Below are 72,089 nucleotides of genomic sequence, written 5' to 3'. Positions count from 1 at the left end.
CCAATAATGAGGCAGAATACGAAGCCCTCCTCGTCGACCTGAAAAACGCTCTACGAATAAAGGCATTAGAGCTTATGGTATTCAGCGACTCCAAACTGGTGGTCAATCAGGCCTCAGGGGAATATGAGGTCAATGATGAAAGGATGGCCAAGTATTAAGCGCTGGTACGCGCTTAGGTCAAAAAGTTTGCCTCAATAAGAATGGAACAAATCAATCTCGAAGAAAATAGTCAAGCTGACGAATTGGCCAGCCTGGCGTCTATGTAAACCACCTTTTCCAATCCTTTGATAATAGAATTCTTGCCCGGACTAAGCATCGGGGAACTAGAGGCACCTAAGGTATTCTACGCCGACTTGGGACAATCTTGGATGGATCCAATTATCACCTTCCTAAAGGATCGAGTCCTGCCTATCGAGAAGAAGGAATCTAACAAGATAAAGGCCAAATCTGAGCGGTTTTGGCTCTCTCCATCCAGCTCTTTATACAATAAATCCTTTACTGGACCATATTTAAAATGCGTTCACCCCGGCAAGGTTAACACCTTCCTCTTTGAAATTCATGAAGGCATGTGTGATAGCCACATTAGGGGCAGATTGTTGGCGTACCGAGCAATTTTCCAAGGTTATTGATGGTTGTGCATGCAAGCCGATGCGCAAAAATATGTCCACAGATGCGAGAAGTGTCAAAAATTTGCTCACCAGATCCACCAACCAACCAGAGAGTTGCTCCCCTTAACCAGTCCTTGGCTATTCGCATCATGGGGGCTGGACATTGTGGGACAGCTTCCAACTGCGCCGAGCAATCACAAATTTTTCATTGCAGTCACTGATTACTTTACAAAATGGGTTGAGGCCGAGCCATTGGCCACCATCAAGGAGAAGGATGTAAAGAAGTTCATCCGGCAGAATGTAATTACTTGGTTTGGCGTCCCAAAGGCCCTCATCTCGGATAATGATACGCAGTTTGATGGGAAACTCTTTCACGGATTTTGCGAAGAGTTGAAGTGTAATAACCCCGACCTCCGATTAATGCTAAATCATGATTATTTATGCCTAACAGTAATTTAGAAGGAATCCGGAATTAAATTGCATATGTATTACATTATCTTTGTGTTTTTATCTATTTGTTATAAAATGATCTGTTCATGTTTTATGTTTTAAACTGCAAATTGAAGGCCTTATCGGCGGCCGAATCCGAAACTGATTAGTGTTTTGTGTTAATTAGAATTAATGTGATTTTATGGTAAATTTAGTTGAAATTTGATTTGGTATAATTAAATTGGATTAAATAATACTAAATCACATTAGTTGAGTATTTACATGTTTGCCACTTAGTGGGCCACCTTTACAAACTTGTGTGGGACTTAATTCACACCCTTGAGGCATCATTTCTTCACCCATATCTCAGACCAAATCGTGAGAGTGAGAGAAGAGTAGGAGAAAATTTGATTCAACAAGAATTTTGCTTGATCTTTGGAGATTAGAAGGAAACTTGGAAGATTTGAGCTTTTACACTTAGAATTCAAGACCTAAGGTAGAGATTTCACCTTCTCCATTGTGAATTTAAGATTAATTCTTGCATGGTTCATGGAAGATTAGAGTTTAAAGTCAAGAATTGGTTGAAAATGTTGAATTGAGGCTTAAATCATGCATGCATGTTCATCTCTTAGCATTTTGAAGTGTCTTCATGGAAGTTCTTGCATGCAAGCCCATATTCTAGCCTTAGTCCATGAATTCATTATGATTTTGAGCACAATCTTACATTTGATCATGTTTTAGAGCATTGGATTTAAAATGAACACTTGCATGTTAAGCTCTTGTTTTGTTCTTGAAGTTCTATTTGAAATTGTGTTTAATTGACTCACCTTTGGGCTTTGATTTTACAAATTGATCTTTGAAATATCTTATACTATGAGTTTACAAGTGTTTTCTAGAAAATGGGCCCAAGAGGTCGAGTTTTGAGGTGTTGAATGCTTGGTTTAAGCTTGGGAGACAAATCTGGAAATTCTAGAATTTGGCTTCCTCGCTCGAGCGAAGGATTCCACGCTCGAGCGACCATTGTTTGTTCAGAGCTTCGCTCGAGTGAAGGAATGGTGGCTCAAGCGTAAATTGCAAGCTCTCAGGTTTTTGGTGCACGCAGACGCACGCTCGAGCGACGAGACCTACGCTCGAACGAAGAGCTGTGTCTCACGCTAGAGCGAGCATCGAGCGGGCATCGAGCGTAAAATTTCAACAACCAGTACTTTTGTATTATTACAGACCGCTTGAGTGACCCCTCTGTTTTGACAAGCTCGCTCGAGCGAAGGAAGCCACGCTCGAGCGAGACCCCTGTTTTCAGCAAGTTTTGAAAAATGTTTTCCAAGGCATCTTTGCATCCTCATTCCATCCTAGGCAATCTTAGGCCATGTTTAAGACTCTTTAGTGAGGATTTAACGTTAGAAACACACTAAGAACCAACGACGTAAGTTTTGTGCAATTAGGATGTGTGTTTCAAGTGTGTGTCCGTTATGTGTTATGTAGGTCACGTGCCGCGTATCGTGTGATCAATCTGCTCCGTCTGTCTGTTTCAAGGCCAACTGTGAGTAATAATTTAGTAAAGTTATGTTCAAACTGTATCTACTTTCTATGTGATAAAACAAGATCTGTTTTCCGAAATGATATGTTTTGTACAATGAATGATTGTTCAATTCCTGATATGTATTCGTGACATCCTTAGTATCATGTGATATCTGTTAGCTGTTACCCGATATTGGAGGTTCCTTTATGAAACTTATTTCTGTCTGCACTCTGTTACCCGTACCAGAGGCCCTGTCACGAGGGCTCAGCTTCTGTTATGTTCTGTTGCCCGGATCCGGAGGTTCTTTTATGGAACTGGTTATTCGTAACCTCACGTGTATACGTTCTGTTCTGTTCTGTTAATGCTAATGGATGTATCACGTAAACTTAATCGTGACTTATGATTTCTGTCTGTATACGATCTGGACAAATGATGAATTTGATACAAATCTGAATTATGATTTCTGAATCTGTACGAACTCATTCATTGAAACCCTTTACTCTATTATTATTCACTGGGCTTTCACTCACAGTTTATATTATGTATGTAGGTGAGCCAGCACATGACCAGGGCCAGAGTTGACGGCCTTCTGTTTCGTTTTTGTTAGCTAACTGTTGTGCCTTCTGAGGAGGTTCCGAACGAAGCCTAAAGCCATGACTGTTTTTGTATTCATGCTAGTCTTTGTGTATGCTCTGTAAAGTCAGGTCTTGGGAAGTACATTTTGTAAATACTGTGTATCTGGACTGGCATGTTTATGTATATATATAAATAAGTTTTGAAATATTCTATCCCATGTACGTTATCACAGCTCATTGGACCTTGTCTATTTTGTATTATTGCTTCTGCAGCCCCTTATTATTTGCTAATCTGTTCAGAGGCCTTTGGTAATCCACGGATTACTGGCCGGTTACGGTGCTAAATCTATAGGGGCGGGTTTGGGTCGTGATAGAGTGGTATCAGAGCACATGTTCTACCGCACACACAGGTCCGTATGAGCTTAGGATGTCCTAGTAAGAGTTAGGGGCATTCCATCTACATGTGCGAGTGTGTGGTAATCTAAATGAACATGAAAAATGAATGTAAATTTGAATCAAATGAATTGAAGGAAACGAATAAGATTATGCCTGTGTTTATTATCATTTGATGTTTGTATAGTAAGATGGAGAATGCAAGGGGAAGTGGTGAAAGTGAATCTTCATAGGCTCGCATGGGCCGAATGGAACAGATGTTAGCAGCATTGACTGAAACCTTGACACAACAACAGAGACAACAACCTTTGCCCCCTCCGCCTTCACTGGCACAAGCCGAGGCAGATAATAATGACATCATCAATCTGACATAGAAATTCATAAAAATGAAACCGCCAACGTTCTATGGTGGAATTGAACCTTTGAAAGCCGAGACATGGTTGCTTGAGATGGAAAAATTGTATGAAGTATTTCCTTGTTTTGAAACTTAGAAAGTCCTCCTAGCCACCCACACTCAGAAAGATGAAGCCCGCAGTTGGTGGTTACTGATCCGAAGTGGCAATGGAAATATGACATGGGCACAGTTTAATGCTATCTTCTACGACAAGTATTTTTCCCAATGTTTCAGGGATCGGAAAGTGTCTGAATTTCAGGAACTCAAACAGGAAAGAATGTCTGTGGCAGAATATGAAGCTAAATTCACCGAATTGGCACGGTTTGCTCCACACATGGTGATACCGATTACAAGAAAGCATGAAAGTTTGAAGGTGGATTGGATCTAGACGTGTTTGATCAAGTAGGCATCCTGAAATTGCCTACTTATGTGGAAGTTCTAGACAGAGCCTTAATGGCAGAGGCCATCCTAGCCGCCATGAAACAAAGTAAAGCCCCAGCAACTACAACAACTAAGTGAAGAGGAAAAAGATCCGGGTTTGGTTTTAAAAGAGGCCGGTCCTTTGTCAGTAAGAAGCACAACACAGGGACTTCGAACAGCTCGAGTTAGAGTAGTGGGTCTATTCCGGTCTGTTCTAATTGTGGTAAAAGGCACAGGGGTGTGTGCTACCGAATGTCCGGTGCTTGTTTCCGGTGTGGCCAGCCAGGTCATGTAGTGAAAGATTGCCTGCTCAGGTCTGAGACTACTAGCCGTCCTGCAGCAAGTTCAGCGGGATCCGCTTCTGTGGCCAAAACCAATGCCAAAGCCAATACTGGGAAAGAACCTCTGAGACAAGGCCAAGTGTTTGCCTTAGTGCCCAGTGACGTACCGAACACCTATACTGTGGCGTCAGGTACATTCTCTATATGTTCTCAAAATGCATGTGTACTGATAGATTCTGGTTCTACACATTCCTTTGTATCGCATGCTTTTCTCGAAAAATGACTAGACCATTAGAACTTATGACCTATGACAAACAAGAACTTTCCAAGAAATACAATAAGATCGTGCATCCATGTCTGTTCAAAGTTGGGGACTGGGTCTTGAGGAAAGTGATAGGCAATATCACTGGTCCCTAAAGAGGGCAAATTGTGTGCAAACTAGACAGAGCCATACAAGATAATCGCTCTTGCTGGCAAATAGGGCATATCATCTGGAGGACTTGGACGACAAAGCTATTTCGCGACCATGGAATTCTGCCAATCTCAAGCTGTTTTACTTTTGAAATGTAATCTTTCTTCCTTTGTATTCAAATTTGGCCTTTTGGCATTGTAAGTAATGTTTGCTGTGTAATGGAAAGGACCTTGTGATATGTCTTTGTCATTTTTCCCATGTATTAAAAGTGTTGTATTTAAGCTGCCAGATGTTAGAGGCATTTCATCTTTAGTTTCAATGGCTAGCCATGCTGAATGTTGTCTTACGAAACGCATGAGGTATCTGGCTTAACTCCACTCCAGCCAAGCTGATTTTTGCTTGCTGAGACGAAAATTGGTGACATCCCTAATTTCTCCATGAATTGAACTGCTTTTCCTCATCTTTCCAAGCTGGGATTGCTCACCTTGAAATTAGCCGATTTTTTTGGCTAGCTCATAATTTGAGACTAAGCTGACTTTGTTCAATCCGGGCTGACTTTGCCTGCCGATTAAACAGTTGGTGTTCTCCCCAACAATGACTGTTTGTTCTGAGCTGACTTTGCTCATCCATTCAAATAGTTGATTTTACTCACCTCAATAGAAAGTTGGTGTTATGAACAACTTTTGATTTGAGACCGAGCTGATTGTGCTTGTTGTCACGCTCCAAAATTTGGACAATTAAATATTAAATTAGGACTAAACCCCAATTAATATTCCATCATCTAAATCCTAGGGGTGACACAAAAATCTAAACATTCTCGTTTAAAAAAGGTTTAAGTAAATTTCCATACTTAAAAGATAACAAGGGATTTAAAAAAAAATAATTAACAAATGCCAACCAAACTATTCATCGTAGATTCATAACTATCCAATACCTTCAATATTAAAGTAACAACAACTAGTCAAAATAACTTAAATAATTTAACATTTAAAAACAACCCACAATGCCAAATTATAAAAAATACTGAGGTCATAAAAAAAATAATAAATACATAAACTAATATTAACTCTAAGCTCAAGAAAACCAAAAGAAGTCCAAAAGACATGTCCTACAATCATAGTTTTTTCTTGCCACCACCATAGTCCCAACTAATCTAGTATGAGTACAAGATTTGACACTCACGTGTCCACCAGACACCAACAAAAAGTATGTTGATTATTGTTACGGGACAAGACAAGTAGTTCCACTCGCACCAAGACGAATGAGTAGTTTCCCAAGATACGGTGGCATTTAGTTTCTTATCTGTGCACAACTAAATATAAATTGAGTATAAAATAAATAAAATAAACATAAAAATATGGTAGGTCAGCTCTGTATAAAAAGTTAGTAAGACCCATCATTCTGCAAAAAAAATAAAGTTAATATAATTTAATCATAAGTAACCTGTTGAAGAAGTATAAAAATACACCGTTTCATGCTTAAATAATTCGAATTAACCAAAACTCAAAGAACAAAAGTTGTACATAATCAAACTTCCTAAAAGGCTACGCGAGCGAATTAAGTAGAAACTAAATAGGTTGAGAGAAAAACTTGATAGAAGAACCTAGACGGAATTTCACAGAAAAATCTGAAGTTGAAAACGAAAAGAAACTACCCTAAGATGATTTTTTTCGAAAAAGTTCAAAACACAAAAATTGTGCAGAATTATTTTACTTTAGTTTACATGAAAACCAATAAAAATGAGCTCGTTTCATGGGTTAAAGCTGCCTCTAAAATCTGCATTGCTAAAATGAATAAAAACTACTATAACCAAGATTATCCGATTACAAGTTCTAATCCATCTTTTTAGTACAAAGTTAAAATACAAAAATTATTTAGAATTATGTATACATTCTTCTGCTTAAATTTTATAATTTATTAAGGTCGTTTACTATTTTTCAAGATACACAAATCAATACAATTCGCACTATACCAATAAACTCATATTTAATTATCTATACCTTAACTCTACCACTTCGGCCCTTCACTTCCGGCCTACACATATATCCAATGTGCCTCTTGTATACCTAACAATGCTCTGAAGTCAAACTTGCATGGATATATCGTCCTGAGTTTGACCCACCCTCACCGGATGGTTAGCATATACATACGCGCGTAAATCAAAACACTCATCTACTCCTGAGAACAAGGCAACAATATATATATATACATAATTTTTCATCTAATTATGAGAACAAACATAACAATGCCAAGCCTAAGGCATTCAAATAAAACTCATAATCCCCACTTTTTATTTTTTATTTTTTTATATACTCTTTCTCACCAACACTCAAATAAAACAACAATCCATGGAGTCATGGTGGAGTGTAAGGAATTTATCTATGGGTTCGTAATTTATTTTAATTTCTATACCCATGAGTGTGATTACAACCATAAATAAATACATATAAAAATCCTAAACCTGACATACACAACTAATCAAAATAATTAAAATCAATCTATCATCTTCATGTAAATACAAAATCAAACTAACATCAAATAAATAAAAATAAATAAATGAAAACAAAAAATTAAACATAAATCAAAGGAAGTGGATTTTGTACTCACAATATTTTTTTGAAGATCAAAGAATCACTTGCAAAATTAATAAAGCCACCAAAATAAAACCTTAAACCTTTTTTTTTTTCTCTCCTCTGCCTTACCACTCTCTTTCCAAGCCGTCTCTCTCTTTTCTCTTGGCTTGCACTCTGTCTCTGGTTTTGGGATGAATCTCTTTCTCTCTCTCTCTCTCTCTCGGCAGCTGTGTTCCACTTGGAAAACTTCACACACACTTTATGATTATAACAACCTGGGTTTAATATATGATAATCTATTAACATTATATTATATTTATATTATAAAAATACAACATAAATATAATATATATAAATATAAATATGATATATATTTTATCAATATATAAACATTTTTAAAAAAATATATAAATATATCAATATTCGAATTAACTACCCATAATTAAATAACACATTAAATTAATTAAATACCACATTAAATTCTCATTGATCCACACAATTAATAAAGCCAAACATAAAATAAAGTAATAATAAATAAATAATGACTTACGAAAAATTAGGGTCGCTACACTCGTTATCTCTCGGCTGATTTCGCTCGCACTTTTCGAGCTGGGTTTGCTCACCTGCAAATGAATCTACGCTTTGTCCAATTCATGGATTGATTTTTGCTCGGATGAACGTTATGTTCCCCAAATTTTGAAAGGGACTTGTACATGCACGCACATTCAAAAAGCTGAATCGAGTACTTTTATCTCGGCAACAATGAAAGCTACAGTTACCATCATTAAGCCAAAGCATACAAATTAAAGAAAGCAAAAAGACAAATGCATGTAATGAGCAAAAAGTTAAACTGCTTTCCATTCATGTTGAAATGTGGTTACAAAAGTAGGGTTCGCAGCCCGGTTATATCAAAAACAACAAAAAGGCAGAAAAATACAAATACGCCTAATCTATGTTCACAGTTTCTTCCTGCTCAACCAAGTTTTCCTCGGTCACGTTTGCCACGGTCTCCTCTTCAATGATGGGGATCAGATTAGATCCCAGCTCGGCCTCATTGCCGCTCGGTGAGTCTTCTTCCTCATTGACCGGCTGTCGACTCTCATTGGTCGGTGGGGGGAATGCAGCCTCAGCCGCGCTAGCTGCCTTTGCTGCCTCGATCAATTTCTGCTGTACGGCTGCGACGTAGGTCTACATGTACGGAGGAATGAAGGCAAGTGGAGGATTCTTGAAAATGTTAGAGTCAGGGCTATGGCCAAGCTTCTCTACGGTAGCTTTCTAGTCGCATTGAAAGAAGATATCTTTCGTTCCCTCCACTTGCCGTTCATACACCTTCTCTCTTTCAGCATAGTCACGATCTTCCGTATCGTCGACTTGCTTCTGTAACTCGGCCTTATGTGCAGCGCGGAGCTTGTGCAGTTCGGCAAAATATCTGTCCTTATTGGCCTGCACCACCCTCTGCTTATCCTCTTCGGCTTTCGCAAGTTTTCGGCCATTTGATCCCGCTCGGCTATCAACGCCTCATGCATGGTCTTCAGCTTTTCTAGCTCGGCTATCTTGGCCTTATTATCAGCAATGGCCTTCTGCAGACTTTTTCGCACAGAGACCATGCGCTAGTGGGCCAAATAGTTCTTTTGCACGGCCTGCAACAAAGTAGACGTCAGCACATGGAAACCAAGAAATAAGTTGACAACAGAATGGCTCGTTTACTTACCAGCACAATTGACTTTGCCGTCGAGTGGAGGACTTTCAGATCGGACAATTCCTTGTGTTTCTTCATGTTCGCTAGGTGGAGTAAACCCTTGGTCATGTTAAAGTCGAGTGAATAATCTTTGTTAGCATAGTCCGAGTCAGTTGTGGTCATTGCTCAACCTTTATATTTCAGCTCGGGCGACCAGACTAGGAGGACAGTGGACTTGTTAAATTGCTCGGCCAGGGTTTGTTCAGTCTGTTCCCCTTGGTTGGCTGAATGAAGCTTAGTAGAGTCCTCGTTAGTTAGTCTCTGTTTGATAGAGGTCTTCTTGGCCTTTTTTTCGACTAGACAGTGCCTTGTTTGCTGGCCAAAGCCAGCACCGGGCTAGATTCTTGAATGGCTTGCTGGGCAGACTGCATTGCCACCATCTCCGCCAACTGTGAATCACTCTGCTTGCCTGTGATCATGGACTTGATGGTGTAGATTTTGGCCATCTCTTGTTCGGTCGTCAAAGGAACGAGGTTAATCGGCGAAAGGTTTGGGTCTGCTTTAGGTGAGGGCTCATGCAAAAAGTTTGTAACCCTGCTTTTGTGCGGTGCAGTATGCTGGTAGCTTGGCTCGTATCCAAGTAGCTTATGGAACTTTCGCTCTTCGATCGGATGTCGCAGAGCAACCCTTATAGCCTCTCGATTGGCGTAAAAATAATCATCGTCCAAGAGTTTGTAATCTGTAAAAATAAAGGAAGTGTTACATCGGCAGAGATAGAACATATACAAAATTAAAACCGTGTTGATCTGCTCACTAGTGCTCCCAAAGTTTTTCCATATGTACCAGCCCGATATGGGCTCTTCGGTGTCTTCGTAATGGCCAGACACCTATAGGAAGTCATTATTGTTCAACTTTTTATCTGGATTACCCTCCACAAGCTTTGTGCGGCCCTTTCTAACCTTCAGGTACTATCAAAAGCCCCATTTATTCTTATAAGTGTGTATTGGTGGAATATCTCGGCAAGACCAAGGTTCAGACCGAGTATCCGGTTCAGCGCGGCTACGCCGTTTATTATTTTATATGTGTTGTTGGAGACCTAGGTTAGACACAACCTAGTTTGCCTCAAAAACTCGCAGACTAAGGGTTGGACCAGGAAGCGAAGGCCGCCCTCGACTATAGATACCACGGTGAAGGGGCAAACGTCCAATTTGCCCTAGGGAGTGTCTCTTTTTTTGGCCAACTCTAAGTGGATGTCGTCTGGAATGTTGAATTCCCTACGGAACTTAGTCATGGCTCGCGGCGAGCTGACCATATAACGATACTTGCCCATTTTTCCTAGCTCTATTTCGTTATTCAATCTAAGTTATTGCCCGGCGGATGGCTGCCCGGTCTGCGAGCGTCACCAATTCCCAAGGATAAGGTATGCCTGGTTGGCCCTAGTTCAGTCTGCATAATAGAAATCAATTGCAAGTGTTAGCACTGCATATTCTGCACGACTTCAAGATTAAAGAGGGTTTTAGTCCGGCTATCAAGGTAAAGCTTGATAGCTCAGTTTAAGACCTAGGGGTATTAGGCTAGTTTTGGGCCTTAGTCTGGGGTATTCAGTTCCCTATCTCGGTTTAATGCCCCCACAACTCTTGCGTGGTCACCGCCCCTTGGTATAACCATAAACTAGTTTAGCCCGTCTCAATCATGTTTTTGGATCTAAAAGTGGGATTTTACTCGATTTTATCCAGAATTTATGCTGTTCATCCTAAACGTGAAGTTCATACGTTGAAACTAAGAGGAACAAGGGGCATGATGGCCCCATCTATTTCTTTGATTTCAGTTCTGCCTAATGTCTATAAATAACTTCCAGTTTTATCCCAAAGAAAGGGCACTGGCAGGGTATCTACAGTCCTAGAAAATGAAGAACACGAAGAACAGTGACGTAAAGAGGAAAGGGACCAGGAAAACTCACAAATTCAATAGCCAAATCGAGGTTCAATCAATCTTGTCCTCTGCTGCAACAACCTAGACGATGGAAAATGCTGGGAACGATATTGACAGGAGCAACGACAGCGACGACAGTGATGGCAGAAGCTTAGAGGTTTAGGGTTTTGGGAAAGTAAGAAGATGAACAGTAATGAGGGTTTTTTGTCTTCTGGCGCGTACATATGGGGGGAAAACAAAGGGCGACAACCTATTGAATTTTTGGCATAAGGATGACAACTATGGGGTTGCACGGAGCGAATGGAAGAACGCCACATGACATGGAGGTGACGGATTGTCAGTATGAATAATGGGTGGCCAGTGCGACTGATTGATGGATGACAAGACTACCGGCACAAGTCTCGACAACTGACCAAAACAGATAGCTCGGTTGGAAATGGTAATCCCAATCACGTTCAACTCCGATAGGATTAAGGGGCAATTGAGAGGGAGATTTGTGTCAAACAGTGGGCCGAACTACGCTAGCATGGATTCTGGTGTTGGGCCATGTAAGTTAGCCTGGGCGCGTTGTGGGGCTGAGTTAGGTCCACACTGCCGAGCTATAGATAGTTCAGATTGCAGATGTAGGGATTGAGATGGCCCATGAGATCGCTGTGTGAGGCCAAGATGTCAAACGGTACGCCCTGCATCCAGTCGGTTTTGGTTGACCGGTGTGGTTTTACTCGACAGTAGCTATCCAATGTAATGTTTATGTTTCACCAAGTAATAGCTCAGTTCAATATTCCACATGGACCAATCATGCGAAGAGGGGAATCCGCTCTCGGTATGCGTCAATACCGCTTGGCGGTACGACAAACACTATTTGGAGGTTTTGGTCTCTACACGTGTAAGAAATGTAGAGGGGAGCACAGCTGCCTGTTCAGAGAAGGACAACAGAGGTAGTATGCCCACAATCTCTGAGGTTGTATGGCCAATCTTGAAAAGGAGGAGCATGCAGACGTTGGGGGTAAGCGATCAAAAACTCTCTCTCTCTCTCTACAATGCTCTGCCTTCTCTCTTCTCCCAAAAAGCTAGCTTGACCGTTGGAAGGATTTTTTGACAAATCCATCCGCCGGGTAGCTCATACCCCCGTCGGGTAGGAAACCCACCCGTCGGAGGGGTTTTACAGAACGGGGCGAATATTTCTTTCCCGTACAATAACAATACTCAAATCTTTATTAATCAACAATTTACATATAAGACAAAGACAAAGAAATTAGAGAGAGAGAGAGAGAGCAAAGGTAGTTGAAGGAATGGTGATAACAATGACCATTTCGAGTCAATAGAGCATAGTTGGCGCTAGTGGATGAAGAGATTGATGGCGGTGACAACAATTTTGAGTGAAAAGAGCGTACGCAATGGCAGTACATGTGATTGAATTGGGGTCAGTGGATATGGTAAAGGTAGCGCTGGATAGAGAGAGAGAGATAATGAGAAATCAAAAGTTAGAGAGAGACGTCAGAGGTAGGGAGAGTTATAGAGAATAAACATTGTTTTAGCCTTGGTTTGAGACGTTATTTAGTCTTTTTAGTTTTTTGGCTATTTTAGTTTGGGGTTAAAAAGTCTTATTTGGATGAATTTTTTGACTTTTGTGAGAGAAAAAATGAAATGATTATAGTTTAAATGTGGCATTTTGTCTTATTAGGATAAAAAAACCTATTTTGTCTTTTTGTGATTAAAATAGTCCCAACTCAACCCAACCCAACCCAACCCAAACCTTCATGCCAAACGAACCCTTTGTGTTTTTGGTTCCTAAGGTTATTTTTTACAATTTATATTTTAAAAAAATCTTACTCCTTTAAAATTTGAAATCCTTTTTAAAAAAATCTTACTCCTCTAAAATTTGAAATCTCAAGGATTTCAACTAGCAAACAAACATTAATGTAAACTGAAACTCTAATAAAAACATAAAAGAATGTATTTCTATTTTTCCCTAAACATACCATTATTTTGTGAGATTAAAATTTTGTGATATTAATATTCTAGCCAAACTAACAGAATTGGCCAACCAAATGCCAAACTCACAAATTTGGAAGTGACAAAATCTCACATGGTGAACTGTGATTTTTGGTTCAGTTCTTTCTCCAATTTAGCCAAACAAACATGGGTAAGTGGACAAATATTCACCACTCTCATAAAATATTTCCCTTTAGTAGATATTTTTTACCATAGTACCACATTTGCAAAATTGGGCGGAGAGTATTGTGTGGTTGAGTTTTAAAATATTTTTTTAAATATTTAAAAGAAATTAGAAATTAATTTGGTAAAAGTAAAGATTAAAAAATGTATTTTGAATTTAAAAAAATTATTTTTTTATGAAAGAAAAATCATATGAAAATAATGAATATTTTGTATATTTTATCAAATTAGTTTTTATTTATTTTTTTCTTTCAATAGATATTAAGAAGAGGTTATTGGGTTTATTTAGTGCAGTTTTTAGCAAATTAAAAGTAAAAACAAAAAACAAAACAAAAAACACATCTCCTGGTATTTTTTAATACTTATTATTTTTAGCTTATTTCCCTTATAAGTTGTAAAAAAAAAAAATGCTAAACCCGAAACTGTAACCAATTTTTTTTCCTTATAAAAATTCTAAAGTAATTTTTATTTTTTATTTTTTTTAAAAAAAATTATAAGTAATTTCTAAGCTATAGCAACAATCCTTAAACCTAAACTTTATGTCAATGCTATTCAAGCATTTTTAGTTCAGTTTAAAATCCTCAATAAGAAAATAAGAAATGTTTGAATATTGTGGTCCAAATTATTATTTTTACTCATAAAAAATTAATATTTCTCAAAGAGTGTGAGATTCCCATCTATATTATATATATAACCAAATATAGTTGTTTTGTCAAAAGCCTCCAAATATTTATTCTCAAATTCTCATAATTTTAAAACACTCTCTTTCCTATGTGGCAACCTTCTTTGATTGTCTTTCATGTTTTCTATTTTTCTTCATTTTTTATTTGTTTGATTAATTAATATTAAAATTAATTTCATTACTTATGAATAAAGATTTGAATTTCAAAATTCCTCCATATAGATAAACATATAAAAACTGAAAATTAATTTTATAATCTACAGATAAAGATAAAAAATAAACAATTAATTAAAAAAAATTAATTTCATAACTTATAGATAATTTAAAATTTCTCCCCATAAATAAACAAATAAAAGTTGATAAATAACTTATAAAAATTAATTTCATGGCCTACAAATAAAGATAAAGATTAAATAATTGATTTTTTTTTTTAAAAAAAAACCAAATTACTCTCTTTTTTCCCCCCTCATTTCGTACTTTAATTAATTTCATTATAGATAAACATATAAAATTCATAAATAATTTATGAAAATTTATTTCATGACCTATAGATAAAGATAAAAATTTTAAAAATTATTTAAAAAAAATAATTTCATGACTTATAGATAAATAAACATATAAAAATTGATAAGTAATTTATAAAGATTAATTTCGTGGCCTACAGATAAAGATAAAGATTAAATAATTGATTTTCAAAAAATTAAAATAATAAAATTTAGATAAAGATATGATTTGTTAATCTATATATCTATCAAAAACATATATATCTAAATATTTATTTTGATTTACTCATTTTTTTCTCCTATCACATATTATCTTTTTTTATTTTAAATTTTTTATCTTATGAAATGCTCTTATCTATAACTTCTTATCTCCTATTAAATTCTTAACATTCTCTTGATAATTTTTATTATTCGTTATTATCTACCGCATGATAAAAAAATAAAAAATAAATAAAAATTATCGCCCTGAATGAGAATAGTATTAATAACGAAATAATAAAGGCTACATCGGAGAAGGTAGCACAAAAACCTCACAATTAATTTTCTTCACTTTATTTATAAAAGGTAATAATTTGAGATTGTTTCTATTAGTTATTAAAAATAATTTGCATTAGATCATTGTTATGCTTTTTTTTTTAATTTTTTTGTAAGGCTGTCATTCGTTATAGTATTTCTTCAATCCTATCTCTAAATTCTCTCTTTGAAATTTTTGTTTTTTCAATAATTAAGTTTAGAATCAATTTCTTATCAAATTTGTTTTCTTCATCCTTATTTTATTGAATGATCGAGACGAATAAAACTTTTATATAATATATGAAATAAATGAATATAATACAAAGATGATAGGGAAGTACTACATATTTGTCAATATCTCTATGTTATTATTAGTTGATTTGCTAGATGATACTATCAATTTAGAGCTCATATGATTTAATTCAATATTCATGACTCTATTTGTATTTGACCATTTTTTCGTTGAGTAACCGATATAATTTTTTTTTGGGTATATAATGATTAAATCTATCATTTGTTATATTTTTTCAAGTACAATTCAAATAATTTTTTATCATTTTTTTATAAATAAAATGGATTAAAACTATTCGCTTATATAATTTTTATAATACTATGACATTCTTATCTTGATTAATTTTTTTAAAATGACGTAGGAACTATGCAAGTATTATTCAAACTATGGAGAATGATTTATACTTTGATATGATATGAGTGTGTCATTGATAGAGGAAATCAAAAAATAGAGAGTTGCTAATATAATCAATTAATGATTTGTTTGAGAAGTTCTTTTTATAAGCAAGACAACAAACTTAGATTAAATTTTTTAAAAAACTACTTATAAATTATAATTAAAAATTGATATTTATTCATAATTTGATCGCACAATAATAATATACACCACTGATTTAAAAGTCCAAGTAAATTTATGATAACTTTTTTGAGCTTATAGAATTTTTCTCTTTTAATATTTTGTTTAGTTTGATACAAATTATTTATGTTATTAAGTGATTGTGATACTATTATTCTCAACAATTTTTATAATTAATAATTTCTTATGCATATCAAATTTTGTTGTAAAATTTTGTGGGTTAATTATTCTTGACATCTACCTAGATGGCTTAATATTATGGCTTGTCGCTATTAAGATATAATTTAAGATTAAGATGATTTATTTATCACACAAAATATATATAGTCTATTTTTTCGTGCATCGTACGGGTTACTGCTAGTAAATAAGTAAGAGAATCAAATTTCTACCTAATTTGATTATCTGATTATATTAGAAACAAAATTCTAATTCATTCCTAACGTTAAAATCATAAAAATCTGAAATCATATTACCATTTCTTTTCAAAATTCCCCTCATTCATTAAAGTTATCAACTCTTCATTTTAGGTTAAAAATCTGAAATCATATTAACATTTCTTTTCAAAATTCCTCTCATTCATTAAAGTTATCAACTCTTCATTTTAGGCCAAGTTCTCGTTGGGCAAGTGAGTTGGGTTTAAGTTGGCATTTAAAAAGTATAAAAATATAAAATAAGTTAAATAAATTAATAAGATAAAATGTCATATTCAAATCATAATCATTTTAATTTTTTTTTGTCAAAAAAACAAAAAAGTAAAAAAAAAAATCAAAAAATTATTTCTAAACGGAACTAATTTAGCCATACTAAATTAACTAATGGTTCGTTTGGAAAGTGGGTTGGCTTTTTAACTTTTTGATTTTTTTGACTATTTTAGCCTGGGCTAAAAAGCTTGGTTTGGGAAGGACTTTTTGACTTTTTGACTATTTTGACTTTTTTTTGTGAGAGAAGAGTGTAATGATTATGGGTTGGATGTGATGTTTTATTTGTTATGACTAAAATAATCTATTTTATCTTTTGTGACTATTTTTGTCACAAATCATCTTTCCAAACCTAGCCTAAATAGCCTAACGGTCTGGCTATTTTTTTTTTTTTTCCCAAACGGCCCTATGTTGACTTGTCAATTGAGAAAATTGCAAATCATTGAGATAGTGAAAAAATAATTAAAATACAGATAAAATTTTTTCAACAATGCTAGAGGGCCACAATTTTTGTGGCCACAATGGTTCAAAACTGCCAAAACGACGTCGTTTTGGCATGTTTTGCACCCAAAACGACGTCGTTTTGACAGTTTTGAGCCATTGTGGCCACAAAAATTGTGGCCCTCAAACATTTTCCAAATTTTTTTGGGAGCAATTATGACAAAAGAAAGGACTTACACACAAAAATAAAATAAAATTACACCACTGTAAAATTTAAAATATTTTTTCAGTGTTCCGCAACTTTGTAATTTTTCTTAATCAAACACCCAAAAATAAATAAATAAATTGTAATCAAGAGGTGGAGGTTGGTTCCAGCTGTCACCATTCAATAAGACGTGTCATATATATCACTTGCCAATTCTACTTGGTATGCAGTCCTGATTATCTTTCCTTCTATAAAGGTCTTTTTTTCCAATCACACAATGAACAGGTTTATTAACTGCAGTTGTCACCATTAAAAAAATTCTGGCTGTCAAAGTTAGGTCATACATCACATGAAACCAAAATCCACCCAAAAAAAAAAAAAAAGAAGCAAATTACTTTGGTGGGTTGGAGCATATAAATTGCGTGCTCAAACAAACTTTGTACAGACAAAGAAATGTTTTAGGCATAACCCATCATTAATAAGTCCAAACAACACAATCCAATTCCAAAATCACTCTTTATCTTCTCCCATTTGACAGTGACAGGGTTGTTTGTCAAATAGAAATCCAATTATTAGACTAGTAATTCTCACTATCACTTCTTGTTATTAATACAAAAATAAACAAATAATATACACGGAAATTTTTTTTTATAAAATTTGTTAATGAAACTCATTTTTAAATTTTTTTATAAGTTCACATAAATTGTATGTTATATTTTGTGATTAATTTATGTATTTTTATTTCTTCATCCTATTGTCACTCGCGAACAATTGACGTATTACTCATCTCAAAATAATACGTCACCACTGATAAAAAAAAAAATGCACAATTCAATGCATCTCAGATTTTAATATCGATAATTAATGTTTTGTTTGTTTTGGTGATATTTTTTTAAGTGAAATATTTTCACTGAATTTGCTTATTTTCTTCTTATCATGAAAAACATTTTTCATTATACCATACCACATGGTAGAAAATGTAAAAACATATTTTTCGCCAAAATAAATGGACCTATTTAGAACACCTTATTTGCAGCTTGAGAAGGCCTAATTCAAAAGAGAGAGGGAAAAAAAAAAAAAATCCTCAAATCCAATTAAAAAAAAAACTTCAACTTTTGATCTTTTTTTTTTTATTTAAAAAAACACTTTCTTTGAATTTGGTAGAGGCCTTAAAAATGGTAGTGTTGGGATTTGTAAGTAATGTTGATAGAGAATGGCTTCCCTTAAGTTATTGGATGGTATTACTGTGGAGGTTTATCATGGATCCCGTTTTGATAATTTAAACCGTTCAATATATAAAACTCGTCGAATACTATATGCCTATAAAAAATCACATGGATTAGATATTGATAGCTATGTGATTAAATTAGCTTTGTATGAAAAAAATGGATAGTGAAAAATAAATGACTGACAAAAATCTGATTTGATCACATAGCTATTGATATCCAATCAACGTGATTTTTTACGGGCATATAGTGCTCGACGAGTTCTACACATCAACGGTTCGGATTATCAAAACAGAACCCATGGTGAACCCCCACAGGTCTAATAGTACATTCCAGTCTGGAGGGAAGCCATTCCCAAGTTGATAAACTTTGAATTATCATTTAACAACACCATAAATAAGTTGCCCCAAAATTAACTCATTTTATTTTTTATCATGAAAAACGTTTTTGTATACGAAAGAAAATGTTTCAGTTCGAACAAAATAAGTACCTGTTTGCAAAACTTATAAGCAGCTTAAATCCAACTTAGAAAGAGCGCTTTTTGGACTTAGTTTGAGTTGAAAAAACAAATAAGTTCGTCACTTGAAAAGTTTTATCAAACAAGTACATAACTATTTAAGTATAAGAATTTAAAATTTAAGTTATACTACAAATAAATTTGGCCAAAAGGGGTTTCACTGATTCTCAGGTCAATTTAATAATATCCTATATCAAAGACTCCTGGGTTGCAAAATAATTGGAGTATGTCAAACACTTTAGCCAAATTTGAAGGAATGAACAAAATATTCTGTTGGATTCAATGGAAGAAAGAAGCTAACACAAGAAAAACTTCTGTAACACCAAGAAATTCTCAGAAATGTCTAGGGACACTACTCTACATCTCCAATACAACAACAAAAATTGCATAGCTGCCAAAAGCAAATCAAGCAGAGGACGTCTCAATGGATGAGTCCGCTGCAGCTGCAGCTCTTTTCTTGGCAAAGTACTCTTCAGCACGAGCAAGGTTTTTGGCTACCGATGGCTTTACCCATTTCTTCCGACCAGCCTCGAGCTTCTCCTTTGCTGATGCTGAAAAGGCCCGAGCCTTGAAGTTCAACTTCACACTCAATTCCCCATCACCAAGGATCTGAAACAAAGAGAGATACATATGCACATATCTATATTATCTTTGATTTTAAGATGATTTTAACATTCTGTTTGTTTCGAGGAAAAACATTTTCTATGGAAAATTTTTCTAGAAAATGTTTTCCTATGTTTGGCTACGTCCTTGAAACAAATGTACCAATGCCGTATTAGTGGTGGTGGAGGAGGCGGGGCAGCGGCATTGATGGTGGTGGTGGAGTTGATGGTAGCGATAGTAGTGTAGTGATATTGGTAAGAATTGAGCTCGAAAAATGTTTTCCACATTTTAAAAGTGAAAAACATTTTCTATCCAAATAGGCTTTTGTTGATCATGACAAACATTTTCCGTTATACCACATACCAAAAAATGCAATATATATTTTTTGGATAATTACAAAAAAAAACTCTTAGAGCTTGAGCCTTGTAAAAAAATAAATTTTTAATTTTTAATTTTGTCAATTTAAACCTTAATCTTTTAATTTATTCTCAATCTAAACAATTTGTCTATTTTCGTTAATTAAATTGATGGATATATATAAAATGTCTAAAATATACTTTTTCATTGACTTTTTAATAACTAAAATCCTTCTTTTTTTCTTTTTATTTATTTATTTTTATCAATTTTATTTAACAAAAATAGACAAATGGTTTAGATTGAAAACAAATAAAAAGTTTGGGGTTTAAATTGACAAAATTAAAAACTCTGGGTTTGTTTTATTACAAGGGTCAAACTCTAGAGTTTTTTTTTTTTAATTATTTTAATTTCCCCATTTTTTCTAGAAAATATTTTTCACCAAAACAAACAAAGAGTAAAATAATAACATAAAAAGGTGGAAAAGGAGAAAGAAACAAAAAAAAAAAAATAAAGATGTGTTACATAGGGAAAGGTTAAATGAGTCTCTTCCAATTGTTGCCAAATAATAGGGGTTAATTTCTTAGTTCTCAAATGATGGCCTGATGTACCAAATCAGAAACCTACCAATTACAGGTTTTGACATCAAAGTAACCAAACCATGATCAATTCATACGTTTTACAGAAATACTAACCAGTTACCATTTATTAAATTGAATAAGGAAAACAAGGAGGTGAGGAGGAACATATCCATCCAATGGTTTTGCTCGATACGCTTATAAGTTATTGCAAATAATTGAGTTTCTATGTAAGTGGGAAAATCAACTTAATTGCTAAAAAAAATTTAGTGGGGTTGCACATCACGGGAATGCTATAAGTCCAACTAGAAGTCCCTATAATTCATATGCTGCATCAATGCTTTTCACAAACATTTGTATCAGAGTCCATGTACCATAAGCCTTCACTAAATATAGTTTCCAATCTAAAAAGAAAATAATAATAATAATAATCTGCTATCATTACTGAACTAATCGGATCTTAATAATAGCAGCAATAAGAGAAGGGCTCTCTAACTTAGCTTGTATCTCATCTCCAACATTTCTAGAGAAGCATAAGGTCATGTTTGATTTAAAAGATTAATAGTGAAATATTAATAATCTTATTAAATTAGTGTAGTATTCACTATCCAATTTGATTAATATCTATTGGATTAATAATCTCACCCCTACCCCATTACTAATAATCCTACAAATTTGTTGGATTAATTATCCATTGGATTAATAATCCTAAACCAAAATGTTAAAACAAACATGAGATAATTGGACCACGGATTAATAATTCTAATCTCATACTCTAATCTACCCAATCAAACATGTAAAAGGAGAACCGTCAATGGAGCAACAAAAAAGTAGAGTACAAAATGGATTTTGAAATTTTAAATCATATTGCTGTTTTGATACTTAGTAGAAATAAAAGACTCTAATTCCTAAAGTGTCACTTTCAAGTAGCAAATGTTAAGCATATCTCTACATGTCTGTGATGTGAATATTCACATCATTAATGTGAATATTTATATCGTTAATGTGAACATTCATACTTCAATGTGAATATTCACATTATAAAATACGAATGTTCACATCACTAAATTACTAACTGTTTAAAAAATATTTGTAAGGGTGGATATATCCATAAAATACTTTAAATGTGAGAATTAGGATTTGGTAGATCAAACGTTCAAATAATAGGACTTATTGGAAAACAAGAATATCTTATGGACTAATTGGGATACAAACACTTAAAAAATGATTTTCTAATAGTTCTCACTAAATTAAATGATAAAAAATTAAAAATATTTATAAATTAAATTTTTTTAGTGTTGTTATTACATTTTCCCCTAATCTTTTGAACATTTATAAATTATAAATTATAAATTTAAAATTATATATTAAATAAAAAATATAAATCATAAATTATAAATTAAATTTAATTAAAAATAATAAATTAAAAATTATGGCATTATAAATTAAATTTTTTTAGTGTTGTTAAATTATGAATTATCAAATTCAGATTACAAATTTAAAATTATATATTAAATAAAAAAAATATAAATTATAAATTACATGGATAAAATAATCTTTTGAACATTTATTCTTTTCCACTCCATCCAATCAAACATTGGATTCAATAAAATAGTCCAATTGAGATATCTAATCTCATGACTAAACAAATATATGATACAAATTCAGTCCAACTAAATAGTATGGAGACAATGTATCTCAGGACTAACAGTCCGGTAGATTACAATCCTCCTTATCTAGTCTGTCCAAACAAACACACCCTTAGTACAGTTTCGTTATCGCACCACCTCTGACTACCATTATTACTTTCGGCTGCCGACGATCACTTTTGACCGTTGATGACAACTTTTCAGTAATCACTGTTAGTTGTTAGTGACTATTTTTTGGTGAAGTTTCGTCGAAATGAAATTTTAATATTCTAAATCAGTGAAATTTTATTATTTTCAAAACAAAATTTTCAATTTAAAATAAAAATTACAACATTGAATGTCAGTGAGTAAAACTATAATTCCAAGCTTGGCCAACCAACAAATGTTATAACCAGGGATGTAATCGGTGTACGGTTGGTATTTAGATAAAAAAGTTTACCAAATTGATAATGTCGATTTTATTATTTTGAATACTGATACAGAGCACTTTTCTCATCAAAACCGCACCGATTGAAATGTTTCGGTTCGGTTCGGTTCAGTTCAGTTTAGCCAGTTTAGGACCTTTCAAACTTGATATACTTTTAATATAATCACTAATCTATATAAAAATATTAAATTAGTTATTTGTCCACCATTTCAAATATATCCAATCTATCTATTTAATACATATTTTTCAATTTTTAGATTAACAAAAATAAAAACAAAAAAAAAAGTTAAAAAATACTAAGGTTTCAAGAATAATGAGTTAGAGTTAAGATATATAATAAGAGTTTACAAACTTAGGTTATAGAGATGATAAAATTAATTAATTATGGTTAATAATGTAATATACTTATTAATATCATTATATTATTAGATTATATATATTATAAATACAATATATGTTGAAGCGGTCGGTTTCGATTAGTTTGGTGCGCAAGGTGTTCAAATCAATACCGAACCAAAAATTGAAAAAATCAAATTTAAAAACTATATAGACCGATTCTTGTTAAAAACAGACAAAATATAGTCGGTTTGATTCGATTCAATTGATTTAGTCGATTTTTAAAATTTTTCTTACATCCCTAGTGGTAACTCTTTCTTTCTTATAGACTCTTCCTAAATACTAATTTGTAGAAATATACAGAAGTAAAGGATAGCGAAGAACGAGAAAGGAAGAAATGAAGATGGAAAAATGGAATGAATTCAATAAGGATTTCAGAAAATAGAGAAGGTTATTTATAGCCAAAGAGGTGCCTGTTCGGAGATGCCTTTATGGCTGTTTAGAGTGGCCGGAAAGGTGTGATTTGAAACGCAATGGATCAAAAGGGAGGCAATTGGAAAATTTTAAATTTCAAATTTTGGCATAAACGATTTGAATTTCAAAATTTGTGCAAAACTTCAAATGTTTTTTTAAAAATATATATATATATAATATGGACTTAACCCCACTACAAGAAAAAAAAAGTCAATTTTTAGTCGCTAAATATTGATTTTTTAGTTTTCCTGACTAAAATTTTTAGTCGCCGGTTTGGTCGCCGAAAGACGGTGGGAAAGGTATTGACGACTAAAAAATTTTTATATAATCAATTATATTTTTTAAATTATACATTTACCAACCAATGTTTTAGTAGCCAATACTCAAGGAATTGGCGACTAAACCTTTTAGTCGCCAAAAGCTCATTTGTGAACAACAAAAATTACACTCACTAGCTTCTCATATGCTCTTGTGGAGATTTGAACTATCAACCTCCCCACATCATAAACCCTATACAACACACTCTTTCCACTATACCTTTATAACACCATGTGATTATATATGCAACGTATATTATTTATATAGTACGTAGATCCGTATTAATATAAAAGTATATATATATATATATATATATATATAAAGATATTTATTTTTTATTGAACATAATTTATGTAAAAAAAAGAGACCACTTTTGGCGACTAAACATAATTTTGGTGGCTAATTCTATACTTTTGGCTACTAATTATTTTTTAGTCGTTAAAAAAATTAATTTCCACTCTAAAATTATCACTTTTGGCCACTAAACTTGTTTTTAGTCGCCAAAAAGTTTCACTTTTGGCTACTAAGATTTTTTTAGTTGGTAAAAACCTCACTTTTGGCGACCAAATAGCTTTTTAGTCGCCCAATGCCTCACTTTTGGCTACAAAATTATTTTTAGTCGCCAAAAAGCTTCACTTTTGGCTACTAAAATTTTTTTAGTCGGTAAAAGCCTCACTTTTGGCAACCAAACAACTTTTTAGTCGCTCAATGCCTCACTTTTGGCTACTAAATTTTTTTAAGTCACCAAAAAGCCTTACTTTTGGCTGCTAAAATTTTTTTAGTCGGTAAAAGCCATATATCGGTGACCAAACAGATTTTTAGTCGCCAAAACCTATACTTTTGGCAACTAAATTTTTTTAGTCGCCAAAAATCATTACATTTGGCTACTAATGCTTTTTTAGTCGTCAAAACCTACACTTTCAACGACCAAAGGTGATTTTTTAGTTGCCAATGATGCTTTTTCTTATAGTGCCCATAATCTATACCCGTGCAGTGTCAACCTTAAGACTCATGAACTCATATAAAATCTTTTTGCTTTCTTACGTAGAACAAGCACATTCCATAATGTGTAGAAAACTCACCAAATGTCATTTTTATGAAGTTCATATGCGTGTTGAATTTTCATTGTTATTTATCATGCGACATAGAACACGTTATCATCCAAACTCATTAAAAATAATATGTGGGACCCACTTTTATTTTAGCTTAGCCAAAAAATAATGTTTTATAAAAACCATTTCCAACAAAAACATACAAAATAAAATAACAATGCTCAGATCTTTATTAATCAACAATTTACATATAAGACAAAGAGAAAGGAAATAGGGGAGAGAGAGAGAGAGAGAGCAAAGGTAGTTGAAAGATTGGTGATGACAATGACCATTTCGAGTCAATAGAGCATGGTTGGCGCTGGTGGATGAAGGAGATTGATGGCGGTGACAACAATTTTGAATGGAAAGAGCATATGCAATGGCAATACATGTGATTGAATTGGGGTCAGTGGATATGGTCAAGGTAGCGCAAGAGAGAGTGAGAAATCAAAAGTTACAGAGATGTGAGAGGCAGAGAGAGTTATAGAGAATAAACACTGTTTTAGTCTTTGTTTGGGACGTGAATTTTTTTGACTATTTTAGACTAAGATTAAAATGTCTTGCTTGTGATGATTTTTTTAATTTTTTTGACTTTCGTAAGATAAAAAATGAAATGATTATGATTTAGATATGACATTTTATTTTCGTGTCGCAATGACTTTTTTAGTTGACTTTTTGGCTCTTTTGACTTTTTTAGCCTGACATTTTTTTATTCGTTTGGTATTTTTGATTTGCTTTTTTTGGCTTTTTAGCTTTGAAATGGTGAATTTTTATTTTTTATTTTTTTGTGATTTTTGTCTTTTTATGATTTTTTCACATTTTTTTTTTATCTTTTTATGATTATTTAGCCAAAAATGAAAACCAAACATCACCCTTGTCTTATTAGGCTAAAAAATTTATTTAATATTTTTATGACTAAAATAACCAAAACCCAACCCAAACCTTCATGCTAAATGAACCCTTAGTGTTTTTGGTTCCTAAGGTTATTTTTTACAATTTATATTAAATTTTTTTTTTACTCCTTTCAAAATTTGAAATCTCAAGGATTTCAACTAGCAAACCAACATTAAGTAAACTGAAACTCTAATAAAAACATATAAAAGAATGTATTACTAATCTTCCCTAAACATACCATTATTTTGTAAGATTAAAATTTTGTGATATTAATATTCTAGCCAAACTAACAAAATTGGCCAACCAAATGCCAAACTCACAGATTTGAAAGTGACAAGATCTCACATGGTGGACTGTGATTTTTAGTTCAGCTCTTTCTCCAATTTAGCCAAACAAACATGGGTAAGTGGACAAATATTCACCACTCTCATAAAATATTCCCCTATAATAAATATTTTGTTTTTACCATTGTACCACATTTGCCAAAATTGAGCGGAGAGGATTGTGTGGTTGAGTTTTAAAATATATTTTTTTAATATTTGAAAAAAATTAGAAATTAATTTGGTAAAAGTAAAGATTGAAAAATGTATTTTGAATTTAAAAATTTATTTTTTTTATGAAAGAAAAAATCATATGAAAATAATGAATATTTTGTATATTTTACCAAATTAGTTTTTTAATTTTTTTCTTTCAATAGATACTAAAAAGTGGTTATTGAGTTTCTTTAGTGCAGTTTTTAGCAAATTAAAAGTTAATAATAATAAAAAAGAAAACTAAAAACACATCTCCTGGTATTTTTTAATAATTATTATTTTTAGTTTATTTCCCTTATAAGTTGTAAAAAAAATACTAAACCCGAAACTTTAACCATTTCTTTTTCCTTATAAAAATTCTAAAGCAATTTTCTTTTATAAAAAAAAAAATATAAGTAATTTCTAAGTTGATAATTCTTAAACCCTAAACTTTAACCCAAAGAAAAAAAAAAAAAGATAGAAAAAGGTGGAGGTAAAATAAGGTTATGTTTGAATGATAAGAATCTTAAAGGAGAACTTGAATGTCACTACTAATAATAAAATTTATGTGTCAATGTTATTCAAGCATTTAGTTTAGTATAAAATCTTCAATACAAAAACAAGAAATGTTTGCATATTGTGGTCTAAATTATTATTTTTTACTCATAAATAATTAATATTTCTCAAAGAATGTGAGATTCTCATGGATAAGTGAGAGAATCAAATTTCTACCTAACTTGGTAATATGATTTTTACTAGAAACAAAATTCTAATTCATTCCAAACGTTAAAATCATAAAAATCTGAAATCATATTACCATTTCCTTTCAAAATTCCTCTCATTCATCATGGTTATCAACTCTTCATTTTAGGCCAAGTTTTCGTTGGGCAAGTGAGTTGGGTTTAGGTTAGGATTAAAAAAGTTCAAAATATAAAATAAGTTAAATAAATTAATAAGATAAAATGTCACATTCAAACCATAATCATTTCACTTTTTTTTGTCACAAAAAAAAGAGGTCAAAAAAATCAAAAGATTATTTCTAAACAGAACTAATTTAGCCAGACTAATTAGCTAAAAAGCCTAAAAATCATGCTAAATATTTTGTTTTTTTCCAAATGAACCCTAAGTAAACTTATCAATTGAGAAAATTGTAAATCATTGAGATAGTGAAAAAAAAAAATTAAAATATAGATAAATTTTTTTTGGGAGCAATTATGACAAACGAAAGGACTCACTCATACACAAAAAAAAATAAAAATAAAAATAAAAATTTACATCACTGTAAAATTTAAAATATTTTTTCAGTGTTCCACCACTATGTAATTTTTCTCAATCAAAACCCCCTCCCCCCCCCCCCCCAAAAAAAAAAAAAAAAAATTGTAATCAAGAGGTGGAGGTTGGTTCCAGCTGTCACCATTCAATAAGATGTGTCATATATCACTTGCCAATTCTACTTGGTATTATCTTTACTTTTATAAGGTCTTTTTTCCCAATCACACATTGAACAGGTTTATTAACTGTGCTTGTCACTATTAAAAAAACAACTCTGGTTGTCAAAGTTAGGTCATACATCACATGAAACCAAAAGCAAAACCAAAAAAAAAAAAATGGGAAAAAGAGAAGCAAATTACTTTGGTGAGTTGGAGCATATAATTGTGTGTTCAAACAAACTTTGTACAGACAAAGAAATGTTTTAGGCATAACCCAACCTTAATAAGGCCAAACAACACAATCAAATTCCAAAATCACTCTTTACCTTCTCTCATTTGACAGTGACAGGGTTCTTTGCCAAATGTAAATCCAACCCTCATTTATTAGACTAATAATTCTCACTATCACTTCTTGTTATTAATACAAAAATAAACAAATAATATACACCAAAAAAGATTTTTATAAAATTTGTTAATGAACTCATTTTTAATTAATTTTATTAGTTCACATAAATTATGTGTCATATTATGTGTTTTTGTTTATTCATCCTATTGCGACTTACGAACAATTGACGCATTACTCATCTCAAAATAATACGTCATTGCTGATAAAAAAATGCACAATTCAATACATTTCAAATTTTAATATCAATAATTAATGTTTTGTTTGTTTTGGTGATATTTTTTGAGTGAAAGATTTTCACTGAATCTGCTCATTTTCTTTTCATCATGAAAAACATTTTTCATTGTACCATACCACATGTTAGAAAATGTAAAAACATATTTTTCGCCAAAATAAATGGACCTATTTAGAACACCTTATTTGCAGCTTAAGAAAGGCTAATTCAATCAAATCCAATTACAAAAAAACTTCAACTTTTTGATCTTATTTTGATTTAAAAAAGCACTTTCTTTGAATTTGGTAGAGGCCTTAAAAATGGTAGTGTTGGGATTCGTAAGTAATGTTGATAAACTTTAGATTATCATTTAACAACACCATAAATAAGTTACTTATTGATTTGTTGGCTTATTTAGAGTATATCACTTCTTTACTTTTTTTGCACTGTTTTTATAAGTAAAAAAGACAGCTCAAAAGGTGAACTATTTTTCACCAGAATTAACTCATTTTCTTTTTATCATGAAAAACGTTTTGTATATACCATACGCTAGAAAATGTTTTTTCAGTTGGAGCAAATAATATCTGTTTGCAAAACTTGTAAGCAGCTTAAATCCAACTTAAAAAGAGCGCTTTTTGGACTTTAGTTTGAGTTGAAAAAACAAATAAGTTCGGCACCAGAAAAGTTTTATCAAACAAGTACATAACTATTTAAGTATAAGAATTTAAAATTTAAGTTAAACATACTACAAATAAATTTTGCCAAAAGGGGTTTCACTGATTCTCAGGTCAATTTAATAATATCCTATATCAAAAACTCCTGGGTTGCAAAATAATAGGACTATGCCAAACACTTCAGCCAAATTTGAAGGAATGAACAAAATATTCTGTTGGATTCAATGGAAGTCAAAACACTTGAGCCAAATTTGAAGGAATGAACAAAATATTCTGTTGGATTCAACGGAAGAAAGAAGCTAACACAAGAAAAACTTCTGTAACACCAAGAAATTCTCAGAAATGTCTAGGGTCACTACTTTACATCTCCAACACAACAACAACAAATTGCATAGCTGCCAAAAGCAAATCAAGCAGAGGACGTCTCAATGGATGAGTCCGCTGCAGCTGCAGCTCTTTTCTTGGCAAAGTATTCTTCAGCGCGAGCAAGGTTTTTGGCTACCGATGGCTTTACCCATTTCTTCCGACCAGGGAGTACTGTTAATGAACAGCCAGCAGCCTCGAGCTTCTCCTTTGCTGATGCTGAAAACGCCCGAGCCTTGAAGTTCAACTTCACACTCAATTCCCCATCACCAAGGATCTGAAACAAAGAGAGATATATAAGCACATATCTATATTATCTTTGATTTTTAGATGATTTTAACAGACTGTTTGTTTCGAGGAAAAACATTTTCTGTGGAAAATTTTTCTAGAAAATGTTTTCCTATGTTTGGCTACGTCCTTAAAACAAATGTACCAATGTCGTATTAGTGGTGGTGGAGGAGGCGGGGCAGCGGCATTGATGGTGGTGGTGGAGTTGATGGTGGCGATAGTCATGTGGTGACACTGGTAAGAATTGAGCTCGAAAAATGTTTTCCACATTTTAAAAGTAGAAAACATTTTCTATCAAGATAGGCTTGTATTTTGTTGATCAGGGCAAACATTTTCCGTTGTACCAAATACCAGAAAATGCAATTTATTTTAAATTATTTTTGGGATAATTACAAAAAAAACTCCTAGAGCTTGAGCCTTGTAACAAAATAAACCCTGAGTTTTCAATTTTGTCAATTTAAACCTTAATCTTTTAAGTTATTCTCAATCTAAACAATTTGTTTATTTTCGTTAATAAAATCGACGGAAAAAGAATATTTTAATTTTAAACTCAATATAGATATATATAAAATGTCTAAAATATACTTTTTCATTGACTTTTTAATTACTAAAATATCACCTTCTTCTTCTTCTTCTTTTTTTTTTTTTTTTAATTTTAATTTTTTTATTATTTTTTATAATCAATTTTACTTAACAAAAATAGGCAAATGGTTTAGATTGAAAACAAATAAAAAGTTAGGGGTTTAAATTGACAAAATTAAAAACTCTGGGTTTATTTTATTACAAGGTCAAACTCTAGAGTTTTTTATTTTTAATTTCCCCATTTGTTTTTAAACAAAGACTAAAATAATAACACAAAAAGGTGGAAAAGGAGAAAGAAACGAAAAAGTAAAAAAAGATGTGTTACGTAGGGAAAGGTCACATGAATCTCTTCTAATTGTTGCCAAATAATAGGTGTTAATTTCTTAGTTCTCAAATGATGGCCTGATGTACCAAACCAGAAACCTACCAATTAGAGGTTTTGACATCAAATTAACCAAACTATGATCAGTTCATAAGTTTTAGTTTTCAAAATATTCAAAGAAATACTAGCCAGTTACCATTTATTAAATTGAATAAGGAAAACAAGGAGGTGAGGAGGAACATATCCATCCAATGGTTTTGTTCCATACACTTATATGTTATTGCTAATAATTGAGTTTCTATGTAAGTGAGAAAATCAACTTAATTGCTAAAAAAAATTTAGTGGGGTCTCTATGTAAGTGAGAAAATCAACTTTTGCTAAAAAAATTTAGTGGGGTTGCACATTACGGGAATGCTGTAAGTCCAACTAGAAGTCCCTATAATTCATATGCTGCATGAATGCTATTCACAAACATTTGTATCAGAGTCCATGTACCACAAGGCCTTCACTAAATACAGTTTCCAATCTAAAAAGAAAAAAAAATAAAATAATAATCTGCTATCATTACTGAACTAATCGGATCTTAAGTTGCAAGTATTTGTTCCATAATAGCAACAATAATAGAAGGGCTCTCTTACTTAGCTTGTATCTCATCTCCAACATTTCTGGAGAAGCATAGAAGTAGAACTTTCAATAGAGCAACAAAAACGTAGAGTACAAAATGGATTTTGAAATTTTAAATATCATTGCTGTTTGATACTTAATTTAGTAGAAAGAAAGACTCTGGTCATACTCCAATTCCTAAAGTGTCACTTTCAAGTAGCAAGTGTTAAGCATACCTCTACATGCAAAATATATCTAATGAAAAATATCATTTTGATATGCTTACAGAATGTTTAAACAGAAACAGAAAATATAATGACATGGTTTTTTCCCCTTTAACTGACTCTAGAATATAAACAGAGCATGATTTTAAATATCGGCCGTTATGAATCATATCATTTTCTCAACCTTCAAACAACTTGTCACTAACAATCTTTGACTTCCAATACCATTATTTATTGATATATCAACCAATACTGTCTGATGTATAACCGTGTCCCCAATAACGACACATATTTTTACAACCATGGAGCAGAGTGTAGCAATTTCTCAATTTTCAAGCAATGTCTCACTAACAATCTTTTCTGAGGCTATAAACAAAGTTTTTTTTCAAGATAAATAATGTTTCTGAAAGTCTGTTTGAGGTTGGCAATGATGTGTTCTCGTCACGAAGGGACATCCACACAAAAATGTTACATAGCCATAAACCGTAATATGAACCTGAATGCAAAACGTTGTTTCATGCCCCTAGATGTGTTAAATAAAATGTAAATCCAATCATTCTTTATTACCTTTAAAGGGAGTCTCCTTTCTCTTCCTGATGGGTTTATCAAACCCTTCTTCTTTAATGATGCCAGTGATACCTCTGCACCTTCTTGGAATCCTGAGGCTTCAATGTCTTTTAAGTTTACTGGGACGAACTTTGGTAAACCGGCATGCATACCTTATAACATCAGGAAAAGAAAAGAAATTCATATATTTGTAGAATATGTAACACGGCACATTATATGCACTAGAAGAGCTGATCAGGAAATAACCCAGTTACCAAATTTCTCTGGAAAGTCTATTTGAAAAAAGCCTCTTAAGGATGACCATGTATCGCAAAGATATTGAATTGGAAAGAACTTCATTGGATATATGTTATAATACATTGCAACAACATTGTTACCTAAACATTACACACACAAAAAAAAAAGAGGGTCCAGCTTTACCTCTCTTAGCAGGTGTGGAATGCTTTGGATTCATTCAACTATTAAATATTCACAGCATGCCGTAGTATTAGTGAATTATTCTGATTCATCACATTTCATTCCCAGTTTCCATATTTATTGCAAAAAGTACCAGGGATCCTATGTGTTCCCCCCCTCCCCCCCAGCTCTTAACATGGATCAACATCACAAATCCTAGACCAGCTACGGGCATGTTCTCAGTGTCCCATTTCTTTTACCACTATTCCATTTGGGATGTGACGTAGTTGGTCAGAGGTTAAAATAACAACAATCAATGGTGGACCAGAAAAAACTTACATCAAGACTGAAAGTATGCAAAAGTCAGGTTTTACATTGATTTTTGCAAAATCTAGAAAGTAAGGCTCGAAATCCATGAGCTATTGAGCGTAAAACTCAAGCCTTGAAAAGTGGGGGGAAAAAAAAAGCTACAATAAAATATCAAAATCTGAAATTTCAATTCATCCAAAAAGTGTTTTAAAACAAGGATTGCAACCCTATATACAGATAGCTGAAGGGATTACTTAAAAAACTACAAAATAACAAGATGACAAATGACATACATCCACTCAATAACAAGCTCACTACACATGGCCTGGATGCAACAATTCAATGACAAGCAAGTGACACATAGCTTTACATGCAACAATCTATCGATATGTGTCCTACATGCAACCACTACCATCAAAAAGTCAGTGAAAAAATAACATGAAACCACCTCAATGACAAATGACAAGCTGGTCAAAAGTAGCTCAAATTCACCCACCTCCAATGGAGGTTACCTTACAATTAAGAAACTAACAAAAATATTCAATCATACAACTTAATTCAAGAAAATCCAGCTTATTAAAATCTTTTCTTAAAGCTTGATTGTGTGACTTTTGTTCTCAAGAGGTGGTCATCTTGATTGCATTAGGATATGCAAATACTTGGACTTTTGTGCCTTAAAAACACTATTACAAATTATATAGCTCATTTGACTCCTGTCATTTCCAAACAAAGACCAACAAGGTTCATTTGACTTCATAATTGCCACCACCAGCAATCATCCTGGGTAAGAGTTATATATGAATGTTCTGTTTGTAAAAGCATCTTCCAAAATTGTTACCCCTACATTTGTATATATGAAGGTCACATACTTGTCAGTAAGTCATCAAGAGTATGGTCATAGACTCATAACCAATAAGAAAAAGACTTAGCTGCCTGTAATTCATGAGAAATGTAGAACTTAATAGCCACAAGCAGAACCAAAAAAAAAAAACACTAGTTCAGGTGAAACCTAGAAATCCAAGGCTTCACTATTTTGGCAATCATAGCAAGTGGTGGCAAGGAAATGTTGCACAATGAGCAAAATAAATCAAACACATTGTGTCTCCACAGAATTGGTCACCTTGTTTCTAGATCAATTGCTTCACCAGTAATATTCTCATTTCATACTTGCAACAACGCCCTACTCCTTTAGATGACCACACAAATATCATTTCCTATCATCTTTACAGAATAATATGCATTTCTGTATGGAACTGAACATACCCAATGACACATTTCCCCAAACAATTGGTGTGCGTGATAAACATATTCATTATCCCATATAAGCATTGAAATTAAACACACACAGTTGAATCTATTGAAATTTACATCTATAATCACAACCCAAAATGCCTTTAAATAACAAAAACATGTAAAACACACACATATACAGCATACATAATGCAAAAATATACCCAATGACACGTCTACCCAAACAAGTTATGCGCATGATAAATATATTCTCTATCCCATATAAAAGCAGTGAAATTAAACACACAAAGTCGAATCTATTGAAAATTTTGCATCTACAATCACAACCCCAAATCCCTTTAAACAACAAAAACATGTAAAACACATACACACACATAAGTACAGGCATCCATAATGCGAAGTGAAACATACACAATGACACATTTCCCCAAACAAATGGTGTGCATTGTTAACATATTCACTATCCCATATAAGCAGTGCAATTAAACAGAGTCAAATCTATAGAAATTTTGCAACTACAATCACAACCCAAAATCCCTTTGAACAACAAAAACACACATAAAAATATACATACAAGCATATACAATGGGAAGAGAGAAAGAGACTAAAATTACCTCCAGCAATTCCTCTAAGCTTGGGAATTCGTCGATAAAGAGGCATCTGACCACCTTCAAACCCTCTTCGAACACCGGGGCCAGACCTCGATTTCTGACCCCTCATCCCAAACCCACAGCTGCCGCCTTGGCCGGCCGATATGCCCCTGCCCTTTCGCTTGGCCTTCTTTCTGGAACCCGGTTGCGGACTCAGATTGTCGAGCCGAAACCGAGCATTAGGGCTAGTAGCAGTATCATCAGAAGCAAATTGGGATGGTGAAGCTCTGCCCAGAATCACCACTGCTCTACCACTACCCACTTTGCTCTTGATATGAATTTTCAGACAAGGAAAGGAACATTGGGTTGCCTTTAGATTTCTCACATTACCCTGTTTGATGAACAATAATTCAAAGAAATCAGTAAAAATTGGATTTTTAAAAAAAAATCTATCAATTCATATGTATCAATGCAATAGAGAATTGTGATGAGAGAGAGAGAGAGAGAGAGAGTGTGTACCTTGAATGGAGAATAGGGGTGATGAAGGATGAGAGTGGGTCTGGTTGGAGTAGTTGAGGAGAGGGAGAGAAGAGAAGCCATGGTTATGGTGGTGGTGGGTTGGCTTTGTGTGTGTTTTGTTTACTCAGTCACTGACTGTCCAACCAAACGGATAGGGTGTGGCGATTAGGGGTAAATTACACTTTCCCCCTCCTATGTTTGATATTTTTTTCACTTTAGTCCTTTTCCCCCTCACTTTTGCCTTTCATATTTCAATTTTTTTCCCCTTCAATTTACTGATAATTAATTTCTCTTTAAAATTAGATAAAAATTACTATGTTAGTTGCCGCACCATATAAAAAATATATTATTATATTAAGATTTAGGATTGTGTTAGATGTGTGACTTATATATAGTAACAATTTTTTATGCCAAGTGATTATCAATGTGTTATTTTTTGTCTAATTTTAAATATAAGTTAGTTTTGAAATAAATTGAGAAAATTTATAACGTGAAGGATTAAAGTGAAAAAAAAAAAATGCTTGAAAGACTAAAGTAGAAAAATGACTAAACATAAACAAGACAAATTGTAATTTCCCCATTGTAATTATTATTCCATGGATCCAACTTATTAGTGAGTGAATTTTTCACTTGTTTTGATAATGAGAAAATTTTAAATTTTTTTAAAAAATATGTTTTGTGTTTGTGGAATAAATATTTGCTACGGTTAATGACACGAGAAAAATTATCAAATTGATAATAATTGAGATTTTTGGCATTTGTTTATGAATTTTGGTTGACATTAATTTATTTGTATTAATTTGTAAAAAAATATGATGTGATAAGTTTAAGTATGATATTTTTGTAGTTATAAATTTATTATTGAAAGTTAAAGCAAGACTTATAAATATAGAATTGACCATCCTAGATTATTTAAGTTAAAAAAAAAAATTTATTAACCGGACATTAATAAATACCTAACGATAAGATCAAATTTATTTTAAAAATGGATAATAAATAAGAATTTAAAAAGTAAATCGTCAATTTTTATCGATATCTGAATCTTTTTGGGTGGATGAGATCTCCAGGTCCAAGTCCATGCATATCTAATCGTAGGCCCATTTTATAGTTGGAGTTACTGAGAATCTCCTTTGGGCTTAGGTCGTTAGGCTTCTTGTGCAAGGATGGGCTACTTGAACTTGTAACATCCATGCTTCTTGGTCTGTAAATCAGTAATAGTTATTCTATTTAGACAGAAATCAATCATAATGAGACACAATCCTTTCATATGAATTATGGTGGATCAAAATTGAAAATAAAATACAAATTAGTCATATCCAGACCAAACGGTTTGATCTGGTTTAATTTTCTCAATGCACGATTCGGTCATAATTCTTAAAACAAGCAAATTATATTTTATGATTCGGTCTGTGATTTTATAATTATGATTCCGGTTTGAAACCAAACTAAATCGTTTAGATATACACATGTATATAATTTGTTATTTATCTTAGATATTCAAGTACCTTACTAATTTCTAACATATATATTCATAAGTTTTTTCTTTTTGAGCAACAAACAAAATAAAATTTTATTAAAGTAAAGAAGGATTACAACATGGCTTAGGGAAAAGTTCCATCATTGTCAAAACTAAGTGATTGGTCATGTTTCAATCAAAAATAAAGAACTAAACAAAATACTAATTCAATAGAATAGTAGATTGTCTAGGTACCGTACCACGAGGATTTTGGGCTAAGTTGTATCAATTTGAGTGGCAATTTCTAATTTGATTTGAAGAGAGGATGATTTGATTTTTGCTAATGATAATTTAAATTAAAACTAAAATAAATGTGCAAATAAAGAGAATAATTTGAATATGGAGAGAGACTTGGGATTTTGAATCTACTACTAATCTCATATCATATAATTAAACAACAATGATTCATCCCCCCTTTTCCCCCCACCCCCTTTGACCCCCTCTCTCTCTTATTGGTTACATTTTCTTTTTCTTTTTCTTTTTTTTCCTACTCCTCCAATCACCACCCGCCACGTGGCAAAGGGGGGTGAGGGGGTGACCCCCAAAAGGGGGTCCCAAGTATTATTCATAATTAAAATATCAAATTCTAGTAAATCAATAGCCCAAATAATAAATGATGTATCGTGGCTATAAGCCCCAATATCATTGTTAAGAAGGTGAGTATATTTAAAACTTAGGCACGAATCATCTTCGGTTGACACGAATATCTACACTAAACTAAGGTTGCAGTATGATTCGTCTCCCCTAAACATGACTTATCTCAAGATTTATATATACAAAAAAATAAAACAGTTGTATGATCATGAATTCTCAATTACAGAAATCGAATACATAAATCGAATAAAAAGATTATTTGAATAAAAGATCTAAAAATGACCATACAACGATTATCCAATTATAAAGAAAAACTAGAATTAAAATACAAAATTATATGATTACAGTTTCATCTCAATCCTAAAAAGAAAACTTAGCCACTCATGGAGAGGTTGAACACATCAAATGTTGAAGAGAACGCCATGGATTGATGATTGCTCTTCTTCTCTAGCTTCTAGCCGTCTTCTCTAGGGTTTTAGATGCCAAAACAGGTCCCCAAAACCTCTGTTTAGAACCTCTAGTCAATTCTGAGTAAAAACAATGTGCACAAAGAACGAGGCAAATCCGCTCATGTGGTTTAAAAATTCCTCTCTAGCGAATCAACACAAAGACAAAACTTGGTCAGGGAAATCCGCTCATGCAGATTTGTACATTTCGCTTGTGCAGATTCACTCAGTGACGAATTTTCACTCTTTTTGTGATCCTTTTGTATCTGGAGTGATATTAACTTGAAGAGGAAGAAAACCACTTTATTGTATCAAATATCATAAGCTTAAAGACTAAAAACATAAGATAGGGAGCCTAAAAGTATAACATTTCGGCTCAGATCACACCCTACAACTTACATTTTACTAGTCCTCGAGTAAAGTAAAACAAAGCAAAATCTATCTAAGCCACATTCGTAGGGATCACGATTGCATTTAGCATATATAACAAGCCTTTTAAACCACAAGGTTACCCAAGTGAACGAGTGAAGTCTTGCGAGGGTTTCTAGAGATGATGTCCACAAACATCAACTTGATTGAAGGAATCAAAACTTAAGATAAATTTATACACAAATACTTAGCACCATCCTCTTTTCATCAAAACCAGCCTCTTTCACTTATGACAAATTGCAAGTAAGCAAGTTAGATAAATCTTCAATATCCATGAGCCCATAAATATGCAAACGAACAACATCGAATCACAATCAGATGTAAGGTATCACATGTTGTTTTCAAATAAAGTGAGATTCGGTGTGGAATGAAAGGCAACATCTCTTACTCATGTACTAAATTCCAATAACTAAGTGTCTTGAATATTTGAAATCCAACATGGGTCTGATTTTTTTTTTATTTTATATTTTAATGAATGGATCTTTTAAACTTTCTAATTAACCCATGTAACAAGTGTTTAGGCCAGTGACTCCCAATCCAGTTAAACTTAGAGCACTAGGTGTAGAGACATTCTAACGGGCTTAATAACTCGAGTTAAAAAGGCTATGGATAAAAAATTTTATTTATTTATTTATTTTGTGACTGTGCAATGTTTAAATCCTTTAAACTTTCTAATTAACTCATGTAGTAAGTGTTAGGCCAATGACTCCCAATCTAGACGGACTTAGGGCACTAGGTGTAGAGACACCCCAACGGGGGCTTAATAATTCGAGTTAAAAAGGCTACGAACTCAAACTAGTCAAGTTTTTTTATTATTTATTTTTGGTAACAAGAACCCATGCTAATATCTCAAACCCCAATTCATCATAAGTAGTTGGAAGTAACATATGATCAGAAATATCAACTTTAACTACCACAACCAAATGTGAACATGTGAGTGCACAAAGTGATAAGTCATACCAACAATCCTCATGCAATGATACCGAAATGAATTCATATTTCATAAGTCATGAATGGTCTAAAAATATCTAACTCACACACCCTTAACCAAGACATAAGCAAACTAGGATGGTCAACATGATAAAGAGTGTAGCACAACCATATTCATATATAAACTTTGTACCAAGCATAAATCCCATGAATCAAGCCTGAGTGCAGAAATATGGCAACAAGTCGACATCCTTTCCCGGCAACGGTGCCAAAAATTGATCGGTCATTTTTCAATCAAAAATAAAGAAATAAACAAAACACTAATTCAGTAGAACAGTGGATTGTCCAGGTATCGTACCACATGGACTTTTTGCTAAGTTGTGTCAATTCGAGTGGCAATTTCTAATTTAATTTGAAGAATAGAGGATGATTTGATTTTTGTTAATGATAATTTAAATTAAAACTAAAATAATTGTGCAAATAAAGAGAATAATCTAAATATAGAGAGAGACTTAGGATTTCGAATCCACTACTAATCTCATATCATATAATTAAAAGATTCAATATAGTAAATCAATGTGTTAGGTAATAATGATGTATTGTGGCTACAAGTCTTAATATCATCGTCAAAAAGATGAGTGTATTCAAAATGTAGGAATGAATAATCTTTGGTTGGCATGAATTGTCTACATTAAACTAAGGTTGCAGCATGATTCTTCTCCCCTAAGCATAACTTGTCTCACAATTTGTATATACAAGAAAGTAAAACAGTTGTATGATCATGAATTCTCAATTACAAAAATCGAATACATAAATCGAATGAAAAGATTATTTGAATAAAAGATCTAAAAACGATCATACAACGATTATCTAATTCTAAAGAAAAATGAGAATTAAAATACTAAGAAGAAAGCTTTTCATCTAAATCCTAAGAAGAAAGTTTAGCCACTCATGGAGAGGTTAAACAATTTGAATGTTGAACAGAATGCCTTGGATTGATGATTGTTCTTCTTCTCTAGCTTTTAGCCATATTCTCTAGGGTTTTAGATGCCAAAACAGGTTCCCAAAACCTTTTTTTTATAACCTCCATTCAATTTTGAGTCAAAAACTCACGCACAAAGAACGAGGCAAATCCGCTCTTGTGGTTAAAATATTCCGCTCGAGCAAGGAAATCTGCTTGTGCGGAATTGTGTATTTTACTTGTGCAGATTCACTCAGTCACAAATTTTCTCTTTTTTTGCCTCTTTTTGAGATCCTTTTGTCTCTAGAGTAATATTAACTTAAAGAGGAAGAAAAACGCTTTATTGTATCAAATATCATAACCTTAAAGACTACAAACATAAGATAGAGAGCCTTAAAGTGTAACATTTCAACTCAGATCACTAAGCATCCCAACTATGTTGGTACCCAAAGTCAGACCAATCATATGAAACCCTAAACCTCCAAAAAGAGTTAGAGAGATTCCAACTCAAACAGAACAAGAAAACTCCCAAAGCCTTATAGAGCAGCTCACAACCTTCCACCTATGCATTTTCTAATCTGTGTAATATTCAACAGAAAGTCATTGATAGAATAATGGTAATTCTTGAATGAAGCTTTCATCTAAATAGCTAGTTTGATGATGATTGACTCCTGTAACTTCCCCATCCTTGGCTAAATACCATTGAACAAGCATTCATTTCTATACTTCCAAACGGACCACAAGGCAACAAGAGGTATAGCTTTCCATATTATTCTCTTGGATATCTCGAGGCAAATACCATCCCACCATTGCAACAAACATTCAACTGATCTAGGTATAACCCATTGAGCCCCCTACTATTGTAGCAAACTAGTCCACACATTCCTCAAACCATGGAGAACAAGAGAAGCACATGTTGTACTATTTCTTGCTCATTTTTACAAAACACACACTGAGAAGACACACTTCCTATCACGATCCAACCCCGATGCTTGGGCTGGATTCGAAACTAGCTAAATTCTAAAGTTACCAAGGTTTTAATTTTAGATTTAACAAATTAAATAATGCAGTGGGATAAAATAAATAAAAAAAAGTGCATAAAAATGCCTAAGACATACATGAGAACTTTTATTGATGTAACATGAGCTAGTTAATAATTACAAGTAAACACCAAAAAACAAAAGAAAAAAAAAACGATATTCAACTCAAGTTGGGGTCTCAGTTAAAGGGGTAAAACAATTCCTCCTTAGGTTTCTTCACTTGAAAAGGGGTTTAATAACTATAAGCACATGACAGAGTGAGTAATATTATATTAAGAGCATAAGGGTACACAAATCACCAAGGATAATTATTTAGGATAAACAGTGAATACTTTGGTTTGAATAAATCAATTATTTTAAATAACAGACATATAATATAAAAATCATATAAGCGAAATAACCATAACCACGGTACAAAACAAAACAGAAGGTCAATGGATCCATGACAGACAGAGGATCATAAAGTGACTAATCAGAGGGCCAATGGTTATTTAAGTCTTCCAATACATGGGACCGTTAGAGGGTCACTAAAGTGACTAATCAAAGGGCCAAAGGTTTATTTAAGTCCCCCAAGGCATCGGACCTCCGTAGTAAAACTTGCAACATAATTATTCAAAAACACATTTAATAAATAATTATATCCATGGATTTCCATTTTTAAGCGAATAGGGTTCATAAAATAAATGACATAATTGTGATATAATTTAAAACATGATTTGCATAAAATAATTCATAAAATAATAAAACAATCTTATGGTTACTCAACGTATAATATAACTTATCTTAATGTTGATCCCCGCTATTCACTTTCTATTTCCTCTGACTCCCTCAAGGCTTTTCTCCGTTGTATACTTATTTCTTATGATTTCTTGTTTTTTTTGTTTCCTTAACTTGCTACTCCTCACACCCTTATATACACCCTTAATGTAATGACTTACTCCTTGCTTAGTAATGAGGCTTCTACAGGTGGCTTCCTAGGCGTTGTCCAGCAAATGCCTTTTTTATCCTAATTACATTACACTTGGATGATTCTTACTATATTGTCGAATGTTTCCCTTTTTATATTTTGGCCCAATCAAATATGGTAATTCCATTATTAATTTGATTTTGATAAAACACAATGACCTAATTTCAAATTAAATACTATTTTAGTATATAAAACTATTAAATTAAATCTATTATTATTATTATTATATATATCTATATTTATTTATTTATATTAACACAGTGTTAAAATTAATTAAGCATTTGGGGTGTCACATCATATTTCTCTCCTCTTAAATAGAAATTTATCCTCAAACTTGTCGTACCTTAGTTTTCGAAAAGATGTGGATATCGAGTCCGCATTTGATTCTCAGTTTTCCATGTAGCTTCTTCGACATGATGATTTCACCATAAGACTTTTACCAGAGGTATAGTCTTGTTTCAGAGAATATGATCACGACGGTCGAGGATCTGTACTGGTTGTTCTTCATAAGAGAGATTGTGTTGAACTTCTAGGTTTTCGTGATCAATGACATGTTCTGAGTCTTAAAGATATCGCTTGAGCATTGACACAAAAAATACATTATGAATATTGGACAATTCTGGCGGAAGGACAAGACGGTATGTTACAGGGCTAATCCTTTCCAATATTTCAAATGGCCTGATGTAACGTGGATTCAATTTTCCTCGTATTCCAAATCGAATGACTCCTCTTGCTAGTGAGACCTTTAAGAAAACATGCTCTCCTACTTGAAACTCCAAATCCCGTCTTCGTGTATCCACATAGCTTTTTTGGTAGCTCTGGGTAGTGCAAATTCATTGCTGGATGAGTTGAATTTTGTCACTGGTTATCTACACAAGTTCTGGACCTAACAACTTTCGGTCTCCTACCTCTGTCCAACATATTAGTGATCGACATTTCCTCCCATACAATGCTTCATATGGTGCCATTCCAATGCTTGCTTGGTAACTGTTGTTATAAGAGAATTCTACTAATGGCAGATGCTCGTCCTAATTACCTTGAAGATCTAATACGCATAATCGCAACATGTCCTCCAATGTTTGGATCGTTTTTTCGAACTGTCCATCGATTTGCGGGTGATATTGTTGTTCTCAAAGCTGCCTGTAACTTGTTCCAGAATTGAGATACGAAATGAGGGTCTTGATCTGATATAATTGGTACTGGAACGCCATGCAATCGAATGATCTCCTTGATATATAAAGTGGCAAATTTGTTAAGAGAGTACGTGACTTTGATGGGCAGAAAATGTGATGATTTCGCTAATCGATCTACTATGACCCATATCGTATTGCTCTTTGAGGATGATTGTGGTAATCCAATAACGAAATCTATGGTAATGCGTTCCCATTTCCATTCAGGAATAGGGTGTGGTTGTAGTAGTCCTGCAAGTCTTTGAGGCTCTACCTTAACTTGTTGACATTTGAAGCATTTGGAAACATGACTTACTATGTTTTTCTTCATTCTCATTCACCAATAATGCTCATTTAGATCGTGATACATTTTCGTGTTTCTAGGATGAGCTGCGAATCTTGAGTTATGGCCTCTATCAATATCTTCTTTTTGATTTCTAGAATGTCGGGTATACAAATTCGGTTTTGAAAATTTAGTATCCCATTGTCTATAGCGAAATCGGAGTTGGGCATACTATTTTGCTCATCGCACCTTTTCTTCAAAAGCTTGTCCTCACATTGACGCGCCTTAATTTCATTGATTATTGTAGGTTCTATGACTATATTAGTGAGAAATCCACCAGCCCTGTGTGGAACAAACTCTAAGTCCAGTTTTTTCAAGTCTCCAATAAGTGATTTATTGTCAGTGAGGAAGTATGCCAAACTTTGGGTGGTATTCCGACTCAATGCATCGACTACCATGTTAGCCTTGCCTAGGTGGTGTTGAATTTTCACATCATAATCTTTCATAAACTCTAACCACCGCCGTTGCCTCATGTTTAGTTCATTTTATGTAAATAGATATTTAAGACTCTTGTGGTCGGTGTGAATTTTGTATGTTATTCCGTAGAGGTAATGGCACCAAATTTTAAGAGTGAAAATCACCGCAACCAATTCTAGATCATGAGTTGGGGTAGTTTTTCTCGTGAGACTTTAGTTGGTATGAGGCGTAGGTAATAACTTTCCCATCCTACATAAGTAAGAAACCTAGTCCATTATATGAGGCATCGCTATAGATTACAAATCCATCTGTTCCAGTAGAGAGTGACAATATGGGCGCTGTCACAAGTCTACTCTTCAACTCTTGGAAGCAACGTTCTTGTTTGTCATTCCATTCGAAACGGCGTGTTCTTCTGGGTCAATTGAGTCAATGGTGACGCAATTTTTGAGAAATCTTGAATGAAACGTCAGTAATATCCTGCTAATCCCAAGAAACTCCAAACTTTAGATACATTAGTAGATTGTGGCCAATCCACGATAGTTACAACCTTTTATGGATCGATAGAGATGTCGTTCTTGTCAATGACGTGGCCAAGGAAGTGTAAACTAGTGATCTAGAATTCACATTTTTTCAACTTGGCATAAAGTTTGTGATCACATAGTGTCTGTAGAACTAATCGTAAGCGTTGATCATGGTCCTTCGGTGTTTTAGAGTATACGAGAATGTTATCAATGAAGACAATAACGAATTCATCGAGATAGGGTTTGAACACCCAATTCATGAGGTCCATAAAGGCTACCGGAGCATTTGTTACTCCAAATGGCATGACAAGGAACTCATAGTGTCCATAACGTGTTCTGAAGGCAGTCTTCTCAATGCTTCTGGTTTCGACCTTCACTTGATGGTAGCCAGACCTCAAGTCGATTTGAGCGCCATGAAGTTAATCAAACAAGTCATTAATTCGCAGCAAGGGTATCGATTCTTGATGGTAACCTTGTTCAATTCTCGATAATCGATACATAATCTCATCGTGCCATCTTTTTTCTTTATGAATAGTACTAGAGCTCCCTAGGGTGAGGTACTTGGTCGTATGAAGCCCTTGTCAAGCAATTCTTGGAGTTGTGTTCCACCATTGACATGCGATAAGGAGTTTTTGATATTGATTGCGTACTAGGTTGAGTTTCAATGGTGAACTTGACTTCTCGGTCGACTGAAGTACCAAGTAAGTTTTCAAGAAAAACGTTAGGAAACTCCTGAACCACAGGTATTGAATTGAGTGTTGGGTCTACTTGTTGAGTGTCGATCACATAACAAATATAACCACAATAACCTTTTCTCAAAAGTCGTTGGGCTATCACAGAGGATATTAAACATGGAGGGGTAAAAACTCTGAGAATATTTTTTCCAACCATGGTATCTTAAAGAAATAGAAGATTTCGAATTTGAAGACGACTATTTAGATGAAGATCGCCGAAGGGAGTGGTTGGAAAATATTCAAAAACTTCTGTTAATAGGATATTGGATAGACAGTTTAATAACTGTTTCACAAGCTGCTTCTAATATCCATGGCTCAACAAAGTTACCATTCATGGTCACAGATGGTAGAATACTATTTGTAATGCATTTTCCCATAACATATCAAAGGTCTCCTAAACAAATTAATAAGTCTCTTGACATGTTATTAAATCTCAAAAAGGGAAATAATTTGGATCTTCCATTGGAACTAGCCATGACCACGGATGATGTAGAACAATATAGAAATGAACAATACAACCAGGATCCTAATTCCTCTCTATCAGAGATTGATGAAGAATATCACAATCTCATAAACAGGATGGAAGCACAATGGACCCCACTATCACATGCAGTTGTCTTATGATCGAATCCAACCTTATCCAGGACACATAGAGTAACTTGCATTATTAGGCGGAAAACGGTTAGACAAATCCTTTCAGCTGATGCTACACGATAAATAAGATCACCCAAATCTTATCTATTTTAGTCTATCTCTTTGAACAATGGGGAGGGTAGACAGTGTATATAATTGTCGTTTGTCAGAAGATGTGTATATAATTGTAGCTTTGCATTTATGACTTTTAACAAGTCTTTGTATTTATTTGTGTGAGCCTATGACTAGGCTTGAAGACTTTTGTAAAAAGTTGTGCAAAGTTTGGACGTTTTGGTTTTTGTAAAGTCCAATAGATTAGGTATGCATTAAATCTAGGATAGCTTTTTGGTTTTGTTTGTTTATGAAGTTGTATTCTATAAATTGGCATTGAAGCCAACATAAAGAAACAATGTAAATTCTTACCATCTCTGCGTTTCCTAACTTCTCTCATTCCTTAACTCCATAAGATAGTAGAATAAAAATAGTAGAAAGCTCATTTCTCTTGTTAGTTTGTAATTGGTATCAGAGCTTGGTGAAGAGCTTTTGAAAGCAAGATCAAGCTATGTAAGTATTTCTAACTATGCATTAATTTCAATATATATAAGTGTGTATTGTGTGGTTAATGATTTCAATAAGTGTTTAAAATCATAAAAATATTATTACTCAAGTTTAGTCTTTAATTGTGTATCCTTTGTATTTTATATCTTCATAATTATTTATTTCATCTATAGTTGTTGTAAAACCTATATGCTTAGTGTGTGTCAAAACCATATACTGATTAAGATATTTGACTATTAGCCATAATTAGGTATTTTTAAGTCTTTTAAGATCATAAAGAGAGGTTTTAGGCACCAAACATATACACTAAGAGGGTCTTAGGTATCAGTAACAATCTATGATGACAATTAATCCTGAAAATATAATATGCTTTGGAAATACAAAAAATAATGTTAATAATAAATATGACCATAGGTTGCATATCACTAAAGAGTCTGCAAATATAAATAGTGTGTGTTCTAGTTTAAATAATATTACTGATATTATGTGTTCTTGGCTTTCTAAATTAAATAAAAATAAAAAAATAAGTCAAAATTATCTAGAATCCAAAGTTGAGTCTATAGAATCTAAAATAGACAATTTAGGTTCTATAATAAATATTGACTTAAACAAGGAAGTAAAAACCCAAATAAATAATTTGGTAACTCAATTAGAATCAATATCATTCATAAACAATGATGGAATGAATAGTCCAGGAGATAACTCCATTTCTAAGTTATTTTACGGTACAAAAGATGTTTTGGTACTTCAATGGTACTTCAAACCAATACCTATAATATGACTGAATATGAAAATATTGTTGAAATATTAGATTATTAGAGAAAATTATATAAAGACTTAGATTTAGGTATTGATAAAAGAAATAGGCTACTAGAGTAGATAAGAGAAACTTATCTAAAATATGAAGCCCTTTTACAACATTTTAATTATGATATTAATATGTCAACTAATGATGATGAAAATCAATCATCTTCATATGAAGAAACAATAGATCAAGATGTTTCACAATAAATAAATAAAGGAAAAAGAAAGGTAGAAGAATCGATTGATCCCGAATTGTTTGACACATGGGAAGATGGAGAAAATTTTGAATTTATTCAAACGAATGAAGTTAAAGATGATACTAACACTAAAAGTACCTCAAATCCTAAACCTAAACCAATAATATCTAGAAAAAATAATAATCATAAGTATCAAATATCTCAAAATGGTATTTATTTAGACTTTTCTCATGTCCTATTTAAGGATCAGCCACAAGCAATTGATGATTGGGCACAATCATTGTTCATCATTATTGCCAATTATAAAAATAGTTGGTCAAAGGAAAAATTCCTTGATTATGCTGCAACAACTCTCCAAGGAGATGTTTTGCAATGGTTAAGACAGTGGGAAAAAAATATGAAATTGGAAGAAATAAAAAAAAAAAAGTTTTGTTAGCTAATTTTCTCACACTTGACAAATATTAGTTGAATTTGCAAAAATCATAAAAGAAAATTTATGTGGTTTTGCAGGAGATACTAATTTGCAAGCAGATACAAATTATATTTTGACTAAATTAGAATTATGTAACATTTGTCTTTTTGAAAAATATGTTCAAACTTTTAAAAAAATATTATTATCTTATTGATCCACCAGCAAATCAACCCTGGTTAGATCAAATTTTTCATAAACTCCCTAATTTTTCATAAACTCCCTAATCCATGGGATGAGTTATGCATTAAAACATATCCTGGTTATCTCAAACAAATAGGGAAGGTAGAATATGATAATCTTGATTTTTGCATTAATTATGTTCTAAGACTGATAGCAGATCGGTGTTTAGAAGTCAAGGAGGAAAAATAAATAAAAAATCAAATTTCCAACTCAAAATATGGTCAACAATGTCGTGATAAATTTTGAAAGAAAATTGGAAAATTGATTGTAATACATTTACCAAGCGAAAAGGATTTTCTAAAAAACGTAGAAAAAATATGGAAAAAGAACAAAACTTTTTCAAAAAAGAAAAAATATGTTTGAAAAAAGAAACCAACAAGTGTTTCAAAAAAGAAAACTTGTAGATGTTACATTTGTAACGAAGAAGGCCACTATGCACTCGAATGCCCAAAAAGGGGAAAAAGTGCAAAGAAAATGATCAAAGTTCTTGAAGAACAAGACTTTGAAATAATATATGATGAAGAAATTTCTGATGAAGAAGAAATCTTGTATGAAATTTCTAGTGATGAAGAAAGTTTAGATGAAGAATTAATCTTCATGATGACTAATACAAATAGTCAAGATATATCTCAAGATGAATTATAAACAATTCGACTTAGAGATGTAATTGGAGAAGAAAAAACTTTTACCGATGAAGAATTAGCAAAATTTGAAAAAATGCAAGAAGTTACTGTGCCAGAAATTTACAAACTTTCGAAATTCAACTTTTTTTTCAGCAAGGGTGTTTGAACAATACAGTGGCAACACTCAAGCAAAATGGTCAGAAGAAGGAAACATTGATATTCTTTTTTTTTTTTGATAAGAAAAAGGTTACAAGATGGAAAAACAAATATCCTGAGATTCAATATATTCATATTGGATTAATATAGGTAACCATAACAATCTTATTTCGACAAGGGATAGATACTTCTATTTTGTTGGTGATAAAAGATTTTCCGATCCAATGAAAGTAATCATCGGAGGAATTCAATCTAATTTGGCTAATGGAGTAGTTTGGTTTAATGTTAGACTAAATTTCTTTATTTCCATAAATGATCATAATTTTGAAGACAGAGTCATAATAAGAATTAAAACACAAGATTAGGAATGAAATCGAATTTCCATGATTTGGCTATTTGTTGGAAAATAATTTATGAATTGACCAAATTTCTTGAAACAAGATCAAACGATAATAAAATCGTTGAAATCTTTGAACCAAGACCATTTGACATGGTAATCCAACCACGTCTAATGAACTGGAGTGATTTAGAAGTTCCTCGACAATGGTTAATCCATGACCTAGTAGGACAAGGAAAATCTTTCAAAACAAAAAATCCTACACAAATACAAATACAAGCATAAGGAAATAATTTATATATTCAATATACAGTTCCAAAAATTAAAAGATCAACTTCTATATTTGAAAAAGATTTTCCTAACAAATTATTTTCAAAATTAAGCATTGGTGAATCGAGTAATAATCCTAATCAAGAATCTATTGCTTCGAAAAATGCTCAAATTCATATTTTTCCAAGAATAAGAACACAATCTGAACATATTGAGTTTGCACATATGTATCATTTTCAAATAAAAAATGATGATATTATTTTCTCCTAGCTAAGGAAAAAGAAGATACACATATGTGTTGGAAACACTTAGTTTTGCAGGTTATAAACCCTATAGCGTTAGTGTTTTTTTAGATACAGAAGCTACAATCAGGTCATATAAATGGAATGCCATACCAAAAGAAAAATGGACATTAATGAAACATCCAATTTCGGTTACTGGAATTGATGAAAACCATACTTCCATAAAATTCAAGGCTAAAAATATAGCTATTTGGTTAAATAATAGCAAGTTCATCATACCAAAAATTTTATGTTTTCCTTTTATGCATGGAGATTTCCTTCTTGGAAATAATTTTATATATAAACACCTTCCAATGCAAATACAGGAAAAAACCATTTCATTAAGTATAAACAATGTCTTAATTCATATTCCATTGTTAGAACAACATAAATATATTTGTGATAAAGAGTTTGTGCCCGGTTCGCGTGGTGATTTGACTCCCATCATCAAAACTATTGATGAATCACATTGGATTTATAAAATTCTAGAAGAAAATTTTAGTGAAAATCCATTAAAACTATGGCAACGTAATCCACGTTATTGTAGTTTGAAATTGATAGACCCTAATGTTATCATTAAGGTAAGACCAATGATCTATACCAGACAAGATATAGATGAATTTCATATTCAACTTCAGGAACTTTTAGACAAAAAGTGAATTGAAGAAACTAGAAGTCCTCACTCTAGTCGAGCTTTTATGGTAAAAAATCATGTTGAAATTAAAAAAGGAAAAGCCCGAATGGTAGTCAACTATAAATGGCTAAATGAAAATTTAAAATTTGATGGATATTTTATTCCAAGAAAAGATGTTTTGATTAATTTAACCAAGGGATCAAACATCTTTAGTAAATTCAATTGTAAGAGTAATTGACTAAAGAGTAAAAAAAATTGATAGCTTTCAGTACACCTAGAGGACATTACCACTGCAATGTTATGCCTTTTGGCTTAAATATAGCACCACAAGTATTTCAACGGTGGATGGATACAATCTTTAAATATCTTAAAGATTGTTGTGTAGTTTATATTGATGACATACTTATCTTCTCTAAAACTCGGGATGAGCATAAGAAACATTTAAAATTACTTTGTGAAAAATTCCAAAAACATGGAATTATTTTGTCACCAAAAAAGATTGAACTAGAAAAAGAATCAATTGAATTTTTGGGAATAATTTTAGACCATAAAGGTTTAAAATTATAGGAACATATTTTGTCCAAAGTATGAGATTTTCCTAATACTCTTGAAAATATAACACAATTACAGAGTTTATTAGAGATTTTAAATTATGGACGAAATTTTATCAAAAATCTTTCAAAAATAGAAATTCCTTAGTTAATCAAATTAAGGAAAAATGTTTTTTTGAATGGACAACAGAGGATGTTGCTTTAATTAAACAAATTAAGAAAAATATTAAAATTTTACTAGACGTTTATATTCCAAAACCAGGTGATAAATTAATTTTAGAAATAGATGTCTTAGAATCATGTTGGGAATGTGTTCTCAAAGCAATACCAAGTAAATTATGGCATGATAAAGAGATATCTTTATCAAAGAATGGGATTAGACCAAGAAAAAATTCAGTACCCATAAAATTACAAAAAGAAGAACTAATTTGTGAATATAATTCTGGAACATTTAAACCAAATGAATATAAATATATTATTTTTGAAAAAAGAATTACTTGCAATAAAATTGACAATAAAAAGTTTTCAGATTTATTTAGCCCTTAAAAATTTTATTATACGCACTAATAATAAGGCAGTAAGAGATTTATTGATCAATAAAAAAGCTATTGAGCAAGGAAGAAGATTAGCCTAGTATAATAAAATTTCTGAATATACTTTTGAGGTAGAACATCTTAAAGGTACTAACAATTTTCTTGTAGATTTTCTTAGTAGGAATTGTTTTTAGAAAATTAAATTACTAAATAAGTAATTTTAATTTTTGCAAAAGACCTCTAGACCAAGAGGAAAAAATGAATAGGGGTAAACAACCTTCACAAGGAGATTGGGTGACAATTGCTAAAAAAACACTCCCCAGACAATAAAAAGTTTATGTTGTGTTTGCAGGAAGACAACTTGGAATTTACACCGAATGGAATGATTCAATAAGTAGGTTTGTTGATTTCCTGGAGCCAGTTATAAATCCTATGATAGCATGACCAAAGCTAAAAAAGATTTTTACAGTGCACTAGCTATGCCTGTTTATCAAAATAATTTTTGTCAAATGAGAACTAATCTAGTTCCAACTAATGTTTGATTTCTTAGTAGGAATTGTTTTTAGAAAATTAAATTACTAAATAAGTAATTTTAATTCTTGCAAAAGACCTCTAGACCAAGAGGAAAAAATGAACAAGGGTAAACAACCCTCACAACGAGATTGGGTGACAATTGCTAAAAAAGCAATCCCCAGACAATAAAAAGTTTATGTTGTGTTTGCAGGAAGACAACTTGAAATTTACACCGAATGGAATGATTCAATAAGTAGGTTTGTTGATTTCCTGGAGCTAGTTATAAATCCTATGATAGCATGACCAAAGCTAAAATTTTTTTTTACAGTGCACTAGCTATGCCTGTTTATCAAAATAATTTTTGTCAAATGAGAACTAATCTAGTTCCAACTAATATTCAAACATTTAAACCAGATGAATATGAAATAAAAGATTTTTTCAACCCTGGTATATCTAGAGAGATTTATACAGAACTCAATGGAGTTTGGAAAACTCACATTGTAGACAACAAAGTAAAATTTTGAAAACACATTGGAGTTCTGGCTAATAAATTAGCTGAGCAGACAGCTAAGTTAAAAGATTTACAAAACCTTTGTTTCAATATTTTTAAACAAATGAATTGGAATGAAGATTTTAATTTGAAAAAAATAAACAATTTTCTTCAGCTATTAGATCTCATATCAGATGAGTTTTCTGATCTAGTTTTTAAACAAATAAAAAGAATTTATCTTTTTAAAAAAGTAAGAACTTTTCTTAAAAAATCAAGTTGAGAATCATCATGATAAGATTAGACAAATCTTAGAAAGATCCTATGACAAATTAAATTTTAAAGATGGAATTCCCAAAAAAACCATCATACAAATCATGACATGTGGTTTGTTGAAGGCATAGATTGGGAGATAACTAATCAAGTTATTTTTCAAATTTTAGATCCAATCCAGTAGATAAAGTATCCAATGATCATAAAAGTAATGCTCTCATGTATAGTAAAAGGCTTCCGATGGAGTAAATATTTTACTTTTTGGATCTCCAACACAATTCAAAGACAAGCTCGCGTTGGTCGGTTAACCGAAGAAAGACTTTTTTGGTTGTACAGTCAATAGAGGCATGGTTGGCAGCAAGCCAAACCATTTCTAAGATTATATCAAAACTACGGATGTGAAACGGAATTAAATCCACATATAAGGTTTCATCTTCTAGGGACATAGCCCAGGATTTTATACCTCTGTACTACGTGCGAAACCACAAGATGGAAAAGACACAGATAATGCATATCCCAAGGATTCAGATGTTGATGTCAATTTGGAAGTAAAATGTGGAGAGACAAAAGAATGAGTTGATCCAGAATCAATAAGAATATGAGCTGAATGTTCATATATAGAAAGTGTACCTGACACAACGTTCTCGATAGCATCGGGGTTCCTAGGTACTAAAGAAAAAGCCCTCCCTTGGCGTTTCTGTTCTCTCTTTCCTTCTATGGCTGTTCTTGGTTTCTGAGCTGGTTTAGGAGTACCAATCATAGAATTGGTGAATTTTGGACAATCTTTCACCAAATGACCAATTTGGCCACATTTATAGCATGCTCCCATTGCCCGATAGCATTGTCCTTGATGAGCCTTTCCACAATTTGGACAATTCAGAATAGTGCTACCACTAGGGATAGTAGAGCTTTGATTGGCCAAACCAATTGAGCCAGTAGGTCTGGTATTTATTTTCTTCGATAGAGCTGCCTTAGATCCTGCGACGGGTTCCCAAAATTGCTTCCTTTGGCCTATTTTGCCCAAATGTGAGGTTTTAATTCCTTTCTCAGTGATGTATGCCCGATCTACCACATCTACGTAGGTTGGTAGTTTTAAAATCTCAATCTTATCTTTGATTATAGTATCCAATCCTGCTTCAAAGTTCCTAGCTTTCCGGGCTTTTGTTTGAATAACATACGTTGCAAATCGTACCAGTCGGGTGAACTTACTTTCGTATTCTACTACTAACATCGTTCCTTACTTCAAGTGTAGGAGCTTTGACGCCTTTTGCTCCTGTAGTGATTCTGGAAAGTAATTTTCATAGAATACTTCTAAAAATCTAGCCCAAGTCATAACCTTTTCCTTTTCTAAGGTGAGAAGCTACCATTCTTGAGCATCCTATTTAAAAGTGAAGGTGGCGAATGACACCTTTTGTTCTTTGGTGCAGGCTAGGACACAAAAAATCTTATCCATTTCTTTAACCTTAGCTTCAGCAAGCAATGGGTTCGAGTCCCCCAAGAAGGTGGAAGGTTTCAGGTCTTGGAACTGTTTAATCGTAGTTAGCCCTTCACAATGTTCTGGTATTCCATTGGTCACGTTATTTTCCAAGGCTTGCAAGAAACTAGCAACAACCCTTTCTATGATTTTTTCCCATTGGATTGGCTCCGTTAGACGACGATCCGGTACCATTTCCATCGTTAGCCATAATTATAAAGCAATAGTTTTAGTGAAAGTGGTGCATAATTTCTATTTATACATAACAATGGTTAATTATCACACACTTAATTTAAAATGTTACTTACATAATTTATAAAACATAGTTCACAAAACATTATACATACTATTCTAAAAAACACAGGTTTTATTTATGCATAATGGTGTTGGTACATTACTCGTTCCTACGAGTTAACAGTTACGTCTAGTTAGTGTCTAATCCCCCTATAACAAAATAGATTAGAACTAGACCATGATTAGCTCACTATGCCTCAAAAAGAATAAGAAAACACACACACAAACAAAATTTCACTCTCGGGATCTAGTTCGGAAATAACCATGGGAATTGTAGCTGCATGTGGTGCTTAAATTCCCAACCACTGAGCTCAATATCAAAACATAACCAAACTACCTCCACCTGGTAGATGGGAATGCTCGCCTCGTAACCCTATAATCGGCGTCTTGTGATGTGCATTGACACCTCCACATATGTCATAAGATCCTCAAAATCAACTGTTTGGACATCAATAATATTTCGAGGGGGATGGATTCTTGCTTGAAAGTGGTCACTTAAGAAAGCATTCCCTCTTCAAGCCATAAACTCCAGAGGCAAGGGTGCTACCAAGAAGCAGGGGTATCTTAGGCCTGAGGTCATGCCTACACTCTTGTTGGTCTGAGAAATCTATCTAATGTACTGTCGTCACTAATCCTCTACCAAAGTAGTTCCACCTTCGTTGGAATCGCCTGTAGGTATACTTGTCTACCCATCAGCCGGTTACGGGTCAGGTTCGCATGTCTAACTATGTTTTCAAAATCCCCTATTCCTTCTGGTTGATTTGGGACATAGCTGTTATTCTAAAAAATCCTCTCGAACTCTAGTGGATCGGGCCCGTACCAAAGGGAGTCACTGAAATTGAGTTATGACATTTCCTGTACCACAAGATGCCCAAACTTAATTATGGAACGAATAAGAAACTATACCCATAATGGCTAATGTATCCTAACAACTTAAAATTTCCTTATCCTATTTTCTAATAGTACACATGTCTTATATTTTATTCTATTTTTATTTTTTACCATTTCTCTGATACCACTTTTATCATAACCCAACCCCGATGCTTGGGCTGGATTCACAACTAGATAAATTCTAAAGTTACTAAGGTTTTAATTTTAGATTTAACAAATTAAATAATGCAGCAGGATAAAATAAATAAAAAAAAGTGCATATAAATGTCTAAGGCATATATGAGAACTTTTATTGATGTAACATGAGCTAGTTAATAATTACAAGTAAACACCAAAAAAGAAAAGAAAAAAAAACCCCGATATTCAACTCAAGTTGGGGTCTCGGTTAAAGGGGTAAAACAATTCCTCCTTACGTTTCTTCACCTGAAGAGGGGTTTAACAGCTATAAGAATATGACAGAGTGAGGAATATTATACTAAGAGCATAAGGGCACAAATCACCATGGATAATTATTTAGGCTAAACAGTGAATAGTTTGGTTTGAATAAATCAATTATTTGAAATAACAAACATATAATATAGAAATCATATAAGCGAAATAACCATAATCACAGCATAGAACAGAACATAAGATCAATGGATCCATGACGGACAGAGGGTCACAAAGTGACTAATCAGAGGGCCAATGGTTATTAAGTCTGCCAAGGCGTGAGACCGTCAGAGGGTCACTAAAGTGACTAATCAGAGGGTCAAAGGTTTATTTAAGTCCCCGAAGGCATGGGACCTTCATGGTGGTACTTACAAAATAATTATTCAAAAACACAATAAATAGTTATATCCACGGGTTTCCATTTTTAAGCGAATAGGGTTCATAAAATAAATGACATAATTGTGATATAATTTAAAAGCATGATTTGCATAAAATAATTCATAAAATAATAAAACAATTTTATGGTTACTCAAAGTATAATATAACTCACCTTAATGTTGATTCCTACTATTTACTTTCTACTTCCTTTGACTCCCTCCGAGCTTTTCTCCGTTGCTTACTTATTTCTTATGATTTCTTGTTATTTTTGTTGCCTTAACTTGCTACTCCTCATGCCCTTATATACACCCTTAATGTGATGACTCACTACTTGCTTAGTAATGAGGCTTTTACAGGTGGCTTCCTAGGCGTTGTCCAGCAAATGCCTTTCTTATCCTAATTACACTACACTTGGATGATTTTTACTACATTGTTAAATGTTTCCCTTTTTATATTTTGGCCCCAATCAAATATGGTAATTCCATTTTTAATTTGATTTTGATAAAACACAATGACCCCTAATTTCAAATTAAATTCTATTTTAGCATATATAATTATTAAATTAAATCTATTATTATTATTTTATTTATATAAATATATATATCTATTCTTTTTTTTATTTTTTATTTTTTATTAACGCGGTGTAAAAATTAATTAAGCATTTGGGGTGTCACATCACCCCAAATGTCTGCAGAAAAATAGAGGTTTTTACCTTGTGTTTCCATACAAGCCTCCCAAAATATTGCACTTTGGGTGGGAGATAATTCACCCAAACCAGTCTACTAACTGTAAGTAGTTGACCAACATCTAAAAATTTACCAAACAAGTTTTTAGCACAGTTTTTTAAATTTTTGTAAATATAAACTGAAAACTGAAAACAAAATGGTTATCAAACAGATCCTTAAAACTGAGCCTTTAGCTCCTCAGTCCTCCCAAGCTATGTCCTTGGTGGAGGCATATTACCAACACCTGAAAATGATTTTTCTATATAGGGTGAGCTAACGTCCAGTAAAAATAATCCAACACAATATATGAATTTTAACAAAGACATAAGGGTGAAATGCATATGCAATGCTCATGTCAAAACGTTTTATTTTTCTTTCCCAAAACCCTGCCATGCTCAATTTATATCATAATTCTCAAATCATGTTCTTTACAGTAGAAATTAAGAGGAAATTCTCAACCGGTACAATCTTTCACGGATATTTCGTCTGCGAAAAATCGTTAAACATTACCCATGTAAACATAGCCTAAGCTCTACTATTGCCATTTTACAGATATTTCATCTGCGGGAATTGACACCCATGTATATGCGCATTTTTTGGGACTTTCACACTGGACACACAGGCCAACTTAATTTGGTGATACACACCTCTTTCCAACATTCACCCTTTTTACTAAAGTTCATATACATATGCAATGTATTAAATGAGCAACAATGTTCAATATACATGGATGAGAAATTAGTTTCAATTCACCTAATCCTCATGCAATTTCTATAACAATCATAGTTATCCTCCACCGATAGTCCAAAACAAATATTTCTAAGCAGATATAAAATCTCCAATACAGATAAACTTTTCAAATTTGAAGGTGAGTGATAATACATATCCAACTCCACCATCCAATTTCATATTTCCAACATTAATTCCATTTATTTGTACAAAATAATTATGTGAAACACTTAGGACAAAACCCTCTTTTCTTCCAAAATCCAATCCAAGTAACAAAATCAACAATTTAATCACAACTCAACCTCATTTCCACTCCTACAACCATTTTCCATACATCCATTTGAAAGCCCCTCTTTTGATTTTAAACCAAAACCCTAGATCTGTTCAAAACCCCCAAACCATAAGATTGTTTATGAAAAAAAAAAAAGCTAAGTTAAAAATCATAAAAAAATGTAGAAAATCCCTACCTCGAAGCTAGAAGACCAATGAGAGAGTGAAGAAACCTCAAGGAAGCCGAAATCCAACTTTATTCCGATGAGAACAAAGCTCTAGGTGAGCTCTATCTTTTTAACAAAGGGAGTAGAGTGAAGAAATGGGTAGATCTTAGTGTATTTATAGAGAGAGATGAGCTTTGGATTTGAGGTTTTGAAATGTTTAGAGAGAGAAAAAGATGAAAAAGTGACTTTTACGAACTGATATACGCACAGTCCGCTCGAGCTCAAGAAGTGACACTCGAGCGTAGAATACACACTTTCAGTAGTTTTATAGACAGAATACCATCGCTCGAGTGCAAGAATGGCCACTCAAGTGCATGACCACTCGAGTGTAGGAAACATCGCTCGAGCGTAGAATACACTCTCCTGGAAGTTTTGCAGGCCCTGCGAAAGTACTGAGAGTTCACAAAAACCGCTTGAGCGCAAGAAGTGACGCGCGAGCGTAAGAGCAAAATTCTGGGCAACAGGGTTTCTGAAAAACAATGTACCAACCTGTTCCAAACACAACCAATACATCCCAATAGCCAAACTCAAGGAAGAGAAAGAGGAATAAGACAAGAACATCAATACAAAACCAAAAAACCCGAATCCATAGCAAATGGGTTAGGTGGACGCTCGAGCGTCACTTCTTGTGCTCGAGCGGACTACGCATATATTAGTTCGTAAAAGTCACTTTTTACGTCACTTTTTTATCTTTTTCTCTCTATAAACATTTCAAAACCCTAAATCTAGAGCTCTTCTCTTTAGAACTTACTCTCTCTTTACAAATACACCAAGATTTACCTATTTCTCCACCCTACTCCCTTTGTTAAAAAGGTAGAACTCACCTAGAGCTTCATTCTCATCTGGATATAGTTGTATTTCGACTTCCTTGAGGTTTCTCTACTCTTTCCTTGGTTTTCTAGCTTTGAGGTAGGGATTTTTTACATTTTTTTTAATGATTTTTAACTTAGCTATTTGTTTTTCATAAACAATCTTATGGTTTAGAGGGTTTTGAACAAACCTAGGGTTTTGATTTAAAATTAAAAGAGGAGTTTTCAAATGGATGTATGGAAAATGGTTGTGGGAGTGGAAATGAGGTTGAGTTGTAATTAAATTGTTGATTTTGGTACTTGGATTGGATTTTAGAAGAAAAAGAGGTTTTGTCCTAAGTGTTTTACATAATTATTTTGTACAAATAAATGGAATTAATGTTAGAAATGTGAAATTGGATGGATATTGATATGGATGGTGGAGTTGGATATGTATTATCACTCACCTTGAAATTTAGAAAGTTTATATGTATTAGAGATTTTATATCTGTTTAGAAATATCTATTAATATCTTCCCTGTTTTGGGTTGTAGGTTCAAACTATTTGTCGATTACATTTCCTTCTCTTATGTGAGTATGTTTAGATTGTATCCCTTATTATGTTTCGTATCATTTACACGAGGCTTGCCTCACCGTATATTATCTGTTGCATTGCATTGTAGATCATGAATTTTCAAAACAAATGGCTTCATGAAGCATGTAAGTGCAATCTTCATTTGTATTTCGAGCATGTCATTTGCATTATGCCCCCAAACTACGCTGGTTTCATTCCTTGCAAATGGATAAGTAGACAACTTTCGGGTTCAACCAACTGTATGTGCATCTTGTTTGATTGCCCAAGTCTTACAGCCTTGTCAAAAGGGCCGTCTTTGGGCTTTGACATTCACTCACGTCAAGAAATAACTTTGAGTTCTGTCAAAGTGGGGTAATTGTAGACACCCCATTTTTTACCGGCCCTAAGACGTGGGTGATTTCTTTTGATTACCCGATGATGAAAACAAGAATGTGTTTATCGTATAATTCTTAGTAAGAAAGATAGAATTTATGCTTAATTTCCAACCCTAAGCCTGTTTTGGCGAAGTGCTTAAGTTTCATTCAAAACACTCTTTCAAAACTTTCTTTCCGTGCTTTGTTCCGAATATTTTTGTAATGTTCCAAGGCTCATTTTTAAACTTCAAAATAAGACTTTTTATAAGGAAATTGAGCAAAGAATAATGTAAAAATAGGAGGAAAGGATAATAATTCTGTTGAAAAATCCTGTTTCGTGCAAAATAGTCAGCCATGACAACTTTTTGGGCTAACTAGCCAATTAGTTGCTCGGCTAGCTAAGTTTTTGGCCGATTAGCTAATTTTTCCAAAAGCAGGACAATTTCGGCAGAATTCTTGCTGAAAGTGTGTGAGCCATGCCATTTTAGATCTTTTGTTGATATATTCATACACGAGGTACACACCCACCCCCGCCATTATCCTCCTTGGCCTCTATTGTCAAAAGGGGGATTGCCATCTTCTTAAAAGGTGGCATCCATTTCAACCACCCTTGTCATCCCATCATCCTTGTCTCCCACATTCTCCTTGACTTAGCAGCCTTTCTTGATTGCTTATAGAGATAAAGAGAATCAGAATGTAGATGAGAGGAATTAAATTAAGAGAGTGAATTAAGAGATAGAGAGAAAAAGAGAGAAGTCTTCAACATTGAGCCATAAGCTTAGAGATACATTGATAAACCATATTTCCATATATCAAACCAAGCCCAGAAATTTTGTGAGAGCCAAATTCTAATAGTTTTGATCAAAAGAGAGTTAGTGTTGTTGAAATTAAAAAAACTAGAGAGTTGTATAACTCACACACTGTTGAATAGCCCAAAAATACCACTCTAACTAGAATTTTAAATTTTCAAACTTAGAATTGAGAACACACTTCCTAAACTTGAGGGTAATCAAAAGCAAGTTTAGACATCAAATCCTTCATTGAAAGGTAAATTTTGCACACTTTTTATTTTCTTTCTTCTATTGTTTTTCTTGCTTTGATTTCATGTTATAAAACTATTGCAAGTTAACTGGAAGTGGTTAGTTAAGCCACTTGAATATTTTCCACTTGTTTTCTGATGTTTGCAACAAAACAGAGCATTTGGCTTGCCCTGATTGGCCGGCTGGCCGGCCAACTTTTTGCCGTCCAGCCAGTTTCTCCTGGACAGAACCAGCAGTCTCTTGAATGTCAAGCAGAACAGTCTTCGAGACCCCCTGAAACTTCTGTTTTTGTTTAGTTTTTGTTTTAATTAGAGACATTGTGAGGATTTAATTTTGTTATAATATTTTATTCATCTTCTTCCTTATTTGGATTTGTAATATTCAAAGTGATGTAATAATTTCCCATTCCCGTTTCTTTCTATCCCGTTCTTTTATTTTCTTTCTCTATCTGTACATATGTAGTATATCATGCTTGCCATTATATCCATGCTTTGCATCCATGATTTATGCCTTAAGATCTGGCTAAATTTGCATCTGTGAGTTTAATCGATTATCATGTGATTTTGTGCGTTACCTCATGTTTTGAGATGATTCACATGTCATATATTTTTGAAGTTGGATCTTTAGTTTGCATTTCATGAGTGAATTGCATTATGATATTGTATATAGGATTATGCATGTTTACTAATTTTGTTTTTTGTGCCTATTTGCGGGACGTCAGTAAATATGTAAATTTTTATACTTTAGCATCTTGCTTGTGTATTTTCACTTGTGTATTTTTCTTACTATGTTTAGCATCCTACCATGTAGCTATGTGCTTATTTGATATGACTCTATGCATGTCAATGGGTGAAGGTTGTGTTATTTAATTTGGAATAAAATTGATTTTCATGATTGCACTATTGAAAACATTTTCAAGATATATGAAATCAAATTGTTTCAAAATAGATGACACAGTCTATATTTATTTGTTTGACATAGTAAATTTTAGCATTTATTAAATAATTGGAATATGAACATATAAAGTTAATAAAAATCATATCATGGTTTAGTAGAGGCCGATCTTTTGATCGGGTGAGTGGGGGTTGTCAATTGATGACCTTCACTCTTCATATCTAAGGTTGAGAGCCAAGTATCATTGGTTACGACAAACAGTGACCTTGGCACGAGTCACGGGTTTTCTATTTTTTTCAAAATATTAGGTGGCGACTTTAAGATCTGGTGATGTAGTCTATTTCTGCAAAGAATTTGTAATAAAATAGATTTTCTATAAAAGTTGCCAAATCAAGACTTTCATCTACATTTCACATTGCACTCGTGAGATTAGATCGAAGAAATCAAGGGTTTGAACTATTCAACGCGCGTAGGTACCTTTCGGGCGGTGTTACAGCTACGTACTCTTTCATCGAAGAAATCCACTTTGTTCTAAAGTCAAAATTTGAGAGTATTGAAAATAGAAATTCCCAATTAATAGAATCATAAACCTTTTCAAAATCCAGCTTATAGCAACCCTATTCTTTAATTTCTTCCACCCATCCACTAGTTCATTTGCTATTAACACCTCATCCAAAATGTTCCTCTCCCCCAAGAATGCAAATTATGTAATTATCTCAAGTAGAACTGATTTCAGCTTATTTGCAAGTACCTTAATAAGTATCTTGTACATAGACCCAATCGGACTTATTGGCATGGCTTGGTTTAGGATAACCTACAAAAGTCAAAAAAAATTTATCATTTGAATTCAACTACTCAAAAGTCAAAAAGTTAAAAGTTAAAAAATCAACAAGGATAGAATGGTCATTTTGATTTTACTACAATATTTTATTACACATTTTTTCGTAAAATATCAAAAAGTTATCCCAAACATACATATTTTTTTTCTCTACTTTTTTAGCCAAAAAGTCAAAAAGTGCACTTATATAACACATCCCAAACAACCCCACCCTAAAATCTTGCAAGTTTGGTATTTTTTTTAATAATAATTATAGAACTATTCAAAACAATCGTTTAAATTAAATATTGTGAATGATGATAAGGTTTATAAAAATTGTGGTTCCAAATTGAGTATCGGTTTGGTTTGGTCCAAAGATTTTCATGGTTTGATTTGTGACAGCAGGATAGACACAAGACTATATATTGTTCTAGTGGAGGAGAAAGACTCTTGAATTCACGAGAAAATAGAATATTGAATCATAAAAAAGAGAAATATTTGAATATTATTGAATAGAAGTAATAATTATTGATATTATTGAATAAAATTTCTCCTCCCTTAAGCTTGGAAATTTGCTTTTAGAAATTATAGACGATATGATATTGCTCTCAATCTTGTGACAACTTAATTGGGATGAGTCAATTTTGCTATGATTTTATTTTCACTTTCCTCTTATTGATGTAGTATGATTGTACTGTTTTTCATTCTACACCAATAAATTCTTTTTTGTGTTTTGTTGAAAAAAAGGAACTTATACACAAACAAAACAACAAAACCAAAGCTCTTCAAGTGAAAGCGTTCTAAAGAATATGAACACGTTTTGGGTAAAGAGTCGGAAAGAGTTTTGGGTGTATGAGTTTAGGTTGTATTGAGAGTTTTGTTATTGTTGGTTGGCTTCTTAGTAGCCGTTCTACTACGGTACATGATTTACGTATTGCATTGAGTGTAAGTGTTTTCACTCATTCGGCTGGACCTAATGAACGGTATCATTGATTCTCTTGATCAGTCAATCCATTAGGTTGAATACTACATTCCCCTAAATAATACATATTAATATTTTCTTTTTCTTTTTTTTACTTATAATATTTTATTAAAACAATAAAATATTACTTCCTTTCTCGATAAAAACAAAAACTTATACACAAGCTTTGACATCTGAATTCATAACTTTCCATATCAACATGGTGGTTGACGTACTGTGTCGAAAGCCTCTAATTGAGTAATGGGCCATTTGGCTGTCCCAAAAATGTGTATTAGGCCATTTTAGAATTACCTATTTAAAATTAAATAATTATATTTAATTGGCCCAAAACAAAAGCTACTCAAAACGAGTATTCTTAGATAAAGTTATTATCAAAATAATAAAAATCCTAACACGATAAAATTGTTAATTTGAGGGCATAAAAGAAAAAAAATTGACTAAAATTTATTTTTTATCATCATGGAACGGCTATGAGTCTAACTCAGAACCAATTTGAAGGGATTCTTGACTAGTTAAAAAATTACATTTCAACCATTGATCAACTATTTGTCTTTTTTATTTTTATTTTTATTTTTATTTTTAATTTTTGGACCTCTACGAATTCAACTACGCTATAATTAAATTCTTCAGCTACTTATTTTATAACATATGTTTTGTGTGCAAATATTAGTTTGGGAATAAAAAGACAAATCCTCAATGAGACAAAATATAACCAGTCCTTATAGTATCACATTCAACTTCTTCACAGATGTTGCTATCTACAAAAAATGAAGTAACCATTTTTGGACCAAAGAATCTGAAATTGTGAGTTATGGAATGAAAAGCTCAATTATTTCACTTCTTTAATTATATTGGAAATAAAGGCAGGTAAAGACCAATCAACCTCAAACTTCCCAAGAGAAAACAACACTTCAGTGTGGATTGAATTATTTTTCTCAACTTTGAATTTTAGCAATAGGTTCATTCATAGTGATGGAAACAATTCCATGATAAAAGCAAGGTCAGGGACTCAGGAGGGGTACTATACGAACCAGGAGGCTGTAAGCTAGCATGCCCTCTTATCAACATAAAATAGTAACAATTAATGTTCACTCACACTAGTTAGTGTTAAGGCTAGTTTGTGTGTTGATTGACCTCAAGATATATCTAGTGATGGGCTTTATTATATCAGTACAATACTGAGACATTAGAAGTTGAACAAAATATGATTATCCTAATATTATTGATTAGTTGAACGAGTCAAGATTCTCTAGATTAATTTTTCTTGAGAGAGATAACAAAAGTTGAGGGTAAAATAATCATGGGCAAATTACATCAATAGTCTTGTATTTTGCCTTTTGTGCACTATGATCCTTATTATTTTAATTAGCTCGATTTTGATATTTGATTTTAAATTTTGTGTCAATTTGATCGAATTAATAACAAATGATTAGGATTTTTGAAGGAAAATAGTTATTGAGTTGATTGAGATTAAGAAACTTAGATGAACAAGCTTACAATTTTGCCTATAAAAATATGACACATATCACTCAAGCGTATATATTAAACACTGATAAAAAAAACCATTTTATCTCATGGGCTATTTAGTATAATTACATTCATCTCCATTTTAGTAAGTTTAAAATAATCGAAACTAACCCAAGGCAGTAGCGCACTTGGTAAAGACTTGGGGGTTAAGACTCCAGGTCTCAAGTTCGAAACTTCTTGGGCCAATCCCTTGGGCATGGTACAGTTGGTTAGGAGGTTATGCCTTAAGTTTTTTTGTTTTGTTTTGTTTTGTTTTTTTTTTGGATCAGTTAAAAAAGAATTTTATTGATGAAAACAACATACAAACATATGAGACTGCAGTAAAGGAAAGGGGAGTGCAAAACGCATAAAAGCTAAACAACGCAATCCCAACTAGGTTGGCATCGAGAAGATTGCCCAATCATATGCTAGCACCACCACCAAGCCTCAAGTTGTTGTTACCACCGCACTTGGTGTGGGTTCGATACTCTCCCGCCGTGCGAGTCTTGACTTAAGCGGAATTTATTTTAAGGAGTTAGGGTAAGTGCTCAATATAGAGACTCAACATTTAGATATTTTCATTCATTGATAGCTCTCTTACGCACACTACAATTCTCTTAAGATAGTATCTATATATAGAAGTCTAATACTTTCCTCTAGAATCTCTAACAGATTTGCATATCACTAGTTATTTACAACTGTCATATCTTTCAGCACACGTGGACCGCATAACTACTTTTGCAACTGTGGCTTGCTTCTACAAACTGTGGCTGAAGTGTGGATTGAGCTGAAGCTGAAGCTGAGACTGCAGCTGAACTATGTTCAGGCCTTGTTTGCTCAGTAGTCTCAACATTCTCCTGCAAGCTGATGGGCTGCTCAAAGACATGAGCTTGTCCTTGAGATACTAAAATCTTGAAACAGGCAAGGGCTTGGTAAACAAATCAGCTAGTTGATCAACAATAGGAATGTACTGAACAACAAACTGTTTAGCCAAAATTTTATCTCGCACAAAATGACAATTGATTTCAATATGTTTTGAGCGAGAATGAAATACAGGATTGGAAGCCAAAGCTATTACAGATAGATTATCACACCAAAGCACAGGTGTGGTAGGCGAAGAGATATCCATTTCAGTAAGTAACATTACAATCTAACTAAGCTCAGTAGCAGTATGTGCTAAAGCACGATACTTTGCTTCAGTTGAAGATCTGAACACAGTGGCCTGTTTCTTAGCAAACCAAGACACTAGATTATCTCCCAAAAACACATAATAACCTGAGATAGACTTTCTATCATGAATATCACCAGCCCAATTAGCATCTGAAAAACCATGAAGATCAAATGAACTGGGAGTATAGTGCAACCCATGAGGGAAAGTACCCTGCACAAATCTCAGAATCCGTTTAACAACAGCAAAGTGACCTACTGTAGAAGCATGCATGTGCTGACATGCTTCATTGGCAGCCAAAGATAGATCAGGTCTAGTAATTGTAAGTATGGGAGCTGGATATTTTGGGGGCAATAAAGCCAAATAAAGGTATGAGGACAGTCACAGACGGGATTTGTACTCGGCTTCATCCAGGATGAAGCCAAAGCCAAATATATTAATTGGTTGAGGAACAAGTCAAACTGAGGCCGAATACATAAACTTGCAATGGACTAAGGGTAGGCCCGATCTTGAGGCCTAAAAGAAAAATATAAATAGAGGAGCATCAGCCAAAGAAATGTATGTGAGAACTAGTGAGATTAACTTAAGATATAAGCAACCAAGAGAGTATACACTGGCTTGTCCATCGGAGTGCTAATTCCGGCACCCCTGACCGGAGTGTTCATTCTTTTTCAAGTGACTAGCTGAGGATCACGAGCGTCCTACTGGATCTAACGAGTATTTTCAAACCATTTCTCCACAATTGGCGTCGTCTGTGGGAATACTCCAGCACATCCATGGCGGGCGTGATGGAAGATCTTCTGGTAGTCACTGACGATCCTACGCCACGAGATGAAACCACTCCAAGCAACATGCTTGGGCCAGAGAATATTATCGCAAGAAGGGCCTTGAACTTCGACTCATCCTCGACATCAGCACATGAGACAATGCAAGCAATTATGGATCACGCAAAGCAAAACGAACAGAGGTTGGAAAACATGATGGCTGAGAACGAGCGCCTTCGACAGGATTTGGCCTTGGAGGTGGCAAAATCCTAACAAGCCGCGCGCCACGACCTGGGATGACCTCTGAGAAAGGATGGTCGATGACCTCGAATTCGGAAACAAGATAGTGGCAGTGATTCCGATTCATCATCCCCAGAATCTACAAAGAAGGGACGAGTCGAAATCTCCAGCTCTTCTGAAGGAAGTCCGCGTGCACGGAATAAGCGAAGAAGAAATGATTCAGGTGAAGAGGATCAACATGATCCCTTTATGCGGCAGATTGTAAGGGCAGTGCTACCCAAAAAGTTTAAAGCCCCATCATTCACCCTGTATGATGGAAAATCAGACCCCACTGATCACATTCGTCATTATAAGCAAGCCATGACGCTACATGAAGACGATGAGGCTCTCATGTGTCGAATATTTCCGAGCAGTTTGGGACTATTGGCCGTCAGATGGTATTATAAACTGGAACCGGCATCGATTAAGAGCTTCCATCAACTCCAAAAATCCTTCAAGGCAAGGTTCATCACCAGCGAGGTCCAGCCAAAGCAAGCCGATTCTCTCTGGGCAATGCAAATCCAACAAGGAAAAACCTTATGTGCGTATTCGGCACTCTATTGGGAATGCTTTAATCTCGTAGATGATGCCTACAATGACTCCATGGCCATCACCGCCTTTAAAATGGGGTTGTATCCTAATAGTGCCCTCCGCAGTTCCTTGACCAGAAGGCCCTCCAAAACAGTCTGGTCATTAATGAAAAAAGTCGAGGAATACTGCAAAGTGGAAAATGACGCCTTACCCCGGGCACAAGGCCAACAAGACGGCCCTATCTGAAATCGTTCAGCCGATAATTTCTGTACCATCATGGAGCCCTGAACCATGGAATCAGGCTAAACGAGACAAAAGATGAGATTCGCGCCGATCAAATGACCAATGTTCCTACCGAGCTAATGAAAACTTTAAGTAGATAGCAGGCGCACAAGGCGCGCAGACAAGAAATATACGGAGTTGTCGGAGCCGATCAGCACGATTATGTCTAAAGTTCAACACCTTCCATTTTTCAAATGGCCACCCAAAATGGTAGGACCTCTCGACACGATAAGACAGGATAGGCGGTGCGAATATCACAAGGACCACGGTCATGATACCGACAGTTGCTATACGTTGAAGGATCACCTTGAGGAGTTAGTACAAGATAGTCAGCTTAAGCAACACGTCCGAAAGAGCAACTCAGCTAAAATAGTTGCTCTATGGCAGGATTCACCTCCACTCGGCGTAATTCATATGATATACAGCTTGCCGATGGCATCTGCGATACATACTATTCAGTCGCATTCTAACCTCCAAAAGCAAATCACACCGGAGAAACGGCCCCAAGGGTCTGCGAGTATTACTTTCGATGCTTTTGATTTGGTCAGCGTAACGCTCCCCCACATTGATCCCTTGGTCATCGACCTACGCGTAAATCGGTTCACTGTTGAATGTGTTCTAATTGACTAGGGAAGTACTTCAGAAGTTATGTACTATAAGACCTTCATCAAACTCGGCTTTACTGAGTCGGACTTGTCTCCAGCCCATTATACGTTATTTGGCTTCAACGCTAATCCGGAATATCCGTTGGGCAAAATCACGTTACTAGTTCGAGCAGGCTCCCGATCAGTGGATGTGGAATTTTTGGTTGTCAAGCTTCCTTCGCCGTATAATCTTATCATGGGACAAACTTGGCTACATACCATGCAGACTGTGCCATGCACCTATCATCAACTACTTCGCTTCTCGACTGAATACAGCATTGAACAAATTAGTGGTTTCCAGAAGTCGGCACAAGCATGTTATCTTCTTGTCGCAAAAACACCAAGAGAGCTAGAAGAGTTTTCTATTGAGGTGCCAGATCGAGAGAGCCTTGACGATGTTGGGCGGCTCCCAAGTGAAAAAGCAACAGAAGCCCTGGATTAAGTTGAAATTGACGAGAATCTTGACAGGTTTTTCATGGTCGGCGCTTCCCTGAATAAAGTTGACATGCAGCAGCTAATTTCCTTCTTACTCGGCAACCGTAATGTATTTGCGTGGTCATCGTATGAGATGCCGGGGGTGGATTCATCTGTCTCTCAGCACCGTTTAAATGTTGACCCCAAATGTAAGTCGATTATTTAGAAAAGTCGGCGGTTAGCCGCTGAACACATTGCTGCCGTTGTTGAAGAAATTGACCGGTTGCTTGATGTCGGGGCAATGTAAGAAGTAACCTATCCTACATGGCTGTCGAATATTGTGGTTGTAAAGAAGAAGAATGAGACTTGGCATGTTTGCGTGGAATTTACGGACTTAAACAAAGCTTGCCCCAAGGATTGCTTTTCCCTCTCCAGAATAGACTAACTCGTGGATGCCACGGCACATAATCAACGTATGAGCTTCCTGGATGCCTACAAAGGCTACCATCAAATTGCCATGCATCCGGAGGACCAAGACAAAATTACATTCCTCACCCCAAGAGGAACCTATTGCTATAAGGTTATACCTTTCGGGTTGAAGAATGCAGGGGCAACTTACCAAAGACTAGCCATTGCCATGTTCAAGGAGCAACTCGGCTGCACTATGGAAGTGTACATTGATGATATGGTGGTCAAGTCCAAAGAAGAGCAAACTCATTTAGTTGATCTGGAAGAGACATTTAGCATTCTACACAAGTACAAAATGAAGCTGAACACTTCGAAATGTGCATTTGGGATCGGGTCCGGCAAATTCCTTGGCTACATTGTCAACCACCGCGGAATTGAGACAAATCACAGCAATTCTAGAACTCGGCTCTCCTCGGCCGGTCAAGGAGGTTTAAAAGCTGATGGGGATGACCGCCGCACTCAACAGGTTCATCAGTCGTTCAACAAACCGTTGCCGACAATTCTTTTATACCCTTCGGCAGGGTAAAGCTTTTGAATGGACCTCCAAGTGCGAAGTTGCTTTGAACGGTTTGAAAACTTACCTCCTATCAGTTCCACTCTTGACAACACCTTCGGCAGGTGATTCGCTCATTTTATATCTAGCTGTTTCCGACGGGGCCATCAGCGCCGTACTGTTAACGAAAGAACTTGGGGAGCAGCGGCTAGTTTATTATGTGAGCAAAGCAATGGTTGACGCCAAAACACGCTACCTTCCGTTGGAAAAACTCGTCCTGGCTCTCGTCATGGTAGCAAGAAAACTGATGCATTACTTCCAAGGGCATACCATTGGGGTACTAATGGACTACCCCCTCTGGTCATTACTTTATAGTGCGGAAGGATCAGGGCGCGTTTCAAAGTGGGCTCTCGAACTCCGCTAGTATGATATTCAATTTCTGCCTAGGACCTCAATTAAGGGGCAAGTGCTCGCCGACTTTGTGGCCGAATTCACTGGAGGCCTCGCCGACTTTAAGTCTGATCAAATTCAACCTAAGCCGAACTGGAGAATTTATGTTGGGGACATTTGACAGTTGTATTGTGACGGATTGTCTTACCAAGGTGGCAGTGGGGCGGGCGTAGTGATCATGGCTCCCGATGGGGCAATAATCAAGCAGGTTGTCAAACTGGGCTTCGAAGCATCGAACAATGAGGCCGAATACGAAGCATTGTTAACTGGCTTACGGAATGCACATCTCCTTGGTGCTCGGTGATTGCTTATCTTCTGTAACTCAAAGTTAGTCATCAACCAATTGAAAGGGGACTACGCAGGCAAAAATGACCGTATGGCAGCTTATATGAAAACGACGAATTCTTTGCTGGCAAAATTTGACCATCATGAACCAAATCAAATAACCTGGGATCAGAACACACACGCCGACGCCCTGGCTTGCCTAGCCTCCACCATCAACTCAGAAATTAAATGGACAATTGAAGTAGGATTCATCTTTGAGCCGAGCATTGCCCCCTCAGAATCAAGACAGATCAATATCATAGAATCAGGTCCAAGTTGGATAAACCCTATCACTGCATTTTTATCTTCTGAACAGCTCCCGACGGATAAGAAAGAAGCACACAAACTGCGAAACATAGCCCTGCGATATTACTTACATACGCAAGGAAAGCTCTACAAAAAATTTCTTTCTGGTCCATACCTAAAATGCGTTCATACGGATAAAGTCGAGGAACTCTTGACTGAAATACATGAAGGTAGTTATGGTGTCCATTCCGGCGTGCGCTCCTTGGCTCATCGAGCCGTGACACAGGGGTATTATTGGTCGACAATGAGAGCTGATGCCGAGTGTTACGTTAAGAAATGTGAACAGTGCCAGAAGTTTTCCCCTTTAACCCATTTGCCTGCTGAAGAGTTGAGCTCTATCACTAGTCTTTGGCCGTTCGCCCAATGGGGACTTGACATCGTCGGACCATTACCTCGTGTCCCGGGCAACAAGTGATTTTTGATTATCGCGACAGATTACTTCACAAAATGGGTCGAAGCGGAGGCACTAACGCAAATTTGAGATACTGATGTTAAGCATTTTGTATGGAGAAATATCATAACGCGATTCGGCATTCCAAGGGCACTTATTTCAGACAACGGCACCCAGTTTGATTACGGCGTCTATCGAGAATTGTGCAGCACGTAGGGTATTCGGCCCTATTTCACCACCCTGGCTTGTCCATAGAGCAATGGCCAAGCTGAAGCCTTAAACAAAGTCATTTTGGACAGTATCAAGAAGCGGTTGGAGAACGCTAAAGGCAGATGGGTTGAAAAGCTCCCCAGTGTGTTGTGGGCTTATCGCACTATACCAAGGCGGTCTACCGGGGAAATGCCATTCGCCTTTTATTTTGGAACTCAGGCAATTATCCCCTTGGAGATTGGCTTACCCACTCTGAAAACAAAGGTCTTCGACTTGGGCCGTAATGACATGATGTTAGCTCTGGACCTAACTCTAATTAAAGAATGCCGAGACCGAGCCCTCTCATCTATGGCGCGATATCAGCAGCAGCTCGCTAAATCTTATAATTA

The 72,089-nt window shown here is 34.1% G+C and overlaps 1 protein-coding gene across 2 annotated transcripts; it reads right to left on the bottom strand.

The window, feature by feature from the left end:
* Positions 1-19,253: 19,253 nt before the first annotated feature.
* RPL15 (ribosomal protein L15) lies at positions 19,254-35,228 on the bottom strand. Of its 2 annotated transcripts, none has more exons than XM_082892611.1 (4): positions 35,017-35,176; positions 34,522-34,888; positions 31,952-32,103; positions 19,254-19,654 (listed from the first exon to the last, which is right to left on the bottom strand). In XM_082892611.1, exons 1-4 carry the CDS (start codon positions 35,095-35,097, stop codon positions 19,451-19,453), a joined length of 804 nt encoding a protein of 267 aa, XP_082748737.1. In that variant the 5' UTR covers positions 35,098-35,176; the 3' UTR covers positions 19,254-19,450. The 2 variants fall into 2 exon arrangements, with proteins under 2 accessions (XP_082748737.1, XP_028092792.2); XM_028236991.2 differs by lacking the exon at positions 19,254-19,654 and adding an exon at positions 29,192-29,642 and having other exon boundaries at positions 35,017-35,228.
* Positions 35,229-72,089: the final 36,861 nt, after the last annotated feature.

This window comes from Camellia sinensis, chromosome 10 (genome assembly GCF_055761805.1).
Source record: "Camellia sinensis isolate YWXY chromosome 10, ASM5576180v1, whole genome shotgun sequence".
Taxonomy (NCBI): Eukaryota; Viridiplantae; Streptophyta; class Magnoliopsida; order Ericales; family Theaceae; genus Camellia; species Camellia sinensis.
This window is presented reverse-complemented; position numbering and strand designations above follow the sequence as displayed.

Bases quoted from the DNA above. Each gene is read 5' to 3' on its own strand.
- RPL15 (XM_028236991.2), bottom strand. From the start codon at position 35,097: ATGGCTTCTCTTCTCTCCCTCTCCTCAACTACTCCAACCAGACCCACT. The intron at 34,889-35,016 runs GTACACACTCTC...TTCATCAAACAG, and splicing joins ACCCCTATTCTCCATTCAAG to GGTAATGTGAGAAATCTAAA. The intron at 32,104-34,521 runs GTAATTTTAGTC...TGATGTTATAAG, and splicing joins GCTTAGAGGAATTGCTGGAG to GTATGCATGCCGGTTTACCA.